The 72089-nt window shown below is 39.8% G+C and overlaps 1 protein-coding gene and 1 long non-coding RNA gene across 4 annotated transcripts in view; both read left to right on the top strand.

The window, feature by feature from the left end:
• Positions 1 to 7783: 7783 nt before the first annotated feature.
• On the top strand, positions 7784 to 40275 carry LOC114449762 (uncharacterized). Its single transcript, XR_003672013.1, has 4 exons — positions 7784 to 7841; positions 23012 to 23016; positions 32024 to 32027; positions 40259 to 40275. It is a non-coding gene; the product is annotated as an uncharacterized LOC114449762 (long non-coding RNA).
• Positions 40276 to 70312: 30037 nt separating this feature from the next.
• Positions 70313 to 72089, top strand: part of LOC114449761 (zonadhesin) — a 12015-nt gene continuing 10238 nt past the window's right edge. For all 3 annotated transcript variants that reach the window (XM_028427589.1, XM_028427591.1, XM_028427590.1), the window contains exons 1-6: positions 70313 to 70546; positions 70656 to 70708; positions 70788 to 70862; positions 71378 to 71607; positions 71698 to 71770; positions 71920 to 72089. The exon at positions 71920 to 72089 is cut by the window's right edge and continues 228 nt beyond it. In XM_028427589.1, coding sequence (XP_028283390.1) covers positions 70470 to 70546; positions 70656 to 70708; positions 70788 to 70862; positions 71378 to 71607; positions 71698 to 71770; positions 71920 to 72089 — 678 coding nt within the window. In that variant the 5' untranslated portion in view covers positions 70313 to 70469. The remainder of the gene's footprint in view (positions 70547 to 70655; positions 70709 to 70787; positions 70863 to 71377; positions 71608 to 71697; positions 71771 to 71919) is intronic.

Consider the following 72089-nt stretch of genomic DNA (forward strand, 5'->3'; position numbering starts at 1 on the left):
CATCCAGCAAACCCAAAATGAATAATGTTAAAAAACATCAACTTGGCATCAGAATAAAGCGTGTTTACATTGTATACATCCGCGTTAAAAGGACATAATTATGGAAATTATTAGCAGTATGCTGCCTTAAGGGATTTAGATGGTCCTTTTATGTTGATGCAATATTCTGTGAGAACAGACAGACTGATTGTTGAGCAGGGGGTCTCCTGCTCCAACAACATCTCCTTTAGTTACCGGGTATGTAGCACATTATCGTGTGGACTTCTTCCAGTTTCAGGGTTGTTGTCAGAACACAAATTATACTTCTGCATTTTTTTTTTATCTGACTTTCAGGGCTGTGTCAGTTGAAGCCACTCTGGAGGAAATACTGTCCGTGGAGGATAAAGAGGCCTCCACGTCGCTGAAGATAACAATGCAGAGCTGCCTCGGGGACAGCTGGTGGAGTCGCTGTCTGCAGTTTGTTTTTGGTGGAAATTGGAAGAAAAAGAAATTGTAACATTACAGGAAAGCTTTGGGTCAAACATGAACAGAAGCAGAAAAAAAGACCAAAACCTGTAAGGCAAAGCTCACTACTGACCACAGTGAACAACAGCAATGTTACTGTGTGAAAACATGCAATACATATTTCATATTAAGTCCTATTAGTACATTGCCTCTGTTACTCACACTGGGTCGATAACACACATTCCAGATATGACACACAATTAACGTTTCTGCTAACAAAACATATGGATATATTACTCAACAAAGCTGCAAAAGTCTGTGTAAGGAGAGGAAGTGGGTGGGGATGGTAGTCGGGCATGCAACACAGTGGAGTTGTACTCAGGAATCTGACATTCATGACCCCTGATACCATGATCTGTTTTGTTTTTACTCACTGTAAACCTGTATTTTGACATTTTCGGCTGCCATCAGGACAAGTCTCCACCCCATGAACACGTGAAGATGTGGTCAGAGAAATGCACACACATGGTCTGCTTTAAATGACTGAATTATTGCCCTTATATTACGTTTTCCAGGTGAAGGAACACCAGCCACATTTTTAGCTTCCATGCTCTTGTGTACACATTTATTTTAGACCTTGAGGAAATGTCTTTAAATTTGGATCAAATGAATGGTTGGTCTCTGTGAGTAAAGCACCAATGTGACTCTCTGAAACTCCCACTGAATGTGACGTGGTTTAGAGTGAAGCCATCTCAGGTTAGTTGATTCCCAGTTTTTGCTGTATAAGCTTAAAACCTGCCGGCTGGACCTTTATCTTTAGTGTAGAAGTTTGAGAACAGTGTTAATCTCTGTATCAGACTCCTGGTGTTTATTATCAGCAGAGTCACTGTATTCCTTCGAGATATAAATCACTGTGGTCAGCAGATTTTAAGTGTTAGAGGTTTCTCCCACAGCAGGCGGCTGACCTGAGAGAGACCTGCCAAGCACAGTTAACATCAGCTCTTGTTTGATTTCTGTCAGCATCTGTAACCACAACATTCTGGCATCGTGTTCCCTTTAGCACTACTACAAACTCTGTCCCTCACTTGACCCATAACACTGTTTAGGAATGTGCAGTCATAACATGTTATGTTCTAATCATAACATCTGTGGACAGAAGCATATGGGAAAGCCCTTATTATGAACACTAATGACAGCTGAAGCCTTGAACTGTGGAGGATGAGGACCTCAGAAGAGCAATAAAATGCACATTGTGATTTTTATTCCTCTTCCCTCGCTCAAGTCAGCTGTTGGTTTTTAGAGGTTTGATTTGGCCGGCGTAAATCTGTCGCCCCAGTGGGCAGCTGTTCGGCGCGGCCAGCTTTTGTATCTTCGCAAGGTCGTGTGGGAACTAAATGGCTGGGGTGGGAGCCCAGCGCGCACTTTAACGCTAAGTTGGCTCTAAAAAGCTGGCATGTAGACACACAAAAGAGATGGGAGGAGAGTTTGTCCTCACAGAGTCAGTGGATGAAGAAGCTTTTATAGCCACCATTCAGCGGCTCTCCATTTTAACACAACACAGGGATTATGATGCTGAAGTTCACCCAACTTCCCTGTTATCTATAAATCTTGATAGCGATACTAATTTTAAACTTTTCAAAAGGCCTGTGTAAGGAGTATGAGCTGTAAATAATGACTTTCACCCAACAGTGATAATAATGTAGCCGGTGTTTGATTTGCTCCTTTCGGTGAGGTTCAATATAATCAACATGTTTTTGTCTGTTGGATGGCCACGGTCCACTGAAAATGGGCTGGGTCTAACTGTCTGGAGATGGTAATGTTACATTTAAATAGAGATTAATCATAAGAGCCTAATTCATCACCATGACAGCTGTGAAAACATCCTGCCAAAGCCACCACATCCACAGCTTCCTCCTCTTCGTCCCCTCCGGTCTTTTCAGATTCCTCCTTAAAAAGGAGCACTTTTTGAAATCCCTATGCGTGGCTGTAGAATATGTATGGCTATGAGGATATTCATATGCTAATAGCGGAGGAGCTGAGAGTGCAAAATTAACCAAGCTTGACAGAGGCCCATGTGACCCCCTGAAGATGTCGGGAGGCCAGGGGAGAGCATCAATCATGTGACACGCAGCAAAGTTGAGGCCGGCCAGGGCTCAGTCAAGATGGATGCTCTTTCAGGCAGCACATATAAATCTCTGGGAAGGTTTGAAAATATTGAAATTAGAGCTGAATTATAACAAATAACGTTGGCTGCCTCTCCTCAGGAAATGTGTCATCTATCCTCTTCCCCTCTGACTATCTGCCTGTGTCAGAATCTGTGTGTGTGTGTGAGAGAGAGAGAAAACTGAGAAAAAGTGTTTTGTGACACAGAGAAAAATAAGCCTGTGTGTGTGTGCTCAGTAATGTGACTCTAAAAGGGGTCAGACTTTTCAGGTTCTCTGTGTAAGATAGGAATGAGTGCTGTAATGGCCAAAACATGACAGAAGACCCTGCAATCATGAAGATACCGCAAAAAAGCGTGTGGGAGAGCGAGGAGCAGGAGCCTCTGGTGTGTGTGTGTGTGACCTCAGCGAAGCCAGGTAGCATACGACCCCCCCTCTCAAAATGCTTTCAGGTAATGGCTTCCGTGTGGCATGAGAGGTAAGAGTGCAGACTCTGCAGACCCTGAATCAGCCTCAGACGAGTGCGGCGACCTCAACTAGGAGGAAAACGCTTCATTCCTGTAAGCGCTACATTCACACGCCGCAAATTGATTCATGAATCATTCAAATATTTCAGCACCTACCAGACAGTGGGCTCTGAAAATGGCCTTCTTTAAGCTCAAGTCTGCCGTTAAAAGGGTACAATGCTTTTGATGTAGAATAAAGTGTATTTCATCATCGTACTAGAGCCAAAGCGCTGCATCACTCACTTGCAGGTTTTTATGCTAAAAGTCGACTATTTGCAAAACATCAAGATAGTATAATGGCAGTCTTCAGAGGACTGCTGAGTCAAAATGATATCCTGTAGCGTTGGAGTGTAATGTCACAACAGGATATTAGTCTGTTAAGGTGTTCACGCCGCCTAATAACATTGCATTCTCCTCTGATTGATGGTGCGAGGCAGGAAGTCTTCTTGTTTCTATTTGTTCTAGTGTTCACCCTCTCAACAGTATGAACTGCCCTATGTGTGAGCAATAGCCTTTATATACAGAGCAGGAACATCCCCATCTTTATGTTTGTGTGGTGCATGTGTGTGCTAGATGTGCAGTGTCTGTGGACATGCATAAGAGAAAGAGATATGTGTGTTCATCTCTAGGTGTACGCAGCATCAGCAGAATATAGATCCCCTGGCTTCCCCGTAAAGGCAGGTTCATCAGTGCCACAGATTCACGAGCTGCAGGCTACAGTCTCACAACACACACTGTGTGCCACGATGCTTGTAGGCAAGCAAGAGCAGCTTTTAGTTATATGTGTCTAAGTGCAGAAAAAAAACATGAATATATGCCATGAATACATTGCATCTCTCAAAAAACATAGCTATTTAAAGGGGGCCTATTATGCTCATTTTGAGCTCTGTATTTTCATTCTGCGGTTTCTATTAGAGTAACTTTGCATGATCCACAGTCCCATTATTCTCACCTCAAGCTTCATGTTGTTTGTAAAGATTTTCAGCCATTCAGCTGTCAAAGATATAAAAAAGTCAGGTTAGAATGAATCAGAACTGATGAAGTGCTCAGAGCAGTTTACAGAAGTCATATGAGTCTAGTTGATTTCGTTTTTTATTGACATTGACCAGTGTTTACTTCGATTACCTTAAAACTATTCATCCAGTTTTTTCAACCCACTTCGTCCTCTACAGGGTTACAGGGGCGCTGTAGCCTATCACTGCTGTCACTTGGTGAAAAGCAGGGAATGAGCAGCAATCTATTGCAGTACTTACACACACAGCTCACACAACTAGGGCCTATTTAGCATGCATGTCTTTGAAGTGTAGGACAAAGAAAACCCACACAGGCACATGCAAGCTTCTCACAAAAAGGCCTGGCTGACCAGGAGGTGTAAGCCCAGAACCGTTCTGCTGTGAGGCAACAGTGCTGATCACTGCACCAACATGCAGCTCTGGCTTACTTATCCACACATGTGGACTGTGACATTACACTGTGATGTCAATGTTACACTCATTTTCTGCTTGCGGGAACTAATGTAACATCATTGGTATTCAGGAGTACATTAAATTTCTATAAAGTAGATTAATTTGCAAGAAGAAGGCCACTATCCAGGAGAAGACTGTGTGAGGAATCAGTTTGCTTAAACGGTGGACTGCCTTGCTGCAGATGGAGGTGTTTAAATCATACTGTAAGTATGTGTTTAAACTTTTGGCTCATTATTTGAAACCACACCGACAGTCAAAATGAACATTTAACTTTGTAACATAATGCCTGAAAGTGGATGCACTTTCTTTCTTTCTTTTAATTTTTAAATTACAGCCCCATTCTTCTGTAACAACAACCCGTATTTCCTAAATATGAGGTTCTTCTGCCACCTCTGGTCTGAGCATTAATGTCGCAGATAAAAGACGCAAATAAGACAAAACTCAGAGTATCTAAATGAAGGCTGTAGTGTACAAGCGGTCAGGCTGACTGCACCATGCACAGTCAGCCTGACCGCTTGTACACTACTTAGGATTTCTATTCATTTCAGCCCCAGGTGTGTCTCCAGGCATGCAGAGCCTCCTGACTTAATTTAATGATAACTTCCTAAACCTCCCACCAAATGACTGTGCAACATACTAGAAGTCTGAATGGATAGCGTCCATTAAATTATATGTGCATGTGTGTATATGTGTGTGTGAAGAGGTAGAGGTAAGAGGGTAACGTACTAGTTGTGAGTGTGAGAGATAAATAAAGGAGGTGTTTCTGCACCTCAGCATGTTTCAAGGAACCACTAGATGCATCCTTTTTAAAAATCAATACCCTTACCTTAGGCAGGTTTTATGCTTCTGTTTTTTTTTCTTTTTGAAAGAAGCTACGACTGTCTGCGTTTACTTCACATAAGGCCTCACATTACATTAGGCAGTTATAAAGTTATAATAAAGGACTGAAGCTTTAGCTCAGACTACTCTAACAGACCATGAAATATATGCACTTCACAATGGCCACTGCTGAAGCAACAGGTCAAAGTAACCTTGTCGCCACACTTCAGCATGCCTCCATCTGCATGGAGGCATCTTTACAGTACATCAGTCTGCATGACAGAGCTGTCCAGCAAAGCAAAGATTGTGTCACAAACTTGATGAATGCCTGTGAACACATCATCAACCCAGTCAGAAAGAATTAGTAGAAGGAAACACTTAACACTGTTATTTTGGTTCTGCACTCAAGCTGAGTCTAAAATGTGGCATCCACTCTGATGTTAAAGTGCTGGCCTTTAGCTGTAATTTGAGGTTATTTACATTGACATTTGATTAACGATGTGGAAATTGTAGTCCCATACTCCACCCCCAACATACGCTGCCCACCTAACACAGATCTGAATACCAGCAAAAGTCAAAGCTTAAAGTCAGCACTTTAACTTCTTTTGCAGTTTCTTTGGAATGTAATGCAGCAGAGAATACATGGAGAAAAAAACATTTATGCTATAAGGAGCACAAACCTCCGCAAGCTTAGGTGTGTGAGTCTCAAGTGTTTTGTGTTGTAGACCATACAACAGCTTGGTTTTTTTATAGTCCAGAGGTCATGCAGCGTCAACAGCGGTCACACTGTAATAACTGATGTAAAAATGGGCATTAAACCCTGCTTTGGAGCAAAACTCTTGCAGCCTTTCTATTGCACTGCCACGCAGCCTGCTCAGTATTTATTGAGACACCTCCAAAGCAATCTGGGATGGCAGGCACAGATGGCTCCTCTAATCCAGGTAAATTATCTTTGAACCTTTCAGAGTAAACAGACGTGCCATTCTCCAGAAGTCTGGACTCTTATAGGCATGAAAAGAGTATGTGTGTGTGTGTGTGTGTGTGTGTGTGCATGTGCATCATATAAGGAAACTGTAGAGATACAAACATTGACTGTGCTTGTGTCAGAATACGATTGTGTGTATACCACTATTATTGATGGGGAAAATGTTGGCCGGCGTTTCAGAAAAGAAAAAAACCTCAGTATGTTGTTTGCCCTAGAAGAAGTTCGACATCTCAGAGGAGGAGGCTGAATTTTTAAAGGTGTGCTTGAAGGATAATACATCCGAACTTATTCAGCTTTATATGGGAAATCTAACAAATCTTGTCTAGGCTTTAGCAGAAGTGTAAACAAATCTACTATCTGTAACTGTTTTGTTGAATAAATTGAACTTGAAGTGGGTGGTTGGCTGTTTCATCCACTGCTCCACAATCACAGATTCACTCTTTGTCTTTTTGACAACCCTCTGACTGGGTGCATCATTTCAAAAATAAGTGCTTCCTCCTTCATACATTTTTCCGTTTATCACCATGTGACTTCTGTTATACCGTTTCTAGTGAAGCCAGCATTCAGATGATGTTTAGCAACATTACTTCTACCCATCAGAGGTTTATTCATGTAAAACAACTTGAAGTCATTATTTACCTGTTATAATTATGCCTGTGCCAATGCCAAAGTGTGCAAAAATGGCAATTGTCAAATATAACCCTAAAACCTTCCAATCAGAGCCATAAAAGTAGGTTCCACGTACACTGACATATCACAGACAACTCATCACATGTCAATGAGGTGTCTGCAGAAAAGTCAGTCTATCCAACTCTGAATGTTGTTGGTCAGTGTTCACAGGGTTGTAGTCATAGAAACAAAACCCGAGCACAGTGTGGCACTGGCTGCAGTCCCCAGCACCTTTCTGGACTCACGCTCTGATGACCAAGGCCACCATTGCACAAACAAAGGAGAAAACAACACACTGTCTGTCATGACGTGAGAAAAAAAAATAAAGAAAAAAACTGTATCCTGTCTGCAACACTGCAAATAAAGCATCAGAACAACTCCATCCTGAAAAATTTCCAAAAAAGGCCTATGCAGAAAAACAAGGTAAAGATGGAGACAAAGTGATTAGCCCCCACTTTGTGAATGAAAATATACAGCATACAAATTTTAACTGACTAGTTTTGTTTAGGAATGTTTAGTTTGTCTTGTACTCAGAAACAAAATTATTTCCCAAAAACTTAGAAATGATGAGCGCTCTGATGCTACAAGTGAACTGTGTTGTTTTTTTATAATAACAGTCTGGAGTCACTTTCTACACTTTATGTATTTTTCAACATGTTTGAGTCACGTCTCCTGAGGAATCATGGCCCGTTCTTCTTCTGACCAGTCTCTCAAGCTCTTCCAGATTTGATAGTTTCCTGGCATGGACCCTGGTCTTCAGTACACTTCACAGATTTTCAATCAAATTTAGGTCAGGGCTTTGTGCAGGCCAGTCAATAATGTTCACTTTGCTCTCCTGGAGTTCCTCACAAGAATAAACATAAGCGAAGAAAACGATGATGCAGACCCAGTTTGGCTGCCGACTGCTTTAGATTTTCTATCAAGACATACACGATTCCTTCCACCCTAACAAGATTCCCAGTTCAAGATGCACTGAAGCCTCCCCCATGCATTATACTGCCACCACCGTGTTTCACTGTGGGAACTGTGTCCTTTGGTTTACACAGCTCTCCTTATCTGACCAAATATAAAGATATACTTCAAATATGTATTAGCAGCTTGTCCCTCGCATCATTCAGTCTTGGTTGGAGGTGTCTTTTCTGTAGCAGTGGAGTGTTTCTTGGTTTGCAGCCTCATAGCCTGTTCCTGGTCAGGACTCTACTGGCCATCTGTGTTCTAGGCTCTTTAGACACATCTCTTAGTTTTCTTTCATTTGAAATTTTTCACTTTCTCCTACTTTCTTTGAATTTTTTGACAATTAAAATATACTGCTGTAATTCAGACAAATGTGACTTTATTGGTATATCCTATATATAAGGAATGACATTTAATTGCTTCTAATTGTACTTAAAGGTAGGGTAGGAGATTTTATTCTGATACACTTTTTGTTAAATTAGTGTAACTTGTCTTTACAATCCGATAGCAACTGATTAGTTTGGCAGTTTCGCTTTAAACCTAAGAATATTAATCATCTGTGGAAGCTATAAAATGCTAAAAACATCAGCCAATCCTGCGAGGCGCCCCTGCGCGTATAGTTGGCTGGTTGTCACTCTGTTCCTGCTCTGCACACACCAGAGAGGTACTGTACGTGCATGATGGCCGAAGTCACAGACTGGTTGGGAGGAGTGGTTTCAGGGTTAGCTCTGAGAGAAAGGGGCGTGTGTTTACTTTTGAAATCTGGCTGACTCTCACTGAGTTTTCAAAATCTCCTACCCTACCTTTAAGAATGATACGTGTGTGTCTGTACAGAAGAGAGTGGGAAACAGCAACAAAACTACCTAAGTGGCACAGTGCATGGCAGGCTCATATTGACCACATTATCAGATCAATATATCAAACTCACTAAGAGACATATAGGAAACTCCATCACAGTTTGGCCCTGCTGCATTCCATATACGATTCAATGTAAATGTTTAAATGGCAATAAATAAAAGACAGAAAGGCTAAGACAAATATAAAGAAGGTCTTGTGGGATTTTTTTTGTAAATGGAATGTACTGAAAAATTTCCAGAGAAAACAATACGGCAAATAACTTTGTATTTATAGCATGCTGCAGAGAAAAAGAAAGAGAGAGAGAGCAGGACATAGGGGCTTATTAGAACAGTGCACTCTGCTCTGGCTTTCTCCTTAGTGGCTGAGGCAGGGTTCATTTGAACAGTAAGAAGTATGATGTTGGCTATAAAAAAAAAAGAGAAGAAGAAGATACCGTTGTGTGGCTGTGTCAGAGTATGATAGAAGGGGCAGGAGGAGAGGGGTTGTCTAAGATGGAGTTGAGTTTAGTCCTTCTCCTCCTCGTCTCCTGTGCTAAGGCCTCCAGGGTGTTCAGACACAGCACAGCAACAAAGGCAGCCTTTATCACCTGCTTGTTGTGTCCTGTCTGCATCCCCTGCATTGATATTTTCTCCCCAGCACACCACAGTGTGTCTGTGGCCACACATTAGTAGACTGCAAAACCTTCAAAATCTTTGAAAAGAGACACACGGTGTGCACAGTGCACGGACGCTGTGCTTTATCTATTAGAAATGTACCGATATACCAGCAGAAAGGTTCAAAGCCATGCAGCACTTTGTATTATATTTGTGTAGAATATGGATCAGTGGGATTTAACAGGAGTTATTGTTGAGTCATATCAGTCCAATACTGAAATGAACAACAGGGCTTAAGGATTATCTGCTAAGGTCAAGTGTGATTAGCAGAAAGGACAGAAAACACTAATCAAGATAAAGTCACCTTCCTGTACATGACCTACAACTACTCTACATCAGTCAAAGTCTCATTTGTAGAGTACGCTACATTAAAGGAACAATTTGTCAGACTGTTTAAGATTTTAAAATATAAACTAAAAAATGATAAACAGAATGTAAAAAAAAACACAGCTGACATTAAACTCACTGCAGAATTAAGTGTCTGAAGCTGGTAACAAGCAAGAATATCCGCAGACATGAACACAAGATGAGACAGAGAAGAGAGGTAGATATAGTTTCAAGGCAGAAAATGTATTCAATGCACAATTATGCAGCACTTTACAATATTTCTCATTTGAAAGCTGTTTATTGATGCCATTTCAGTACTGTTATGAGGCCTTGTCAAGCTTGTGACTGCTATTCTCACTAAATAGGTGTGTAATTGTTATAATTAGCCACATTCATCCAGGATAGATGTTCTGTTTATGAATTATACTTCTTCTTTTTGTTGTTGTTGTTTGTACTGCAGCTAATGCTTATCATATTCAGGGACACTCTGTATCTCCACCTCTTTCACTTTTGCTGTAAAGTAGCCAAGTCATTCATCTTATAATAATATATGGTGGAGCTGTTCTATTTACAAAGTGTAAAAGATGAGGGGCAGAGTTCATGGTAAAAGATGGCTGTCCTGGTGTGTGTTGTGTAACTAACGGCTGTGGAGATGAGTGGTCCTGTGATGAATGGTGCCGTCATGCGCAGCTATAATCACGCCTACGCATGGCTTCCTGCATAATTGATTTTTAATCCCCTAATAGAAAGTAAATCACACGAGCAAAGCCTGCTTTAGAGCTGCCCTGGAAAAAAAGCGAATAATATCAAAAAGAGAGAGAGAGAGAGAGCAGGGAAAAAGGTTTGGGTGTAGAGGATGAGATATAAATGAAGAATAAATGAATAAGGATGTAAAATAGATTTAAATATCCATGTTGTTGCATCACAGGCCAAAAACAAATTTGCCGTATTTGCTGGCACACTGTAGCTGAGAGGTGCATGATGTCACTGTGACTGAATTTATTATGTTACCTAGTGAATCTCAGCCAAGATGATATTGTTTGGAAAGAGTAATGAGATATAGATTGACCCGTCAGCTGATACAGGGGGCAGATTGCATCTGTCATCCAAAATAAACATGGCTGACATACCGCTCACAGACTGGACAGTGCACTGCCAAGAAACTGTCATTTGTACAGAGAAAACAAGCACAGAAATACATTTGGCTGGGTTCACAAAGGTGATTCTGAAAGTGAATTCTTCTGGGGCAATTTTTCATATTTGAAGAGTGAGACTGTGGGGAAACGTTTGTAATTGGTCAGAAAGCTGGACTTTATGGTTAACATGTCTCATCATTTAGTTCACTGGAGATTTGAGGCAGAACAAATGTTTCACCACAGCAGCCAAGGGTTTCAGATATGAAGATGAGCTGAAATTGATTTCAACGCACTGACTCCCTAGGGGACGCAGATTTACATCTAACTCGCATGTTTACTGCTAGTCCTACTGCGGTCACAGACCTGATGACTTAAATTGATCAACTGCAACTAAGCAAGGACAAAATGAAGGACGGACTAAGGTCAAAAACGAGAAGTCGACACGGCTCTGATAATTGTCAGTGTGCACTCCGTCTTCTGAAATGGGAGAAGCCGGTGTGAGATGGAGCCAAGGACTGGCTGTCAGCAGCCATGCCAACTGCCCTGCCTGAGGAAGATGGAGGAGAAGGGATGGTAGAAAGACAGAGAGGGAAAGGGAGCAAGCAGAAGAGATAAGAATGAAACAGTACAGCAGCTGTCTCTCTGACTGTCTCCCTGACTGATGAGATTAGGGCAGCCATGTAATTGCCTCCAATAGGTGTATATTATAAATAGAGCTTTTGTATGGGCAATGTAAGGGTGAGTCAAAAAGACACTAAAATATCATAACAGAAAAAAAAGAATTCTAAAAATCTCATCAACAATTCATTAACCACTCTGTGGCATTTTCAGAGATTGATTAATTATTGTCCCCAAATCCTAATTTTAACACAATTACTGCCTGCAGCAGCTCACTTAGGCTTTAGATAAGCTGTCACATTTGAAATAGGTTTTGTGCTGGGTAGGAAATAACAGCAGCACACCCTCAAACATAAAAATTACAAAAGATCAACTGCCAATGACACATGGGTGTTCAGCCATTGTGGTCACTCGCACCATCTATGACAAAGTCTACATAAAATGGCTAAAGATGCTTGCTAAGCTCAAGCAATGCAAGACAACTAACACTCGTGACTTAGTCATGCATCTCCACATCTAGAGTTCTATCAAAAGACCCATTGGCTTGCCTGGCTATGTGCTGGGAGTAAAAAAAATATATACATATATTATGTGTCAGAGATGGTGACAAATATAATCACATTACTTTCAACTGCAAACACACAACACTGCAGGCACTCGTTTCCCAGACTAGTTGTTAATAATATGCTGCCAAGAAAAAAAAAAGATCTTTACTATAATGCATTTTTTCATTGCAGTGATCCATGCACCAGCCAACAGTCCCCTCACATCCTCTCTCACACACACACAGAGGGTTGAAGTACTTTTTGTCAGTAGATGACTCTTGTAGTCGTTTCCCGGCTCCCCATTGTTTTGGATGAAGTGTTGGAAGAACGGGGAGACAATCCAGAGTAAGTTTAGCTGATCTACGATCTATCACAGAGCCATGTGAGCTGGTCTCGGTGGTTCTGAATTACAGTCATATTGTACATACAAAACTATATCCTCTATGTTCACGTTCATTTTTTCTGTTACTTTTATTCTATTTTTTCTATTTATTTGGATATATTTTAAGTTTTCATTCCATTTCTTACTATGTGCCTTAGGCCAAGAGCTGCTGAACAAAACATAATGACAATGAAGATTCTTGATTCTTTTTGTCACACAACCACTGCCACTACCTTGGCTTAATGGTTAGTGTTGCAAAAAGCAAGAGATTTATACTATATATTTCTCCAAAGGAGACCGTCACTCTAACAGACTCTGACAACAATGGTTGAACGTAAATTAACAGCACTATTCAACAGTCCAGGTCAAAAACAACTTATTTAAATGCAGACTTCAGGTTCTTACTCTGAACTCGCTGCACCTGGGAGTCCTAAAGAGATTTCCATCTGTCTTATTTGGGTATAAACCTGAAGTTGACACTGTGCATTCACCACTCAGATTAGAATAAATAGCCCTCCAAACCAAAGAGGTTCAAATGAAGCAGTGGTGGAGTTGTGTTAATAACTCTCCCTGTGTGATGTTCTCTGTAAGTATAACAAAAAGATGTTTATTTTAACCCAGATAGGCATCCCTGTTGGACATTTACAAGGTTTACAGGTGAGTTTAATTAGACTAAAATGTGTTAAATGGCTACAAATATTTCATCTTCCTATTATCCATCATTCATTAACTATTAAGTCAAACAAAGTGAGCTATCCAGGAAGACTAAATCAGTCAATCCCTAAGAATAATACATTAAAAATAAATTAAAATTAGAAATTTTCACAGTCATGCACCAGGAATTTAAAGTTTAAACTACAAAAAGAGGAACAAGTAGGGCTGAAAACATAATTTGAGGTAGTGCAAAAAATATCAAAACAGATTTCTGGACCAGACTTCTGAGATGCAACTACTGTATATATTACATTCACAGATGGACAGCAACGTGATGGGTGTTTGGTGATCACTACACTGGTGGTAGGTGTTGCTGCAGCTATGGGTGGGGTTACAAACAGGCTTGTTCAAACACAGACTCTGAACATTTGCTGCTAAAATTAGAGAGAGACGTTTGTTAAATATTACTGTTTACATAATAACTCCCTTTCCCCGATGCCTGATTATCACAGCAAGTGGATTTTGGTGTGTTTACCGTGTCTCACGCTCAGACAACATTCCACTTCTTCCAAAGCTTCTTACAGTGATGTTGCCAGAGAGCATATTAAAACATCTATATTATATAGCCCACATATATATATATATATATATATATATATATATATATATATATACATATATACAGCTGTAACTAGCCGATATTGTCAGCTGTATCTAATTAATGCTGAGTGACTGTCTAATGCAGAATTAAAACAAACCATATAAAACGACCAACTGATGGCTTCATATATGATTATCAAGCTGAAAAAGACAGCATCCTTAACACCCTGCTGGCATGGGATTCAAAGAGAAGAAGATATAGCAGTGTGATTGGAAAAACATAATCAGATTTGGATTTGCTTCAAATCTAATCCATGTTGTTTAGCATCTGTTTAAAATACATTAGCGAAAGCAGCAGAGGCTAACTTTATTGTTCAGCATAAGAAGTACACAATGTGCGGTATGGGTAAACATAGTAAACACTATTCTATAGAAACAAATGTAAGAGCAGGACATAGTTGCTAACATTAGCGGAAAATGTAATATATCAAGAACTGTATAAGTCCATTCTTGTTTGGCTATTTTCTGATTTTGAACAGTGGTCCTTTATCAGTAATTTAATTAATTAAATAATTAAATTAATAAATCATCTAAACAGCACCATAAGCAGGACTTACACCAGGTAGATGTGTTGGCCTCAAGTATGGTTAAAGATAATCAATTCCCCTCTTCAAAGGAAATCAGTAGTGGCAACGTGTGAAGATGTGAACAAGTTGACACTTGTGATAGATGTGGAGACCAGGTACCATCACACAAAGAAATGTGCATCTAATATACAAATGTGAAAATTGTGTGGGAAAATTTGACCATGTGCTCATTTCCACATGTTCCTTTCTGTGCATGTAAACAGAGTGAATCCTTTTGTTAACAAGCTGAGCTCACAGGACAGCAGTGAAAGGTAGAGCCATCCTTACATAAAAGCGTTGTATTAAAACTGACATAAACCCAATGGAATGAAGCTCAAGTGGGTCCCTCCCTCTGACTGCTGAGCCTGGTTAGTCATGCATGCTATGGGAATGGAACAGAATGCAATCGCCTTCTCTTTTTTTTAATGAAGCTGTCAAGCCAATCACAAGCCTGTGCCTGCCATAGCAGCTGAGGCTGCATGAAGAGGCACTAAGCCAGCTCTTGAGCCCTTGAGGCCTGATCACTTTGGTTATAAATTTAGCATGCATGATATTACGCATGTGAGGAGAACCAATTCTGAGAGAGAGAGAGAGAGAGAGAGAACATAGGTATGTGTATGTGGAAAAGTGTGTATTACATTGTAGTATGAGGCCTGTCTTTGTACTTTTGTATGCACGTGCACGAAACAATACCTTGTCTGTGCTGGCATGTGGACGACACAGCCCTGTCACTGACGATGGTTTAGTGATTGGCAAAAAAGCGAGACTTTAATGAGATCCTAGGAAAAAGAGGAGAAGACGGTTGGGTTAGACAATGGAAAAGAGCCTGGAAACATGAGAGGGAGGTTCAGATATAACAATCATGAGCTAACATGTTTGCAGACGCATAGCTGTCAATGAGGTGGGGTACCCGTCATATATAGTATATATATATATATATATATGTAACATGGTTTAGATTATGCCACTGCACATACGTTATTATATCAGACGGAGTCCAGAATGTGAATGTGAGCTTTAGATTAAGTGCTCTTAATAAGGTGTGAGGTCATCTAATTTGCAGTAGCTGAAAATAATAATAACCACATGGAAATCTAAAAGAGGAGGGTTATATACGTAACATAGATATTCAAAAGAGATATGCTAATGGCAAAGAGGTGGAATAAAAGAGCACGGGTGCATGAATAGTATTTCATAAGGTTAATTATCAATAAGTAAAACCACTGGTGTTTTATGTGGTGGTTAGATACAGGACCAAACCCATTTAACTTTAAGGTTACAATATTCTTGCCTCTGTGGTAAAGCTAATTTTGAGCAATGATTAAATCTCAAAATGGGAAAAGAAGTAACATAATTAAAGGTTGAGACAAGAATGTTTAATCTACTTTATTCTCATGATTGCTTTTCAGGATATTGAAAAAAAAGGACTTTTTTTTTACTCCCAAGAACCAAAATTGATGTGGAACACAGAAATGATGCAGTCTAATTATTACTGTAATCATAGAAAGATGCCTCACATATGACTAGTTACAACAAGCTAACTAATTTGTTCCACAGACAAGATTAAATTGTGCATCCCTGTTCTTCTATACTGAAAACCCTATTCTTTTAATACGCGGCTTTTTTACATCCATGTACTTTTACATGTCTCCCATCACAAAGACCGACATTGTCATTACATGAGATTGGAGCGGTGTGCGTATGACATCCTTGTGCGCTTTTAGTCAGTGCAGAAAGTCAACATGCATTTTCATGGATGTACTCCTGTAGAAGACAATACAGAGGCTCTCTATGACAGAGCGCTGGCTGATCTGAATATCAAAGCGCAGTTTTTTTTGTTTTTGTTTTTTTTTTTACAAATGTATTCAGCACGTGTTGTTTCCCACTGTAGCTCTGACCCTGCAGTAGAAGCCTTCTGTAATGATTCGCACAACCCCATCACAGATTTCAAGCTGATGCCGCCCATGGGGGACCAATATCAAAGACTTCAGTTTCTATTACCAGATTGTATGTTTGTGCTGTGCTTCCGACCCTCTGAGCTAAGGATCAGCATTTGACTGAGAAAAACACCATTCTGTCACATCTCGCTCTAATTGAGGAGCCTAAAACAATAACAAATATTGTGTTTTAAATGCAAATGTTATAATCATGCAATTACTTGTCTTTCACATGATGTTTGATGTCAACTTCGGCCCACCATGGGATCGCAGTAACCGGCTGGGAATTGGACGCATTTACGTTAAAGATTTCCAGCTGTAACTAAGGCAGTGTTTAACAGTTAGTTTTAAACATTCAAACAACAACAAATATTGACAAAAAGTAAAGAAATAACAGGGATATTGTTACAGCATCTTTTGATGTTAGCATGCTAATTAACTAGCCTCATCTTGCGAGCATCCAGTGTGCTCCACAGACTGTATAAAATGGATTAAGGTTCCTCAACATCACCCATATGTTTCTGCAGAAACAGGTAGCTCATGCTGTCACTCAAAGTGGCCACGCATATAATTACTACAATAATAACTACAGACCTGGTGCCCCAGGTCAGTCGGGACCTCCATGGGCAGTTTAAACTACAGCAGTGGTAATGTACAAAGGTTTTTCAATGACAGCAGTATTACATACTGCTTAATAATACATGCTGATGGCTTCAGGGGCACTAAAATAGACTGGTCAGCTAGGGTGGACCCCAGCCCACCAGTGACTGTACAGGATAAAATGGGTAATGCAAATAGATGGCTGGCTTCAAACAATTAAAACTAATTTGTGTACAGACCAACATTTGTATGAAGTATTCTTAGTTCAGTAACAGTTTGGTTGATGATTCTTTTCCTTTTGATATGTAGCCAAGATGGTGCCCATTGAGAGTGAGAAGTGTCCGATGAGTCTGAAATACACCATCATTAAAACAACATGTGGTACTATTACACTGACTGATTATTAAGTCAGTGGCTGTGAAACATTCAGCATTAGGATCCAGTGTTTCAGGTCCCTGACCAACAGGCTCCTAGGGATTGAAATTCAGTGTATTTCACCATCCATCATAATAATTGTTAACATTTTTTACCCGTCTCTTGCGAGTCCCTAGCAGTATTTTTTGACATAGTATGTCATCAGTCATCAAAATATTTTTTAATATTTTTTCAGGTAGATTTCTCTACCTGGAAGCCAAGGGCGTCTTTCAATGAAACCCTCTGCTGCTTCTATCACTCACTATAATACAGCACAACACTTCAGACGGTGCTGGACCACAATTTGAGTGCACGATTAGGCTTTCTCCCCGTAGAATGGTACAACATTATGATGCGTGCCTGCTCGTCTTCTTCTTTACATCCAGAACTTTTGGGCCTTGCTCAGCATAAAGTGTTGACTGGCTGACAAAATGACTTTAGGAGAACTCGCTCCCATGACTACCCTCCCTCTGTGGCTTTCCCTCCTATTCACCTGATAACCGTTTGCACACCTCTGCACTTAGAACTCTGCTGGCACACACACAGCTGCAGTTTTGCTTTAAGTAAGATACACAGTGGGCTATATTTTTCATTACTATCTCAATACAGCCATTAAATTAAATCAAAATTATTATTGAAGGAAATAAGGTAGGTACTGTAAGTACAGACATATTTTGTTTATGTCCTTAATCTAATGTTTAATCAACAGGCTTTATTGTTTAAATGACACCACATACTTTTCATCTTGATCCCAAGATTTTTTTTCTCATTATATTTACATTTATAGTATCTGATGATTTTGCAGCATCTGCCCCTGGAGTCTCTTCTCTGTCACCGATACACGAGACACATTTGGCACATTATTTGACAGTCACAAACCAGTGAGCCCCGTGTTTTATTCCTGTGTGTGTATTCAATTTGATTCACCCTGGGAGATGCTGCAGAACACATGCTATCCATCATCTCAGTGAATCAGAAAGAAATGCAAGCTGGAACATTCACAGCGGTGTATTTGAAAACAGTTGTTCTAACTATAGTGTTTGACTTCATATGTCTTTGCACCTACAAAATAAAAGAAAAGGAAACTCGCTGTATACCTGTTCAGATATACGCATGAGCTCCAGTATTTTGCACAAATGCTAACAAGACTATTTCAGTTCTGGGGCTAAACTATTTAACACATATAACTGTAAAGTTCTTCTTTCGAAGGTGCACTAATGTCTCACATGTGAGGAGGTCTGCTGTATGAGATATTACTGGAAGATGACTAAGTCCTTGCTGATCTAATACACTACTGTTAAATGCCACAGGAAGCAAGCACCTTTAAACATCTGCTGCATTTGGTCTTCTGTCCATTTCTGTACATTTTTAGCCTATGTGGTAATAATAACTTACTGAACTGTGCAAAATAATTTCATACTTTGAAATGTTTTTGTCTCATTTTCTTGAACAGTGGAGGCCTGAAAAACAAACATCTGTTGTCTTTAGTGATTAGTCCTCCTTCTCATCGCTGTCAATCTTTTGGTCAAAAATACCTGGTCAAATCTATAGAATTAAGAAAAGACACTGTTCTTTGACTTAAATTGAGCCATTTACATAACCCTTACAATTACACAGGCATTTTGTGTAATAATAATTATGAAAACCTTCTTCAGCTTTGTTTAAGCCCTGAAACACTTTTGTCCAAAGATCTTCCACCCACAATAAATCCCTGCCAGCAGCAGGGATGCTGTCCTGACCTCTACACAAGGGTGAGGAGAAGAGAAGAGAAACTCTATGGGGAGCAATTAACTGCATTATTATCACATTAGAGAATTCATTTACTACGAAGCTATGCCAGGATTTGTAATGGAATGAAAGCACTGTCAACAAGGCAAACATTGGGCATAACTGGAAACATGTCTTCATAGAAGTTATCATTTCTTGAAAAAACTCGCTCTTTTTCAGCAGTCTCAGTCAACATTAAAAATTGGTGAAAAATAATATTTTATATATTTATCTCCCATTATGTTGCCTTTTGTCAGCCCTGAGGACAACTGATGCCTGTAAACCATAATATTGATCATCTTTGCAGTGAACGCCATCTCTACAGTAGTTTTACTATGATTTTGGTGCATTTAATTATGTGTTAATAAGTTTATTGAGTGATTTATTTATACTTTTCATTCTGTTTCTTTCCTCCATAATTAACCGCTCCACAGGGCTAGGCAGGATACAGTATGTCAGCTGGGTGATTACCAGGCTTCTCACGTGCATCATTTCCCTTCATATTTTACTCTGAATTACTTTGCTGATGGGACTAATGAATTGTGGCCTATAGAAGAGGCAAGTAGGGGTGGGGACCTTGCTTGGTCGGAATAACAACAGACATGTTTGTATTTCTTGATGCCATTAACAATGACCTCCAGCCATTTTAAGGGTGACCGAGGGTGAACGTGAGCAGGTGCATCAGGCAAAATTGAATTTGAAGGTGAAGGATTGGTGACATTCAGTCTGGTAAATGATTGTTGAAAAATATCTAATGATGATGAAACAAATAACTAACATAAGCATATACCAGCCAGCTGGTTGACTTTTACGGTTTGATAAAGCAGAAGATGTACTGATGTACTGACAGACTTTCTCTTCTACTAAAAATCAACAGCAAAAGGATCGGAGATGGTTTTGTGCTTCAACTCACTCCTTACTCTGCACTTACATCTCTTTCAATCATCTCACTGAAACGTATTAAAGCTTCACTCCCCTTCTTTCTCTATCTTCCTCAACCTTTTCCCCTCACACATAAACAAAAGAAAACATTTCCAATATATCCACGAGGCCACTCTTTAATTTCATTTAAAACAATCTATCCGCTCTTCTTTAGATCTGAGCTGCTCTTCACTCTCCTGAGAGCTGTGAGCTTGATTCATACCGGCAACCATGTCATTGATTCCTTGGCACAGGCAGAACTATGGCATCAATCTAGGCTGCAATATCATCACCTGAAACAAGACGCCTCTGCTTTTACTATTTTCATATGCATCCCTTCGGCGTGCGCGCTCTCTCTTTCTCCACTGGTTCACACACACACACACAGACCTCCGTTTGCCTGTCATTCAAAGAAGTCTGAACTGAAAAGGCATGCGATGAAGATGGGTGCATGCACTTGAATTATTAATGAGAAGTTCAGTTGAACATTTTAGCTGTAGGTTATGTTGGCCTATCCGTGACAGAAGCCATACCTTTCCAAGGGTAGAGTAGGAGCAAAGTAGGAATATATTTCAGCTCCTTATTCAGTGGAATTTCTTCTGTCACTGGTTCCTTTCACTTCACAGTAATCCACTGGTTGTGAGCAAGTAACTGATCATGTCTTAAAACTGCATTCACACAGACCTGATGCTATAGCATTTCTGTATAGTAAGGATGTGGTGTGTTTTTGTAGGAAATGGTTAAAAAAGTGATTTTTTTTTAAAAAGGAATTAATATTTGCAACTAATGATGCTCATGTGGGGTGCATTTTGTTTCCGGGAGACTTCACTTTAAGGTCAGTTAAGTGTAATTAATGGTGAAAAAAAAAAAAAAAAACGATACAGCAGGGGGATGTACGTGTGGAATTAAATGTCATCCCTGGAAAGAGAAAATTGTGTGGATTCATCCCAAGTGGCGCTCATTCTTCAAAACATGCTAATACAGACACAGAGAGATGTCTGTGTCCATGGAAATGGAGGCGATCAAGTGTTTTTGGAGTAGTTTTGAAAAGAGAAGCGACGCTGTGCTCTCAAGAGGGAAAAAAACACAAGATGAAATGAAGGGCTGAATTGTGTGTCCACACCATCTCCCTTTGAAATGATTCATTACAATTCGCTTAATTAGCAGCTACACTTGTAAAGTGACCTCTGAATCCTGCCTCTCTCTGTACCTCCCACCTGCCTAACCATGCAGGTCTATATACAGAGAGGGGGAACAGAGCTGGAAAGAGAAAGGGAGGATTAAAAGAGGGGCTAAGGGCAATGAGAAAAGACAGGATAGATTGGTTTAAAAGGAGAGGAGGGAGAGTAAGTGATAACAAAGTGTGAGAGACAGTGAGAGAAAGAACACAGTAAACCAAATAGGATCAGCCAAGGCAGTGAGTCTAACAGCCCAATTATGTGTGGCGCTTGGTGACAGGACGCATCAGTGTACTGTTGCTTTGTTCAACAAAGATAAGGTTAAGAGACGAGTGGAAGACGCAGAAGAATGAGATTTCTGACCAAAGACAACAAGAAAAGTTCACACTGTGCGTGTGTGTGTGTGTGTGTGTGTGTGTTTTTCTGCAATTATCATGTCCAAAAGCTCCAACATACATAGTCAGACAGCATTAACCTTTCAGAAAGTACGGTATAAAATAAATCCACAAAATACACACCGTATGAGGATTTGCAATGTAATTCCATCGCTGCTGCAGCTTACCAGGCTGGCCTATAAATTCATAGAATGATACAAAGAAAGATCAGTGAGTGATAAATGGGGGATTGGTAGTGCAGATCCAGAAACAGATTATTTATTGATCACTGTAGGTAAAATAGGACAAGGGTGAGGCAGTAGGTGTCTTAAGGCTGACCTCAAAAAGGACATTGCATAAACAGGCAGACAGAAGTTTAGTCTTCATATCTTTCACGGACATGGGATGATTGATAAGTTTGTGTCCTGAGGGAGACTATATAGGAGTCAATATAACCATTGCTGGATTGATAATTGATGGTTTAGCTGAGGTGGACCACTATAGACATGTGACACAAGTGGGTAGAGTTCATGTTATCACATCAATTAAATTATAATTTTACTTTTGGTTTATTCAAGTAAATAAATTACATTTAGGGGAACATGTAGTTTGGGTACTTTTGAAAAACAATACACATGTCACAAATTTCTCAATCTTTTTTGCCATTATCTTAACTGCCATGGTTTTGAGTCCAACTATATTCACATGATGGATAGCTGGTCCATCCATCTTTTTACCCTCCTTTTCCTGGGATAGACCCTGGACAACCACGCTGCCCTTCACATTGTTAACATTACAGTTGTTTTCCTGAAGTGCACCTTTTCTACATACAATAGTTCCCTCTTATATTTATACTTCCTATACTTACTTTTATGGTGCTCTACAGCCACCATGATGTAGCCATCAACTGAAAATGTCAACTATTCTGTGTCATGAGATAGTTTGACAGAGAAAAACATGTGAAAAATCCAGGTGTTGGATGAGTTGAAATTTGTAGAATGTCTTTGTCCATTTCCTGTTACCCAAGTAACAAAAAAAGCTGAAAAAGAGACTTTAAACTAATCACTCAAACAGTTGAACTACACATGCGATTCATCTGTGTAATACAGATATTTTAGATGCTGACCCGTACAAGACTCTTTAAACCCATAGACCAAAGCAGTGGTGATTGTATTTAACGTAGATGGATTGTTATTGGTCAGCAGAGGCTATTAAATGGGAAGAATCACTTATGAATAAAGAGCAGCATAACAAATGTGTTAAGGAGCCAGGCTTCACTCTCCATTAGCGCAGCACCACAGAAAGCTTTGATTGAGTTAGATCAGGTGGTGCCGGAGTGAAAGCAGCAAGTATTCCACAACTGACACCTGAGTATTAAAACTATGTGGAGATTTTCTGCATGGCTGACTATGTAAGGCACAGTGGAAGCTTCAAAATGATACTGATGAAACCTTATTAATTACTCCTCCTAATAAATTGATTTGTGTGTTTGCAGTCCATCCTTTCAGAGAACGACTCTCTGAAAGGCTGACCGACCTCTTCGGATCACTTGCATCTGCCTTTTGTTAGTCCACAGAGTAATAAGGCAAGTATGTGAGACGTATTATCAAATTATTATCCTCAGCATTAATGAAGGATGAAGATTTGCAGCACCCCCTGATGTGAACATGGAGTTTCAACACCATCTGTTATTTGTTCTATTCCCTGTTACCATGCCTGTGCTCCTTTGAAGAGGTCCTTTTAAAGGCATTCAAATATAATGCTAAATAGCTGTCACCACCAGCATTCAGACACAAGCAGAATACAAATGTACAGTGCAGGAGGCGGAGGAGAGGGAAAATCACAAAAGATGTGCTGCAACAGCAGCAAGTCTTTACTGGCTAAATCCCCTGGGTTCAGAGTGGAGAGGTCACTTGTGGTTCAACAGCAAGAGGACCGAACCGTCCAAATACAGTGTACACAATGAATCTGTTACGACAAAGGACAGAAATCTATGCATTTTTTTCCTATTTTCCATAAACCTATGAACACAAATGGTCATTTAAGCAAGTACTGTGTTCGTACTGCACTGGGTTGTAAAAATGGGCAAATATAAGGGAAAGTGGTGTCGAGTTTGGAGAAGAGAGGCAATCAATTGAGGTCATACTGCTTTAGAACATTTTACTTTCCCTCAGAGGATGACCTGGTCTATGTGGTTTTAGATCTCAAGGACAAAGTGAAGCTTGTTGTAGGTTCCGTCTATTTTATATAAGTCAATATTGTATCTTGAATGCAGAATCGGTGAACATCATTGAAGTTACTGACAACTTTTTCCAAGCAGCGACTTTCTCCAGGAACAAGCTCTGCCCTCCTGCCCCTATGGACATTTGCAGCAAACATTTTTTTCAGCAAACTGTGTATGCGTAATATGTGTTTAAGAAAACTTGGAGTTAGAATGTACCAGATGCTTCCATGACCTATGGCCCCGACTTTAAGTAAACAAGGTGATTTGTATACAATAATGTTTTTCGGGACAATAAGGCTTGATAGAGGACTAGGCCAACCGTAACATTTGTAATTGGGTCTAGCTGTCATTGTCACAGTGATTTATGATATAATTAATGAACAATTAGATGACATATTAGGGCAGTCTTTGGATGAAATTTTGTTTACATTTTTTTCTGATTTGTTTTTCCCCACAAATTCTCTGACTTAGAGACTTAGAGTTAGAGTTAATATACTGTAGTTAGTTTTTGAGCAACTCTACACAGGATAGTGTAGGCCATATCCAACAAAACAACAAAACATGTCCCAGTGTCTCACATTTAACATACACTGGCAGACTCTCCCACACTCTCAGTCTGTGACCTCTGTTAACTCTCCACCAACCATAGGTGTGCTTTCTTTTCTAACTTGTTACAATGCCATCAACAGGCTACTAGTCATGACTAAATATTGCAAACACAAAAGGACTTACAATGATTTCTCTGTTACTGAAAAAAACACTGGATGCTCATATCTTTTATGTATGATTTTTCTTGTGTGCGCAAGTTAATTAAAACAAAAATTAACCTGTGCCCTTAGACTATATCCATTCTGGCCCCTTCAAAGCGACACAAAGCCTTCTTGTGTCTTTGAACCTCAGTAAGGAGGGCTGGAGCTGCATACTTCCTCTACGAGGCTTTCTCTGTCTTGACAGAAACAGCGGGAGATAATCAATAAGCTCTCCTACCACCTCCACCAAGATGAAGTTGGAGTCTACCTTAGAAGCGGCAGCACTATTTTTTCTCATGAGGTTCAGCCGGGGGACTCATTAGCCTAACACACCTTTGTTAATTACTCCCACTCCAACCGCTATATAACACAAACTTTAATAAAGAAATTGTTGTGCTCTTTACTAATGGTCAGATCAGCTCAGGTTTGTTAGCCAATCTATCACTAAAATCAAATTGACTACAATATGCTACATGCATGCCTGGAGGTTCTCAAGCCAGACAGCACATAGGGGGTTTTTATTCGGACCAGGCTTTCACTTGGGCTTTGCCTAATTCTGTGTTATTTCCAATTTTTGGAAACTAATTAGTTCTAATTAGCACCCATACCACAACTGATAAAATTCGCTCTAAAGACAAAATGTGGATAAGATATAATTGGAAGATCAACTTTGCTTCTGTAGAACAGGCTTTTTTCATTAATCCTCCTTATTCGTTTCTGGCTGCGATAATGAGCAAAGTTTTTCAGTCTGAACTGACAGCGCTGCTGTTGTAAACACAACAATGGACATGAAGAGCACATCTCTTATAGAAAAACATTTATTTCTTTAACATGTGACACAGTGGCAGGGCTGAACCCTGGGCGGAAACCATATTAGTCTGCTCTGCCTTTCTCTTCACACTATAGCTTTGCTTCGATATCCATCTAAGAAGTCCCTTAGCCACACTGCTGCTTCATTGTCAGTGTGGTGGAGAGATTAATCGGTGGTCACCTGCTGTGGGTTGTCAATTGAACACCTCAGGAAGAGCCATATCAACATAACAGGAACCCATTTTCAGACATATGTCATAGTCTATGAACACAACTTGTCTTTCCTTTTGAAAGGCGATCTCTGCATCCTTGCTCGCTGTGTGTAAAGATTAGAGTTAGTGTCAGGGCGAACTATGAGGCACAGTAGCAACCTAGCACGGCAGGCCACAGGGGGTGGATGAGGTGTGTTTGAAAGGGAAACTATCAATACAGAATAAGACACAGCAGGAGACAACAGCTACCCGCCGGCTATCGGCTCATTACAGGAGAAATAAAAGAACTCTTCAGAATGCAATTGGGTTCCTCTCATCTCGGGGGACTGCAGAGATCAACACACCTATAGAAAAAGTGCACATTACAGCCACCTTCACTGCCTTTGTTTTTAACACATCTGGCAGAAATAGTTAAGCATCTCTGAATGGCTTTATTATTAATGTGAGAGCTACACTTCAAAATACTAATTTCACTGAGCTTGCATTTGCTCCAGGAAATGCCTGAGGACGTGCCAGTGGCATATCATCCACGCTCATTACATACATTCAATAAGGGTAAGAAAAACCTTATGTATGCAATAAAATGCATCATCTTGCACAGACTTAAAGATCAGACAGGATGTGTCTGATTACTTTTTTCCCACTTAGAATATCAAAATGTTTTCTAAAAGGTGCACCTGATTGCAAAATGTATATGCACAGATTATAAAATCCTATTTTCAAATTAAACCTAATCTTCATAGCCATGTTGATATGATGAAGCAACATGTTTCATTTATTTCAATGTCATCCCTTTTGATGTCAACTGATTCAAAGAAATGCTGCATGAATACATATTATTGTTCTGTTACCCGCACATAGAGGAATAAAATGGTTTCAACAGCTGGAAGAATATCACAGAGGAGGAAGAATGAGCCATGCTGATGCAATGTTTAATGACTGCTTGGCTACTTTTTTTTCCTTTTTCTTTCTTGTTCAAAGAATGTCCCCAAAAAGAGTTGAAAGCCACACAACAGGCCTCTGGCTTTAATTATGATATTCTTGAAAATTCTGCAAGCATTTTTGCTTTTGAGTAAAAAAAAAAAAAAAAAAAGATTTCACAAATGCACAATCACGTGATAACTTCTGTGTCTTTACATTTGCGATGACTCACAACACCACCGAGCTGAACAGACAGGTCTTATATGAGATATTTTTATCTCTACTGTATAACCACCGCTGTATTTTTCTTGTCATTGTCTGGTAAAAGCAATTAAATATATTTTAGCAGCTCTCTCATACAGCATTTTATATATATATATAAACTAGGGTTAATCACGATTAATTGTGGCATTTAGCCGATAACGATTAATTTGACGATTAATTAATGACAATTGCACTTACATGTTTTTGACTCTAAATCGGCACAGTGTTCTAGCATGATACCGACAAATCATCAGTCAAGTTAACTACTTCATTCTAACAGGTTAAGCTGGTAAGTAGTGATTAGTCACAAACCAGCCATGTTTGAAATATATATTGATAACAGATGCACAATGCACAAACTGCTTCAAAATAATAATGAAGCAAACATTAAAGTAACTTTGTCCTTCAAAAGTTCTTATTTTAAGGTCACAAAGCAGTGCATATTAACACAAAATTAAACAGGACAAATAAGTTCAGAAAAGTCACATCAGTGATTATTTCAAGTTAAAAAAATGTGTCTGTGCAAATTAACCTGTGACTAGAATATGTCGCACACTAGTGCATGTTTTCACTCATACTGTAGAACAGCAGCAGAAAAAACATTACAAACAAACCGGACAATTCCACATTTAAATGTATGTCTGTGCAAATCAACCTGCCTTACGTTCTTCCAGCGCTTAGTTTGGTCGTAAGGAGCACAATGACTAAACGTATCGCGGATTGTATAGTGGATAGAGTGGAATTCTTTCCAATATCTGCTGGAGGAGAATCCGCTGTTGTAATGTTTCCTATCTCGCTGTGGAAGATAATAAAGAAAGAAATAAAGATCGGGAGGCAGCTTCTCCAGTCGGAGTTCATTCTTTTGATACGAGCAAAAATCCAGTTACTATGGCAACGACCAATGCTCCACGCTTCACCTAATGCATGTCGCGGCACTATATACAGCTGTAGCCGGCGTGTCCTTGTTACGCTTTCTTCGGCTTTCTTCGTGCTCCGGCTTATGGTGACAGACGTTGAACTTATGTTAGGAACATGCTGCTCCGCATCATTTAACTTAATAACACTGCCTTCCACCATTATTGTTATTGTGGGCTAACATGTGCGCGGGTGATGGTGAGAGTACGTCGCACACAAAAATGCATCATCATGACGAGGCAATAATCGCCGTAATCGATAAGTGGCAAATATTAATCGGTGACAGTTTTTCTGACAATTAATTGCACATGATACGATTTTGCACAAGCCTAATATAAACTGTAGCCACAAACACACAAGAACTCTGTAAGATATAAGTAAGAGCGGTCAGTAGCAGTCACATTATGTAGTCAATGGTGGTGAATGGCAACACTATAAAAGTACTGGTAGAATTTAAGTCTTTACAGTGTAATGCTGGCCTTCAATAACAATCCAGAATTTCTTCAATTCGAAGAACAGGCTAAAAATACGTAGTTTGATTTCAAATTCAAACAAATTATCACACCCAGTAAAACAGCATAAAACTTTAGAGCCAAAACAGGAAAAGACTGGAATTGTGCCTGGGTTTTAACAGTCCCTGTTTCTTGAGTGCTTGATGGAATAAAGAGCCTGCTGCCTGCGTACCCCACACTGTGGATTATACATGTGGCTGTCTCACATGTGAGACACTGTAGTGATGTTGCAGAGCGGAAGTGAGCAAGAACCAGAGGGAGATAAAAGTGAGATATCACATCAAGCTGATACATATTTAATCCAAAGCAATAATGTATTATTAGCCTCCTAAAGTATTATTTCCCTTTACTTTCCCCTTGTTGCTTATTTCAGACTTATACAAAAAAGCTATGATATCAGATTTTCCAGTCGTGGAGAAAAAGTTTATGATTACCTGGTGGAAGTGTATCCAGAAAATGCTGATTTGATATCTTTTATTAGAGTTTGTCAGAAGAGTTCCACATTTCCTTCATTTCATAGCTTTTTTTTTCAATTTACAGCTGTGGGAAATTAGATAGAGGCAGAATCCCACATCCTATCTCCCTCTCTAATACGCAACGGTAGAGGGACTGTTGAGTTGTTCCTGTGTGATGTGATGAATGCCGACGTTTGGTTGAACGGGGAGCTGGTGGAGAGAGTCCTTATTACATGATAGAGAAAGATGAAAAGAGAAAAAAAGGGACCAAAGATGGAGGATAGAAACGAGAGAGAAATAACACTAGTATAGGAGCACAAAATGAATAAAGAAAGATCTAACATGAAGGAAAAATTAATCACATTCATTAATCACAACTATGACATGTAGATTACTGCTGACAACTATATGTGTTTGCTTGCGTGTGAGGGAAGTGGAATGTATGTGGATGAGAATAAAAAACTGAATAAGGTCTTCAGTGGCCATGTTTCCAGGTTTGTTTTGGCACAACCTTGGTGAATTGCCTGGAGAAGATTATTTCACCAGGACTGATCTCGCAGAGGACGATTGAGGGGGAGGGAAAAAATTGTTTTATGATTGCATGAGTGTGTACATAAGGGTAGCACAGGGGAGGATAGGAAGAAATGGAAAAGAGAGAAACACATCTTGCTTCTTTCCACAGTCATAAAAGCACATCGCTGCACACAAAGCTTTCAAGATGTCCGTCATTTAGTTTCACTTCTTTTCTGTTTTTTCCACGCATGCTTCTTCCTGCCTGTGACTCAGACCAAAGGCGATGTCTTAATCTGCCCTTTCCTTGCACCTCGTTGCTATACTGAAACACTATATTTGATCAGTGTCTCCACAGGAGGTTCTTTTGCCCTCTCTCACAGCTGGCTCAGTACAGAGCTCACATCAAGAAGGCTTCATCATAACCATCATTGTTTTCACTCTGTCTTTCTGGTCTGCTCTGACTCTCAAGGCCCCCTAACCCCCACCTCGATGACTACCTTTTCCCCACACACAATAAGCAGTAACTGCCATAATCAGAGGTTATCTATCTGTGTGCTTCCTCTCCCTTTAGCTCTGATGTTTTTTCTTTCCGGGTGAGGTAGAGCAGTAATAAGTATGACTGGTACCTCCACGCTGAGCTCGTGACAAGGACACGGTGCCCTGATGGTCTTTGTACTCTGAAGAACAACTGTCCAAGAAACAGGAGGTAACAGGGTCTAATCAGCAGAAAATGGAACAATGGCGATACTATTTCATGCCTTTGAAAGAAACACACCAAAGAACAGCCTTCAATCCACATGACAGTATCAAAGATATACTTGAAAATATCAGGATTTTGTCTCAGCAAAATGATAACTATGTTTGGAAAAATTCCAGTACCTGTAGCTATAGCATTTTGAATTCTCTGCTACACTTGACACCGAGTGCTTGCAGCCATACTAGTGAATGTTTGGCTCTTATAGGTGTAGGCAGAGAGAGGGAGGACACGCACAGCGGGGGGAGATTCATATGGATTTGCAAACCCTTTTAAACAGTCAAACTGCATTTGTCCTTTACTAAAGGGCCACACTGAGGTTTTGTACCAATAAAAATGGAAGAAAAGCTGCACTGCTGGAAACTGCATGTTCTGTATGTATTTTTAGAGGTCTCTGTTCAGAGGTGCAAAATATGGGAAAGGGAATTGAAATTTCAGATATCTCCTACACTTGATTTTTCAGAATGCAGGGAAGGAAATTGTCTTTTATCTGACACAGACAGTATGTTACACAGAGTGTAATAGTGCATTCACATGCTCCTCCAATCAGTGGCGCAGGTAGTAGGGATGCTGCAGCACCTGCAGCCCCCCCTGGTGGCGAAGCTTTAAAACAGCATGACGAATAAAATTATATAAATATCTGTTTGTTTCTGTTTTATGACATTTTGTATGTCTTGTTTGGGCTGTGGAATAAAGAGAAGGATCATTTTAGTTATTTTAAAATGATTTCATTTTTTCATCCTCAATGTGTATTGGCCAAGCAGATTTGTCTTTTTGACCTGATTGCGATTCAGCCTAGCCAGAAACAACAAGGGAATGCAATGTCTTAAAAGAGAATTTGGGATGTTTTTCTGCAGAATACAGAGCCTGTTTGGCATAGTATGTTTAGAATTCTATAAACTTTTAAGTTATAATGTAGATAGAAGCATAGAGTGAAGTATAATTAGCTAGTTGCGTGTTATTAAAGGTAGGGTAGGAGATTTTGAAAATTATTTCAGTGAGAGATTTTGAAAGTAAACACACGCCCCTTTCTCTCGGAGTTCACCCCGAAGCCACGCCTCCCAACCAGTCTGTGACTTCGACCATCATGCACGCACCTCTCTGATGCGCGCTGACCAGGAAGAGAGTGACAACCAGCCAATACTCCACGCAGGGGCGCCTTGTAGGATTGGCTGATGTTTTTAGCGTTTTATAGCTTCCACAGATGATTAATATTCTTCGTTTTAAAGTGAAACTGCCGAACTAATCGGTTGCTATCGGATTGTGAAGAGAAGTTACACTAATTCAACAAAAAGTGCATCCGAATGTAATTTCCTACCCTACCTTTAAGTTGTTAAAGGACTAAGGTTAAGGTATAGAGCCATCTACTGGTGAGAGTGGAGACTGCAGGTCATGCAGAGTAAGACTAAGCTGTCAAGTGTTTAGTTTGTCATTTCTGTTCTACTGTACAAACAACTATAATTCAGTTTCACAATTAATTATGAAGAAACTTTTAATAATAATATTGCAATTTAGGTTAAAATCCTGATATCTCAAGTGAAGTCCCACAGCCCTTCCAATCACAGTCAGTCATAAGTACTCACCAATATGCATTACTGTATCAAGGGAATTAATTAAAATGTTTTTTTTTACATAAATCTTTGCACCACTGAGTCATTAAACCCACTAGACAGTTAATCTGTGCATCTTTGCCCCTCTCAATACACTGCTGACACTAAATGTTTCTTAGTCTAGATTGTATCTGTTAATGCATTTTCCCCTATCAAGAAAAAAACATCACAGTGAAAACATTAATCAAGTATGATAACCTGTGGGGACTATAACTGCTTTTATTACGTTTATATACATAAATAAACACACACAGTATATTGTCTTTATGAGAATCCCCCTAGCTAGGTCATATAGTATTAAAAACAGAATGGAGTTTGGGTTTGGGATCTCACTCTGGGCTCCCTCCTTCCAATGCCCCATGTCATGTCTGGTACTGCCTGGGACCACAATCCAATCAGGCAGATGGAGGGCTGTTTGAAGAGCCGAGAGAGGCTACCCACCCCTCGCCAGTAAATACTGGCAGCTCTTGGATTTAATTACGTTCACAGTATGGTAAACGGAACGGTGCCACAAGCCCCCAGAACACACCTCTGGTCCGCACAGCAAAAGCCAAGACATCTAGTGAGTGACTTGTTTTCAGAGTGATGATGACTAATGAAGAATTATGCATGACAGGGAAATAAGGCTGCTTTCCAAAACCACACAGCTATAAAATTTGGAATTAAGGTATTTGGGAAGTAAGCTCACAATAAAATCTGGACTGTTGCTGACATCTGTAATGTCTTTTAATGAAGGGTCAAGAAGTGACTCGGTAAGAAAAAAGCATGTTGAGAGTTCCTTCCAAATAAGCCAAAAGTGGAGTTCAGCATGGGTTATTTTCACTGTGCACTGTGACTTTACGCTCCAACAGCAGCACACGCTCATCATGTGCTGTTAGTATACACTCTGGCCTTACCCCTGTGCAACCCTGACTCTGCTCTGCAGGCTCAGACCCAGACAAATTACTGTGTCTCCAAGCTGCTGCTCTCTCCTCTGCGCCAAACATTTCCTCTTATTTCTACCCCATTCCCTGAAGAGGTGTCTGTCTACTAATACCAGTGCGGCAGGCGGCTGCAGCTTTCCACCTGCGGGGTCATTGGACAGGTTCCCATGAAGGTCACAGCTGTCAGATCATTACATGAGAGGATTGGGCTGGCGCTTACATAGCTGCCAAAACAACCACTTCATCAGCAGCACCAGTGAAGATGTGAAGGTTGCACTTGAACATCTCCAGCATTGAATCTTCCTTTAGGATGTTGGAAATGTTGGGGAAAAAAACGGGTTGCTTCATGGTGGGTCTGACATGGCTGCACCTCACTCTTCATTAGGTTGGCCTCCCAGTGTGTTTTTGGCAGAGGAGAATTAGGGCTGTATCTGATTAGGAGGTGGGTGGGTGGGGGGGGGAGCAGAGCCCTTGAAAGCCTAATTGATTAGACTGTCTTTTTTTTAGCCCTCTGCTCCCTTCTCTACACACAGCCTCTTAAATAAAGTGAGATGAATACAAATACTGGCAAAGCAGGAGCACACACCTGTCACCTCTGAGCTGCCAATTTAAACTCTATGCGCTACGACTAACAAGCTGAGTTGTTGGAAAAGCTGGATTTCTAAACTTTTGCCTTTTTTATCTTAAAGTTAAAGCCACGTTGCTGAAATATTTTTGGCATTTAAATTCAAAATGAGATACAATGTAATGGAAGAATTGCAAGAATCAGATCATTTGTGTTTATGTTTTTGTTAGTTTTTTTTGGAGGAGGACATTGATTTTAGGCAGACAGAAGAGTTGAGAGCAGCATCTACAGCTGGCTAAACCAGCTCTGCTCACATGGCTGTGCAAAACTGAATGAGCCAGTAGCTTATCAGGACAAACAGACAACACATTTTTAATGAATAATTAAAGCGAAGTGAAAACATTGGCGTCATCCTCGGCAGTTCTGCCGATGTCATTGCTCTCTTAGTGAAACTTGACACTAAAACAAAAACAGGTCTGCTGATTGTATGTTTACTGGCGGGGATACAGTGGCAGCACAATGACAACATGACCTGGGATCGCGCGACACTAAGCATTTACAGTCTGTCATTGCAGAGTGTAATTTCTGTGGGAACAAAAACAATACTAAAATAAACACTAAATAAACTCTCAACCAACCAAATGATAAACAGTCTGCACTTTTCTACCTCAGTTATGCTCAAAGCAGTGTTATTACATGTAAACACATTGCATCAGCTTTGTATTTAGTGTCTTGGGTCCCAGTGGCTACACAACCTAACCTTAGTGCACCAGGCACTAATGAAAGCAGATCACACATAATACATTCCTTCATTTACTTTTTTCTAGGGATGTCAAGATCAGGTTTTTTTTGCCCTCGAGTCAGGTTTATTTGAGGACTGGGGATTGGTGAATCGGCAGATACTGAGTCCCGATCCGATACAAACTGAGTTATCAACGTCTTGAACCCAGGACCTCTCGCTCCAAAGGCGACTATCATACCCGTACACTACAAGCCAAAGAGAGGCGTTTACTTTGACAGCCCTAATAAATATATATCCGATTCCTGATCAGGAGGTAGCATCCAATTCCGATCGAGTCTGAAACAATGTAATCAGGCCCAATTTTCCGGATCGGATATGGAAATCCCTACTTTTTTTACAGAGGCCTGGTTGAACAACACAGAATTCATACAACTAGATAAGCTAACCTCTGATCCTGCTAACAGAAATGCTGCTGTGTGTAGTAAAGCTTGCAGTGTCAGTGATGGAGCAGTGGATGAGCACTCAATATATATCCTTATACAGATCATAACCACCTGCAGTTCTAACCTATTCAATGGTGGTGTTACTGCACTACATTGCAGTGATGTATGGGTGGACTAACCATCAGGGACATACTTATATATGTATATTGTAATGCAGCCAGAACACCACCCGATGTAACCTGAATAACAAATCTAATTATGGCTTTTATGAGTGTGGCTATAAAAACTGGAAATGAATAAAGTTGAAATTAGATGACTGCAGGTTACCTGTGTGAACCATAATATCTCAATCATATGTGATTATAGTATTTTCTCATGTAATAACTGTCAACATGCCCCCAAACCATCATGAAAGCCCACTAAGAACATATCATTAATTATTAACACATGCATTCTTTTTTTTTCATCTCTCTGTTGTTTGCACTCCAAGTAATCCTTTCATTTCTCACCGTGTGGTTGGATTTGTGTGCCCTCTCCCTGGCCTTTGGCTTGTTTCTGCTCTCTGAATGCCAATATTTCAGCACTGTTTTTCTAGTGCAGAGAGCATCCCACTGAGCAGGAAGGTGACCATCCCTTGTGCCTTGGAAATTAGTGTGTGTCTGTGTTTGTGTTACTTCTGCTGTGGGGACATAAACATATTTACAGACACAGTGTGGAACAGAACTCAAATATATGTGATATAAATATTATATTTTCGACAAAGTTAGGGTTACATTTAGTCAAGTATGATAAGTGTTTGGGTGAGAAGAAAAACATATAGAACTTGTGTGTATGAGTGTGAGTGCCGGGGAGAGAGAGAGAGAGAGAGAGAGAGAGAGAGAGAGAGAGAGCACAGTGATGGTGATAGGTATGAAGAATTGTGTGTCTGTACATTCCAGTCTGTGAAATGACACACAAAGATAGCAGTGATAAGGACATATCTGCATAGCAAGGCTGAAGTAGATTAACTGGAACATCAGTGCTTCGTAGTAGTATTTTAGAGCTTATCTTCTCTACTGTCCTACATATTTGACACTGCATCACTTTCACATTGCAAATGTGTTCATAAATATGATGTATAGTTATGCTGTGTGGCTTGTACATCAGCAGGACTCCTGTTCTGACTGCAAAAAGAGGTTTCACCTCCACTTTCCTATTCAGCAGAAGGCAGCAGTTGTGACAGACCTCTGCTGAATTGTAAAAAACTGCCATATTCTTGCTCCTTGTTACTAATTCTGCGGAATTATCCGAAGAGGCCATGTCAAAGCTGGTTGAAAGATAATCAATAACAGGTAAGGACTATGTATTATGATGCACAGGCTTTTACATTTAGAAAATCAATTTTCTGCAACACTGTGACAAGCACTAAAAAGACAAATACTGACTAATCATTTCAGTCAAAGAAGGAGAACGGTGATGAAAATAAACTGACCATAAGCGACTGTGACATGTTTTTGTACAACTTTTTAAAGCCCACCATGCAGAAACACAAATCCATCAATTCAGTAGCTTATCATAAATATTCAAATGCAAATAAAACTTAAGATTGAACTGACAAAGATGACCTTTATCATGCATTACATATGTTTTTTAAGTATAGATTTTTCAATTAAATATAAAATGTATAGAAATCCCCAAAATGCAGGCAAGTTGACAACTAATCCTCAACTTGTTCCCAACAGTGTGCACATTAAAAATGATGTCTTTGGTGTAGAACTCTTAATGAAAGCACATTCTGTCAAAAACAAATTTTAGAGCCTGACTTTACCAGGAAAACATCATTATTAGCTTCAGGTTTTCTAGAACAATTGCTTCCTCCTATTTAAGGGAATTGAAGCCTGTCATGAAGCTTAGTTTACTTTGAGGTTTAGGAAAACAGACTTTGAGATACATTAGACTTTGACATAAAACCGACCTTGTAACTCAAAGACATTTATCTAGGAAAAAACTTCTGTGACAATGAACTGACATAACCTAAGGCAAAAGCTGATAGTTTACATCTTAACTAATTTGGCACAAGAAAATAGTACAACTCTGGCAAAAGTATCCCAAATGCTAAGCAGAGTCCAGGCCCAAAAACACCTAGAAAAAGTAGAGAAACCACAAATCACACTGGAAGGGAACACAGAGACTGAATACAGGGAGAACAACAGGACACAGGCGAAACACATCAGGGAGGGCAGGCAATCACAGAGGCAGGAAACGAGTGAGGGCAGGAAGTGAAGCTGTATAAAATTAGAAATTAAACAGGGAAATGTTTGAAAAAAGACAAAGGAATGAGGTGCTGTAGAGCAGGATGTGACATCTGCAAGAAACGTCATGATGACGACTCTCACTGGCTTTAAACCTAACCAAATGCAACCAAGTGAAAATGAAATGTCTGACAAAGTATGCAGAAATAAATTTGTCCCTTTATATGTGAAAATGTAATGTAGGGGCTTGATGTCCTCTGGAATCAAGCGGAAAAAGGGTGCATATATCAGCTTCAGTAGTCAGTCAAAATTAGTTGGAGAACTTTGCACGTCAGCCAAAAAACTCCAATATTGTGCATGATTATACTAAAGTATGGTTCTTATAAAGTATATACATTTCAACACACAGCTCTCGGTGCATTACTAATGGAGTATTTGTCAGTGATGTTCAGTTCTAGTGTAACATCCATGATCCATGTCCCCCCCAAAGGACGACTTTTGACATTGTCTCCCTTTTAATTTGTAATATATATACAAAGCCCCCTACAGCCCATTTATCTGTGCTTGTACAGCTGATAGTGGGACTCTTTTATTACTCTCTACAGATGCTTTCCTTCTTTCTCTTTAGCCAGTCAGCAAACACGGGGATATAGCTAATCTTATCATCATTACATTATGTATTTGTGCAGCAGAGATTACCAACACATCCCCTATAGCTCCGAGAGGATATCTCTGACTGAAGTAAACACTTCTTAAACACATAAACACGCATTCAAAAGTGGCAAGATGGTGCTCTAACACACACACACATTTGCACACAAAACGAAAAGTCAACCGAAACAGTTCATGCAATAAAAATGAGATCGCTATTCACTCAGCAAGGGTTGTGATATTGTGGTTGGGAAATGTGGAGTTCAGACAGTCAGACAGATACCACTCTAATACTCAGGTCATCAGCATACAGAGGCGAATGCTGTGAATGCAGACCGCACAGCATACACCTGTAGACATACAATATTTCTCTAAGATAAACATGACACATCTGCCATCCAGGGACAGCTCAACACAGAATAAACAGGAAATAAACAAGAGGAAATAAAGCTATTTCAAAGAATGAAAAACACATTCAAACTGGACTCATTTCAGTTCCAAACATTTCACTTATCACTTCTATCTTTATTGTTATACTCTGATCTCTGCTTAACAGCAAGCGCTTTTCAGAACTACTGACCATTACCAGAATCATTCACATCTATACAAATTCATCAAAATCGTGGCTGAGGTTTGGTAAGGTACAAAACTATAACTTTTATAATAGGAAAAGATCTTTTCAAAAGTTTTGAAAAGCCACAACTGTGGCTTTGTGAAGCTTTAATTAAATGTGGTAGTGCCACAAAATGTGCACTTTTACAATCAGACATTCAGTTATGAATCTACTGAAGTAGTAGACAAATTGAAATTATGACCCGTGAACTGCTCTATTGCTCTAAATAAAAAGTTATATTTTAGCCACAGGGGGACATAAACTTGTACACTAAAATCTCATAAAACCATTCAATCGTTGGATAATGATGTTTCTTATGCAAGCACTGCCAGGATTTATTATCTGGGAACTGTTAATATTTGTGTAAAAACAAATATATAAAAACAATTCATTCAGTGGTTTCAGTCAGGGTCAGGGTTCAAAGCCATCAATGATGAATACTAACAGGTATACAGAAACTGCAAACTGTATAGAGAAACAATGGTATTTATCATCATCTGTTTTGTACGTCCCTGAGTGGGCTCCCCTGAGGCTTCCACTGGCCCCTGAGGCAAATGTATGAATATCATCCAGAAGGTTGAAGCGAGGCGTCTGGACTTGTAGAGTTTTCTTGAAGACGTTTCTTTGCTACTCCAAGCAGCTTCATCAGTTCCAACTGTTTGATGGGGAAACAGGATATGTGGTCCTCTTATCAGTAAGAATATTGGTTGATTAAGACATTATTAATATATAGATAGTATAGATAAGCTGTATGGAGCTGTGCAGTGTCAGTCTGGTGTATCAGTTCATCTGCATGTATGTTCATGGTTGTTGCTGCAAAACTACATTAACAAAAACGTTTTAAAATCAAAAGTAAAAGGCACACATCACCTGTGTGGTCTAATATGTCCTCTTAGCACAATGCATTTGCAAAAGACGGCCCGCGGTAACCTACTTTTGTAGTGAAGGGCAGATTTTCTCTGGCTCCAGGTGTTAATGTGATAACAGCCTGGGTGTCTGTCAGTCATTTCTCATGGACTGCGGTGTATGCTTTTTACAAGGCCGTATTATCCCCAACATAATGCTTCCCCACAAAGGACTCCCACTGCCACACTGTAGGGGGAAAATTGCAGCCCCTCCACTTCTGTGGAACAACTTTATTCAGCTGTCCATGTTGCGCCCTACCTGGTTTTCAAACAATGGTTACAGCAGATGCATTCCACTGAGCCAATTGAAAGACACAGAGAGCGCAATGTACCGCAGTGAGGTCGGTGCATAAATGATGTGTTAGCACCAGGAGTGCTACGTTGATGTTATGTTGTCTCTAGTGATATAAGTGAAAAATGTCCATTAAGTGAAGTGTGTATAGCAGTATCTGTGTTTGTATGAATGCAATAAGACTTCAAGTCTGTAATAACTCTGAATGTTCTAGATCTGAAAAGGAGAAAAAATTGTTACAGCACAAAAAGTTCAAAAAGGTCTAACTCCTGCAAGTATCCTCTCCTATTTATAAGCTAAAAGTCCTCCAACCTGAAACCAATATTTTAAAAATAACTTAAAATTCAGACAACAGACAAAAAGCACATCAGTTTCCATTCCATCACTGCAAAAAGCTGATGATTGGCTTTGATAGCCCATTTCATTTGCAGCTACAAAGACTCACCCTTTTACTACAAGTTATTTACCGTTTCTGTGGATAAGGTAAAGTATAATCATGTAAATTAAAGGTCCTTTGTGCTTTTCAAAGTGTGAGGTTTTCAGCAAAGCAAATACCTGACTCCACTTCATTATCAGCCAAGAGACACAAAGCAGGGAAGGCTGGTGTTGCTATGACCACAATTAGCCTGATAGAGAGTGCAGCCACGTCTCTTGCTATACGTTTTATTTTGCCATCTATGCTCCATCCTGATTGAATGTTTTTGTTTTGTGTGACAAAAAACACTGCAGTTCCCCCTGCACCGTGTAAGAACTACCTCCATATTAAAATGCTCTGCTCTACAACAGAACCTTGAAATTTCACATTGATATGGGCATGGCTGCTTTGAGTGGTGGGCTCACAGAGCAAGCCTTCTAGTTCCATGACTGCCCACCTGTCTCAGCTCCACCACTTTGCATGTATTTGGACTTACCAGGTGTTAAGGTGCTAATGTCCAAGGCACAAGTTTAAGCGCGAACAGAGACACTTTCAATATTGCGATGGATGGAGCTTTCCACAGCGATATAACAGACAGTTTATCCATAGTTCTGTATAGTCTATAGTGCAGAGCAGTGTGCAGAAGGTACAAATAGATTGAGTTATTTATGAAGACAGCAAATATAACTGAAAGGAATGAGAAGTTTGCAGTTTAAGATGACTGCTCTGCTTAAAATATCAGCATGACTGGCATTTAACTGAATCTGCTTGCAGGCTTGGATAACACATAAAGCCTTAAGTTTCCTGTTTGACAGAGAACACTTAGTCAGGGTGCCAGCTCCAGTTATAAATGGAGTGCTTGGAATCTCAGTGTATGGCTCAGTGTTACAATGGTAAATATCATATACTTTATATGAAAGTTACATTTTATATTAAAGTGCCAGCCTCAAATATGTATAAAATGTGAAACTTCCCTGTTTGGAATTAATGTTAATCTATCTATAATCATGAACATCTCTATAGAAAGAACCTACAGGGATTTATTGCTTGCTTGTGGTGTGTGATCTGTCACTCAGCAGTTACAGGGTAGATGCAGATGCTAATGGTGTCCTGTTACATTACTATGGATAAACAAACAAAGAAAATACAGATGAGTGTACTGCTGTTGGCATTGCAAGTCATCATAATCTCATAAAATAGGTGAGGTATTAAGACAGCAGATGATGGCATCCTCTTAACATGTAATAAACTTAGAGCTACATGTCAAATAACTTCTTGTTTTATTTGAAATCACTGAGTTTCTCTTCAGTAAATTCTCAAATTATTCCCCTTAGAATTTAGAATTTTTATTTGGAATCAAATTCTATGGTTGGAAGCAGTTGCTATTTTAACCTTTGCATTAGGTAGTAAATTTTAATGGTTTATTGTTGGCTGGCAGTGACACTAAGTAATTCTAACTGAGGCTTTCTGCTTATCTGCCAGCACACAGGTCTCATGCTGCATCTGGCCTGACTGAACAGGCGACCAAACATTAACCTGGGGGGAAGGACATAATTTTGGTGGTTACAGCCAATTAGGGAGTCACACCGAGCAGTATAAAAACCTGAAAATTATTTTGACATGATTTTTGTAAGCTGGTTTCATCCCTTATTTTGTCGGTGGCAATAAATTTTAGCGCAGTAGTCTATTACATGCTTTTAAAAATGACTTTGTGCGACAGACATGGATAGCAAAGGTGCGCACACTGTAAATTGCTATGCATTCATTCCTTGCTAACCCCCGAGCTTTGTGTCATGAGACTTATCTGCACCTATGCATGTAAGTGAACTGTAAAACCACCACCTATTGCTCCGTCGTTCACCTGGGGCTCTTCTATTTCTGTGCTTCCACTGCAATAAAAACCTCTCCCCTGACTTTCTGAAAGTGACTTTCAGTGCCTAACCATGTAGGCCATGATAATGTTGGCCATTTTCATAGGGTGGGGTGGTATGTGTGTGAGGGGTGTGTGTGTGTGTGGGGGGGGATACTTGGCTTTTTCAATAAACCTCTGGTGATGTGTTTTGTAATGCATTGGTTATACTTCACAGTAAAAACCCATTCTGTTCCTTTGCCAGCCAGTGCACTTCTCCCTAAATTGCCTTTTCTCCAACTGCCATTCGTTATGCTTTCCACTCCGCTGCGCAGATATCATTTATTTATTTTATGAAACAACAACCCCGTCAAAACAAAACAACCCCCCCCCCTTCACCTACTGACAGCTAGATGGATGGAGGGGACGAACTGATGGACACATGGAGGGATGGACGGTAGAACCACATTGTTAATTGGACTGGATAACATGATGAAAGAACTGAGTAATGGACGGACTGGTGGCAAGATGTAAACAATTAACATCCATTCAGTTTGTGTATTAGCCAAATACTTGATAGAAAGATGTGGAAAAATGGAGTGAGAAAAGAAGTAGTCCCGAGTTAGTGATTCCCCATTATGTGAAACTCAATTTTCCCTCCTGCTTCTCTTTTATCTGGTGCCATTACGGAGACTGTGTTTGTCTGGTGGCAGGGAAATAGGCCTGCTTTGTTTAGACTAGTGTCAGCTATAATGAAAAAGCACCATCAACTCAGAATGGGGGCTCTGTGCAGTGTCTATCGCGACACTCGGCAGATAATAACTATTGATTGCTATCCAGAGACAAGAAAAAAGACAAGAGTGGAAGAAACCGAAAAAGAAAATAGACAGGGAGAGTAAGGACATAGATTAGGCATGTTTTTTTTTCCTCCTAATTTCACCAATTACATCTGGTAAATGAAATCGCTATTACAAAACAACCATGCAATAAAGTGACTTGGATTTTTGAAGGAAGCATCGTCCGTGCAGCTCTAAGAGACAATCAACACATGATCATGCCACATTTAAATACAATTTTAATCTTCAGTAGGAAGCTGACTTCACTTTCTGATTTAATACAAGTTGTGTGCGTTTCCCCCGCCTTCCAGTCGCCTGTGTTCCAACCTCTGCTCTGTATTTTTAAGAGCTGTCAGGTTTCTGCTGAGGTGCACACAGCTATCGTTAAAACTCCATTTAATATTTCATACCTGGGAGTAAAAAAGATCTGTAGTGTTTGCATCTACCGCTGCCTTTGACTCCACAAATCCTTTCAGCAACACTGACACCCGCATAAAAGGCTGAATAAAAGGTGACACTGTGATAACTCATTCTCGTACGTCAGAGGTGGACTCTTTGACACCGCAGCTCAGCGACCTGACCCTAGGCAGTAAAAAGCACAACCCCTTGGTGCTGATTTTTCTGTAATGAATGTTTGCAGCCATTGATTTTCCATTCTTACAACCCTCTGTGCCTCTGTATCGATCCGAGTGACTTTTATATGTAGATCTACAACGTGAAGGTGTGAAATGTTAAACGGATATGACAGCTGGATTTCTGTCGGTCACAACATTCGCACACACTTCACGTCAGTTGAGCGTCACGCCTCTTTATATTCAACTGTAATCAAGTGGTTTCGTGCAATGGTTTGGCTAACTGCATGCAGGAGGCTCTCTGTGATTGATTAACTGGGTTTATGGAACTGACTTTCTCATCAGAATTTTCATTTTTCATTACAGTGTCTTTCATTACGAAGAGTGTATGTGCTTAACAGCGCATTATCTCAAATAGTCTCAGAAAAAAAAAACATTTATTCATTTGAATAAAGCTGTTTTGTTCAAGCTTGTGTTGTATTCAGAAATATGTGAGCTCAGCTCCACCAAAGCTTTAGGTGCTCTTGAGCATGCATCTGCATAAGTTTAATGCTGTTTCTCCCCATCTTAAATCCAGATACAAAATCCTACAGATTACGTTTAAGCAGCATGTGTGCTACATGACATGTCCACTATGAAATGCTCTGTGTGCCCGTGTTTGCTTTAGATTCAAATGAAGCAGCAAAAGGACTGAGGGAAGCAATGGCAGAGGAGACAATTTGCATAATTACAGTTTCATTACATTAACATAAAGGACACAAAAACATTCTCAGCCCTCTGTGCTTAACTTCAATGTGTGTGCCATTTCTTTCATCCCATTCAAAGCAACAGTGTTATTTTTAGTGTCTTTTGTCATATTCTGTTACATAAAATTAATCATTTGCCCAAATACTAGATGGAAAAACAGTATAATGCACCCTGTCTTTGCTAAACAACAGTCCCAGGCTCTCCTATAATCACTCCAAAGCTACATTTGTGCATTTACTAGGTTTGGCACCACCAGCCTCGAGTAAGATGTGGCTCTTCAGAAGAATTCTCAAATATGTGGTCAGCTGTGTTTCCTGGTTTGATGCATCCCCATAGCCACAGGCCGTGTTTTAGCTTTGATCACTATCTGCATCAGACTGATTCGGCTAACTATAACTACCTCAGAGAAATAGGATATGAATTCATCTTCCTCAGAGACTCTATGTGACCTGTATTTGGAACTCTTAAGTTAGGAATTGTAACAAATAGAGGAGTCCAGTTTTGGTCTCACATTTCACACAAGCATGCAGTTTAAACCTTCAGTCTGCCACAACAGCTGAATAGTCTGGTCAGTGACCCAAACAACCCAACAACCAAAACACTTTAATCTATCTGGTCTTTAAGGTGCAGTCTATTTAATGGGGGCTCTGCCAAAGCATGTGGTTTTGCCATTGCCCTTCTTGCAGCAGGCTCTAAAGCCTAAAGCACAGTTATGTCTCCAATATCTCTCATACCTGGGATAGACATTTGGACTTATTGTCCACCAGATGTGAACTGAAAATAATCAGCATCTTATTACAATCCAATAAAAAATTGATGATAAGAAACCAAAAGACACACTGCTGAAAGGCCTGTGCTAGCCAACCATTATACCCACTCAGACAGCATCTGTATAATAACAAAGCAAACATGCAAGATAAACATAGAGCTGTGACTTAGCTCCAATGCATGGATCTTCCATCAGTGTGTTATAGTGTGGTCAGAATTATTGTTAACTATGTTACACACTTAATTTCAGTGATTAACTGCAGAATAAGAACTTTTGTAATACAATCCATGCAACATCTGCAAAATAAATACAACAAATTTAATGAATGAATACAAATACATTTATTTTATATAACTTTTGTATTCTATTATTTTTGTATGTGTGCAACTCTTTCAACCATAGGCATATATTGTTCTAAAGAGAACTGTATGATGTTAAATTCAACCTTCATAATCAAATTTAATATAGCTGATTGTTGATAATTGAACAATTCACCAGCCACAACAGCTGGTCCCAGTGGCTGACACTCCAGTCACCTCATGCCCAGGTGTCTGGCTCCAGACCAAGGTCTAACCGACAGGCCACCTACCCTTCTGCTATGTTTTCAATAGGTTCATATATTTTCTTTTTTGTTGTGATAGATAAGGACTGTCCTTTCAGTGTTGTGCTCTCTATATGAAGTATAGCCTGTAGGACTCTGTACTTGGAAATAAGACTGTCTATCCAAAAAACAGGCTGGGGAACCAGCAGGACAACAGCTATTTGGCAAGAAGAAAAATGTGAGTGGAGAAGCTGCCACAGGATCAGAGCGTCCTGCAGCTAACATGGTGCTCCTGTTCTGTGTAGAGTTTGTATTCCAATTCTCAGAACGCATCTGAGACCCACAGTTACTGATGGGGCTTCACGTTAATTGAATACAGCGCAAAGCTGACACAGTAGGAGTGCGGGCACACAGGGCATGTCAACTGAATTTGTTAAATCTTTTGCCAGAGGCATGTTGTACAATCATGGCACAATCATAAATGAGGTGTGATTAGGTGCAATACATTATCATTAGGTGTGGTAGGGACCAGCAACAATCAGTACTAATCAAATAACCTATTCTACCTACCTTTTCAAAGCAGGACACTTAAAATCATTGTGTTTTGGTTACACTTCTCTCCCTCTCTCTCTTTCTCTGTGTCTCTGTGAGAAAACAACCCTATATTGTCAGGGACAGATTTTTGCTCATTGTGTTTTTCCCATCCTTAGAGATCCATGTCACAAAAAAATTCAACGATATTAAGAGCCAAACAGAGCCTGTGGCAGTCCACAGAGACAGGAGGGCATCCGCTAGATGAGGCCGCCTTCACAATTCACACTCTGCATGTCTCGGTGCATACTGACAGCTCTATGTTGGATGACAGCACACCACATGTTTTCACCAAATCTGATATCATGCTGATTCAATCAGAGATGCTTGAAGACATCTCTAAATATGGAGACACACAAACACACACTCAAGAGCTACATCTAGACAGTAACCCATTTTGTTTTCTTCTATTTCTGACTTTTTGGGGTTTTTTATTTCTTCCTGATTACATACTTAACCTACTCTGTCTAGCTTTAAGTGATGCATACAAGAAATGAAGCATTTGAAGAAAATAAGAAAGCTTTAAGAGCTCCTTTCTTAGACTATTTACCTTATTAATGCCGTGCAGCATATTATCTGCTTATCTGAATCATGTCTGCGTATGAGCTATGCTGACTCAGCATCCTTCTGCATCATTAAGTTAGATAACATTAACACTGCAATGGTGATTCTTTTAGGGAAAGAGAAAGTGCAAAGACATGACAAGACAAGCACATGGCAAAAACACAAATGCACACAAGGCTCTAATATACAAAAAAATAGGTTTACTGTACCCAATTCTGATGACTAATATAGTGCAAAGTATAGTTTTGTAATGTCTCCCGTGTCCCATGTGCAGATGACTCTTGCCCTTCTGACATCATCACAGGAGAATCGCTCATGGTTTGCAACCAAGGGCGATGCATCCAAATATGAGGTCATCATATCCCTCCCTGGGAAAGGTTAGGGGGTGGTCTATTATAGTTACAGGTAATAAAGTAATAAAGTATCTAAGTAATGGGATACTGGTGCAGCTTCTACTGCCATAAGCCATAAGGCAAAGATCTCAATTTTCCTATCAGTCCATGACTGAAAGAGCTACATCACAAATACATGGAGTGAAAATTAATCTTCTCTGCAGGGTGGCCAGGCTTCATTAGAGTAGGAGATCCTTCTCCACATTGACAGGAATGGGAAAAGAATGTCCACCAGGCACCTCCATTGAAACATCTACTAAGCAAACTGGGGCAAACCCAGGACTTATCCAGCTGGAAATTCCCAGAAGGAGCAGGAAGTTGAGACAAGAGGCATGTGTGTTTTTGTGTCCTTGATACCACAGCCCTATTGGAATGGTTGGCTATATGGATAGCTAGGTGGATAATCATTGTACATTGCTCTCATGTCACCCCAGAATGACTTCCTGCTCTCTCTTCCTAAGCACATATTGCCTTACAGGTGGGTATAGGTGGAAGAGAGATTGGATGATATGGGCCATTTTGATGAAAATCAGTGGGGTGCAGGCAACAGTGTTTAGCTGTCACACAGAATATCAGCAGGAGTGAGGGGAGAAAAGATAGAAGGTACACAGAGGGAGGAATATTCTGTTCTATTAAAAAAAGGGGATAGACAGATAATCTGTTGTCCATCCATGTAGTCATGACTCACTACCATTCAGGACTCGTGCCTGTTTTTTTATTTATATGTAAAAACATAAAACAAAGAGTTAATTAACCCAAAACCTAATGTTGGCCAACAACATAGCTTTGAAATCCATGCTAGGCCGCATTGTGACTTTGAAAATAGTCTACTCTCTTTGTTTTTGGAAAAACCGCCGTACCTGAAATCAATGCCGAAGCACCGCTTGACTGAAGTTAACAAGCAGCCAGCACATCTGACAAACCAGCAAGAAGAGCATTGGTCTTACTGTGCCTCAAGGCTACAGCTAGGAACTAAAAATACTGATATGTCTTTATATGTTTTCAGCAGCCTTGATGTTCTTGGGAGTCTTATTTTTCTGCCCTGTTCTCCCCATGATGCAGTCCTCCTGTTTAGCCCCAGGGGTTTTGAAGACTCCAAACCTAAAGGCTGTAGAGTATGGAACAAAAATAGTGAAGGCCAGCACAGCTTGCTGTACGTTGATTCAATTGAACATCACACTTGTGGCTGGGAGGCCTGATGTCAGTCTGATGTCTTTCAAAGAGCCAATCCAGGGTACAAAGTTCCTTTTCATGAGACTTTATCAAAGGAAACAAATCAAGCCAGAAGTTAAAGAAGATGAATATATAGTTGCTTCTTCAGGGGTTATAATCATGTTAAAACAGCACAAGAGGGAAGAAGGAAAAAGTTGTACATAATTGATGGAAGTGATCACATTAAGCTGGAAAGACAAAAAAAGAGAACTTAAGGGAAAATAAACAAAACAAAACTTAACCCTATGACAACCTCGGCCAAGGCTCAAGATATACAGTACGTGTGAGGCAGCATTTCCAGCACTTTATCACCCCAGAGGATGCTGAGTGTCTCCAGCACACTCTTATCATCAAATAATGCCATGCCACAATGTGACAGGTTAGAGACCCATGTTGCTGCTCCCTGACAGGGCACATCAGTGGCTGTGGAGTGAAGTAGCATTCAGGCAGAACTACACACAGAACAACACCCTCTCACAAACATGTATGCACATCATGAGGATGAACAAGGAGCATGTTTAGCAACTGTAAGAGTTTCTATTTTTAGAGAAATATTTGATAACCAGATGGTCCTGCGCAGGAAGAAACTATTTTATGGAAAATTCAAACAAAATAGAATTCATTTTGGTTTTTGTGTTGGACAAAAAAAATGTTAATTACATTTTAGAAAACCATTGTCAGAGCGTTTTTCACTAGAGAAAATAATACGGAAGCTAATAGGAAGTAATTTAGTTCCCTAAACCTGACCAATTTGTAACAAAAAAATGAAAATAATTAAAATAAGGGTTATCCTTGTGAAAATAACGGGACACAGAATCATGGATGATTATCAGGAGTTGGGTAAATGTCATCTCTTTAAGGCAGCGATGAACTGATTTAAATTTTCTTCCCGATCCATAATATTATCAGCATGTCATTGGTGCCAACAAAGCTTCAAAACCAGACATAACCACCAAATTTGAGACAATTCCCTGAGATGTTTCTAAAGCAATTAGAACGGTCACTTCACAGTTGAAGTTCTTTCATTTCACTCTTGTTCGGAGTTCAAGTGTCGATTCATAATGATCCTCATTGAAGTGGATGGTCAGCATCTTAATAATTATGCACAAAAATATTCAATAATTTCTTCATCCACCTAATCCTGTTTGGAAATCCTTGCAGTTCATGAGCCACAGCAGAAACAATGTTCAAAAACATTTTGTTCTACATCTCCTCTTCATTTCCTCTGAAAACGCTTGGTGACATCGTTGATAAAGTCTATACTGAGCAGACATGAACCTAAAGAGCCATTTTCCTGCCATTGTTTTAATTCTGTAGCACAGAGGACTTTATGTTATTATGGAGCTACTGTGAGGAGACAGAATCAGAGAGAGGCATTTATTATTAGTCCTTTATAAGACAACAAAAACAGAAGAGGCTTTTACTCTGAATAAATCATGGCCTTGGTTTTTTCATCTTTATTATTTCATAGAAACCAAGCAAGTATGGTAGTGCACAGTGTCAGCACACATTTGGCTTTTCCATTTCCTCCCCATTTCTCATCATCTCAATTTCAGCCTCAGGAGAGTTATTTTGAGAAAGCCAAGAACAAATTCTCTCTCATTGATGCTGTTGACTTATTCAGCTATTCGACCATGTGGCAAATGGACACGATCTCCACAAATGGAACCCTCGGCTCTGAATGATTAATTGTCAAAAGCGTGGTGGAGATTTCTAGCAGCATGGCTTCTTGGCTGTTCCTGCATCACCCACAGAACCGTATGGCTGCTGTCAACATAAATCAACAGGACACTTTAAAAAAGAAAAAGAAAAAAGATGCTGGCTTGAGTGAATATGTCACTTTCTATAGTGCGTTTTAAACAGCAATAAATATGCTAAAAATAAATCCAACTTTCTCAAATCTGTGAATTAGGTGCAATTAGACCTGATTACATAAGGAAGTGACTCCTAGTACTAGTTAGCTAGTGCTCTGGGTGAATGTTGACTTTCCAGGATATTTATAGAGGAATAAAAAGACAGAGGATGAATTATCCATGCCATTTCCACTCATGTACTGTGGATACTGTCAAATGCATCTTTAATAATTCAGTGTATTTTAAATGCCTGGGTTAATGAGATTACGTTAGCCGTGTTTCACTGCTGAATGCACACAGATTCCAGGTCTATCCTCTCAACAGCACTGTGCCGCAGACACTACAGAGAACACTGACAGTACAACAATGCACATAGAGATGTATATGCACACAACTGGTCTGCTCAGCATTAATAGAATTTTTCTAGGGCTGCGATTTTAGACTAAAATCTGCGCTCATACAAAAGTAAAACTATGCATATTTAGGCATGTTTATGAAACCACATATAGTGCGCCTGTGCACAAATCGCACTCCTTTCCACACTGTCATATATTGGAGTAGACAGTTACAAGGCTGTGTGCATGCAAAGTTCGAGAGAAGACCTTAATAAAGACTGGTAAAATCATTTAAGTAAAGTACTCTGAAAATAATCTTGGGTAATAGCATCATTAGGTCGTTTTTGCAGGTGTTGTTCACAGTATAAGGGGACAAGAAGGCAGCAGGCCAGGTGCAGCCTCTGCAGGTACTGTACCAGGCTGCAGAGGTGAAGAGAAAGCTAAGCCAGAAGGCAAAGCTCTCAATTTACCAGTCGGTCTGTGTCCCTATCCACCCCTATGGTCAAGAAATTTGGGTAATGACTAAAAGAATGAGGTCATGAATATGAGTGTCGCCAGGAAAGGGGTTTTCTCACCCTACTGTCATGATTCTTTTCCAATTTAATCCTTAGTTTATAGGTTATATTAGTGGCATTGTGTTTTGATTGTTCCCTTGATATCCTGAGTTCCTGTTTTTAATATGTTTGTATTTCCATGGTTTGTTTAAATGTTTCCTGTTTAATTTTAAAAGTCTCGTTCTAGTGTCCCAGTGTTTTTCCCTCCTTGTTGATTACCTGCCCCGTCCTAATGTGTTCCACCTGTGTCTGATTGTGTTCCCTGCCCTTGTGTATTTAACGTCACCCCTCACTCCTTGCCAGATCGTCTTGTGTGTTTCCTGAGTGTTCTAGACATTTTTTGAGTTCCTGGTTTTCAAGGACACTTGATTTCTCTTTGTGTGTTTTTTTGTGTTTGTTGGTTCTCCTCTGTGGCTTGTCAAAGCTCGTGAGAAGATTTAGTTTGGTGTTGCTACTTTTCAACATAGAGAGGCGCTAGCTAGGGTGGTTCTGGCATGTGGTTAGAGGTATACAAGCTACGTTCATCTACTGGAGGACAGAAATTGCCGCAGATAAGCAGCTCTGGGCATCTTTGCGCCCCCTGCTACGACCCTGATGGGCTTAGAGGTATGGAGAATGGATAGTTGCAGGGACGGATGGAGAATAGATGAGCATCTTGTGTTTTTTCTGGGCTTTTGGTTGTGAGGGCCAACATAGCATTAATACATTTTTCCTAAAAATCTGGTAATGACTTGTTTAAAATGTCTAGTCCTTGCAGGCGTATGTAGAATGTAGAACAATAAACTATACAAAACAATACCTCAGTACATGACAGGCCTTAAAGTATGGTTAGCAATGTGCATATCTCACATAATTATCTGTGTAGACTGCAAAATATTTACACACATCTTCTGTGCTTTTGCCTTGAGGTTGTGGCACTGGCACAAAGGGTGATGCGGGGGCATCAACCTGCTCCACTGCCACCTACAGTGCTGGGCTGCAGTATTCCAACGTGTCAGCCAGAGCAGTGAGTGGAACCAATGGCAATGTGATTAGTCTGTCTGGGGGGTAAATGAAAACCATTATCAAGGTTTTTTCTCTCTGCCGCATCCTAATGCAAAGCACAGGAGAGAGGTGATTTGAATTGCTAAAGCTGCACTGGCAATGCTCATTTGGCGCTGGACAGTCTCCATCAGGGGCTGGCTTTTTTTGCGTGCTGATTTTGTTTTGTTTTGTCATGTGTCTTGAAATGAGCATCATTATCAACTGTGACACTCTCAATGGCCTGATGCTCTACCGTTTGGGTCCTGCAGCGCAGCTACCTTGTAATTTTGGTAAAACTAAAAAAAAAATATGACAGAGATAAAACCATTGTGAGCACAGTGACTGAGAAGTAAATAGAATAAAAAATGTCTGCCACAATGTCACGCAAAATACCTTAGTAGGCCAAGATAACAGTACTTTTTCCAGATTTTGACTGAATAAGTCCTGAAGCACTTTGTTCTTAAGAGTAATGTACATACATATTTAATAATCATGAGGCACAGGTAGTTACTACCCACAGACTGATTGCACTCTATTGTAAGCTTAAAAAAAAGACAAAGACAGAACTTCTGCTGCTGCTTTTTTTTCTTTCCTCAAAGAATCTGCCATCTTATAATGAGGCCCACATTCGAATATGTATTCTTCTCCGATTGTTGCTTCCAAAATATTTTAAGTTAGAGCAAGCAGGGGCATTTACTGGTGTAAGTCTGGGACTTCTGTTTAAGTAATGAACATTAAAACCTGTGGGAACACAGAGAGAGAGTGACATTCTACATATAGGGACTACTTATTGGGGACATGCTGTATGAGACAAAAAAGATCAGACAAATGGGTCTTATGACTTTAAAAGAAAGCAACAAATTTGTATAATTAATCCCATACTGTGCTGGTAGCTAATTCAGGGATGCTAACAAGAGGTTTTTACTCCTATTGCACCCCATCCTCACCAGGAAAACCTAACATGAGGACATTTCAGTCCTTAAAAACTGAACCTATGAGCGTGTTTGTCTGGCCGCCTCTCTAAGTGTTCACGTTCATTGTAAGTGTATGTGTTTTAAGATGATCTTAACTTTACCCATACACTGTTTTAATGCCTAACCTTAACCAGTTGTTTTTTATGCCAAGTAAAGCCACAATTAAACACGACACATAACCACGATTAAAAATTAAACTTGACGGCAGACGACAACAAAACTTAACACCTGGTGAAAAAAAACACCGCTCACTCTGGCAGATGGAATCAAACATCACACTCCTGAGTGAAGTCTGCAGCAGTCAATCAGCTGTATCAGCCCCATGTTTAGATAATCTGTTATGTTTCATTAGAAAAAAATGTAACCATTTGTCATATCTGGTGGATGTATTATGAAACAAATGTGGTATTTTTCTTCTTTAAGACATGTTGCTTATCAAGCTTTCCAAACTGATTATTCCTACTGTTTCCATCACTTAGTTTCATTTCATTTAAACTTCCTCTTCAGCCCCTACTGTACCTATGATGCATTCAATATCCAGAACCTCATGGAAAGTTCAAGACTACGCTGAAGTTAAGATCCTTGCATTCTGGTAGTGTATGATTTTTCTGTTGTTTATTGTTTGTTCTTCTTTATTTCTGGATATCAATCTGAGCCAGTAGTCTATGTACTTTTACTGACATAGTCTTGAATATTTCCTGCCTGCTTTAGGGTCTGAGCTACAACAAATAGTGCATAAGATGTGATAAGGACCATTTTTAGACATTACTATTCTAGTATAGTTATAGAAAAGTGATCAAGAGTCTATTTGCCAAATAAAAATTTGGATTATGTTCTTCTCTTTCTTCTCTGTTAATGAGCAGTGAAGCATAGTGTGCCGCAGAAAGCAGCACACTATGAAAGAGACTAATCCTAAAGACTACACACTTGCAAGACAGAACAAAAGCCTGGGCGAGAAAAAAAGCCTTTCTTTGGCAAAAATGATAAGCAATGATTTGGACTCTTTGCAAAACAAGCTCATTGTTAGCAAGATGGCTAGCACAAAAACAATGTATTATAAACAACAATGCAAAATGGCAGAAACATTAAAGCTCTGTGCTTTCAGCAAAATCCACCTGGCTTGCCGGTGGATGGCTACACCTGTTTACAGTTTAATTGTCATGAAGTGAGGTCTCTCCTATTTTCTCTTTCAGCCTCTCTGTTATTTTTTATCTCTTCCTATTCCCTTGTTTTCTCCAGTCTCCCAATTTCATGGCTGGGCATTCTCCCATGTATAATTCATGAGTGACATGCTTGTTTTACATACCACGTACCAACAGCCATGTTGTCTCGCCCTGAGGGGGTCTCAGCTATGCCAGCCTGTAATCTGCTTACACACAGAGCAACTAGCTCACAGCTCTCCTCTCCAATTATACTCAATTCATGGAATGGCCCTCTCCCTGACACAAGGTTGGTTGTGATCATCATGTCCTTCAAAGAGGAATATGGAGAGAATAGCAACACAGCATACATGTTTATGTCTGACGGGGAGGTAATTGGTTGAGTGCTCAATGTTGGGGCACCAAGTAGATAAAAGCACCTCTGAATTTGACAGTTATTCTGCTCAACGCAAGGTCAGGGAGGCCTAGGTAACATCGACACACTGTCTGACAATAGAGCTCATTCACCAAGACTTCACTAAAAGCAGCTAACAGCAATTCACCTAAGAGTGCTCACACAAATAAAAATCATCATAATCCAAATGCATGCCAAGACATTCAGCATGCACACACACACCCTGGACAGAGCAGGTAAAATGGGGTAGAATGTAGAGCTACGTAGTGGGTAATGACTGCTGATTGTTTGTGACGGGGCTGTAGTAAGGCTGATTTCCCAGCTGAGGAATGGGGGCTTTGTACACATCACAGGGCTGTCAGGAAAAAGACAGAAAATGGGCCCATAGCTTCACCGCTCTTCAGAAACAGACAGGCAGAACCACTTCACTATTTAGCTTCAGACAGCATATACAGGCACAGGGTGATGATGTGAGTATTTTAAATATTTTGTGATGCTCTTCTAGCCTATTTGCATAGAAATGTGCACTACACTTTAGGGATAGGGATAGGGGGTGGGGGTGGGGGTGGGTGGGGGGGTGATTATTATTAAACAGCACAGACACGTACTGACTCGTGCTGTATTTATGCTTCATTTTCCAAGACACTTACTTATAGTAGAAACTTACATTTTCATTATATATGGGAAGCTGCACCAGTAAAATAAAGACATTTTCCACTTAGGCTGCTGGTAAATTTACTGAATTAGAACACTGTAAAGATGATTTCTTTGTTTTCACTTTCATTGTGCACAAGTTACAATTATACTTTGTCAGGGTGATCATTCTTTTGATTAGAGCCCATATAAAGTTAATGGATTTTGTTTGCATACACTGCATTACAGCCTGCACTGATATCACTTTTTCATTTAGGGGTTTTCTTACTTGATGACACATAGTCAATAATTCATTGATTTGGATGTGTTTTATTCATAAGTCCTACAGTGTACGTGGGATCATTAGGGAGACTTTTTGCAAGCTTTGACTACCACTCAGTGGAGGCAAATAATTCCTTATATGAATATGTGATGAGAGCAGCAGCAGCAGCCTGTTGCAGTAAAGCTACACAGACGACCTGAAAGAAGCCAGAGAGTTCAGAGGCAGAAGTCTGGCTATTTAGCTGATGTTTTATTTACAGATTTTCATGCATCTCTTTTTTAGCATCTCTTCAACAACAACAACAACAACAACAACAAACACATTCTGCATCTAGCCTAGTTGATCATGGATGGTCATTTGGAAAAGGAAGCAGTTTTTAGTTCTGCAACTCAAATCTTTTTTTCCCTGGGAGTTTAAGTGTTAATTCACAATAATGATTGTTAAAGTAGATTGTCAGCATCTTGCTAATTATGCAGGAAAATGTTTAATGAGTTCATCCACCTAATCAACCATCAGGGCAAACAATAAGAAAATCTGTCTGTGCATCATTGTTGTAATTAGAATTTCCTGTTGGTAAATCCTAAGCCGTGCATCCATAAGCCCAAAATCACTGATAATTGAGCAGCAGAAACAACAATAAAAAAAACAAAATACAACCTCCAGATCTGTGTAGGGAAATCAACGTGCCCTGCTAATTTAAGCATTTTGTCTTACATCTCCCCCTCATTTCCTGCCAGACTTACGCACCTCTGAAAAGGCTTTGATAAACACAGTCTTATATTGTATCTCCTGCAGATGTGACGCCTCACAGCCTCGTTCGGGCGGTTTTATGTGTTTCTTTCAAACAAACTCACAGGCTAATCCACACAACACCAACACACTTGAGTTTTATCTCATCTCTTTAAAGAGAATGGAAACAGTACACAGGGAGACCTGTGTGATAGTGATCGAGATCTGTACAGTAGTGTAACAAGGACAGAGACTAGCACATAATAAGTTACCTAAAAGTCTGTCGAGTGACATAAGCATTTGTTGTCTTACAGTAATTGGCTACAGGATTAGTGTCATGAAAAAAAAGAAAAATATAATATTTTGACCCATTTAGCTAGATGAGATGTGAACACTGCAAACAACAACAGATCTGCTTTTATCAGGCAAGTTTCCTTTGGTTTCATAACATTCCTTCTAACATGCTATCAAGCTATAATAATCAAAGCACTAATGCAAATTATTGCATGAATTTTGCAAGTAAACATGATTATATAGTGCTTCAGAAGTTCTCTTTTTTTCTTTCTTGGGGTGGCTTCTGTCTTGGGCTGATACACCAGAATTAGAAGCAGCATTTTGTGCCTGCTGCAGCAAAGCTCCCACATAAACCCCTTTTTGCCTGGCTCCTAGCTCGGACACCTCATTGCTGCTGAATGAGGTGAAATCATCTGCTAATTTTGTGTGTGTATGTGTGTGTGTCTAAGCCTTCGAAACTGTGTGAGTATAGCGAAGTGAAAATGAGAGAAAATACAGCCTATTAAGAAAACATAATGAGATATTAAACAGATTGCCACAACATCCAACCAATAGCACAATTTAAAATTTCACACTATTCCACTGAATGAATATTCAGATGGATTTTCCTAAAGCGTGTCCCTCATCCAAATGAATTGTTTTTTACGAGGCGATGAGGACCCTGAGCATCCATGAACCATACTCCATGTAATATCCATCGCAGGTCATGTTTAGCATCTGATGATTAAATCTTTGAAGTCGAACATTAAAAGGGCATTTACATTTCTGCATCGGTTGATCTCAGAGACCATTCACCTCTGAATGCAGCTGCTGTCATTTAAATTGTTTTTTAAAGCTGCAGACAAACCTCATTTGCATCTGTAATAATTCAAAAATCACAACAAGAAAAAGCGTGGGTACATTTTTACTTGAAGAAGAAACGCTGTGTAAAAGTGTAAATGCAGCTTTTTCTTATTTTTGCTAATCCTTCATCCCACCACCGCTCAAATCTACAATCTATGTTGCACCTACATGTTGTGCAATGAATAGTTTTAAATACAGAGTAAATGTGCAGTTTATTTATCCTAAAGTGTGGATTCAGATGGGAGGCAGCCTACAGGAGTTTCAATATTTTATGCAATCCGCTGAAAAAATCATTAGATTGCCTTACAATGGAAGAGGAGTAACCTAGTTTACCATGTTTATCTGAATTTAAATGAGTACTTGCACTCTAATTTTAGTGAAAAAAAGGCTATACGTCAATAAATATCCATGAATACTGCAGAGCAATTTACCCTGTGAAAACAATTTACTCTTGTAACCTTACAAAAGTCAGATGTTAGTAGGCCTTTTTTGTTATCTTCTTTGTTTTGTTGTGTATCTCAGTGTATTTGTGAACTTTGTGCCTGATACAAAACATTTCTCTTCAATGAAGAGTAATGAGTGATTACATCTTCAGTTGATTAGAAAGCCTGATTATTGTCAAGCCCCAGATACAGCACAATGCTGGCTGTGCACACACAAAGTGTCAAAGACATGGTTCATCTCGACTTGCTCTCCAAAGTGGGTTGTATACAAAAGAAACCTGTCATCCACTGCTATTTCCACAAGTGCCATCTCTACTCATGTGGAAAACTGCCATGGTCAGATGACAAATTCCTGTATATGTGAGCAGTATGTCTGTAAGCAATGAAGGAAATCTGCTGGGAAGCTACAGGTGCATATAGGAAGCATGTTACAGAACAAGACGTACACAACTATAATGTTTGTAGTTTTCAGTAAACCTTTTGAATGGTTCTACATCTGCCAGTAATTGTTTTTAGCCTCAGCTCCCACTCAGTGTAAGCTCACCCTCTGGGTATCTACTCCCATTAGACATTGGCAGGGTACATATATATATATATATAGGTGGTGTCTGTGCTGTCATATTGCTGTATATGGTTGGACAATAACCACAACAGCTAAAGTAATCATCACTTCAGGCTCATCGCTTATCCTATAGAGGACAAAGATAACACCAATAGAATCAGAATCGTGTTTAGAAGTAAAAATGCAAGAAATGAAACCCCATCTATATAGATGAAGGTTGGTTTGAATTGCCTGTTTACTATGCTTGTCATCTTCTTCTATCACAGACTTTATCTGACTATTTGTGCTACTACACAGTCATTTCACCTGACAGAATCTATTTAATCGGTTTTAGTGAGTCGCTTTGCAATCTGTGTCATTTTTAAAATCTATGCCATGAGTCAAACTGCCCTCTGGGATATGACTTGGGGCAGACAAGAATGGCCCTGACCTTTGTCTCTATATGCCTCTTAAAAATATCAGTGATCTGCATTCATTAGGTGTAATGTTCCGTATGGCATCAACAGCAGGCCGACAGACTGTTGCAGGCCTCTGATACCTGGCCGCCTTTTCTGTTTATTCTGCTCCCCGGCGTAGTACCTTCTTCTGACCTAGAATCGGCTGGTTGGTCTCTGACCTTGGCTCTGTGCCTGTCCACAGTGTCTAATCATCCTTTAGCCATGGATTGGCTTCTCTCTCGCTCTCTCTCTCTCCCCCCATCTCCCTTTCTCCCCATTGATTTTGGTCATTTTATACCTGAACATAGTCATTAATCTGATTATGACTGTGTCTGGGTCCAGTTCATTAGTCTGGCCCAGCTGTAATACAGGCAGATGCCTGCTGGGCCATAAGGATTCATCACAGAACCATCGAGGCCTGAAGAACACACCACATAGGACAGTATGACGCATACAGGCAGACAAACACATGAAGCTCTACATTTTGGCAGAAAGTCACTTACAGACAGAATCTGCTTCTGCCTCAGTGCCACAATTATCTGTTAAATATATCAAAGCAGCAAAAGGCACACGGACTTATGTGTGAGAGAATATCATAATTTTTTTCTGACATGATAAGCATTAAATAGTTTAAATTTCATTATTATTGGCATGATTTTGATAATGGTCTCAGGCATTACCATTCCGTCCAGCACCTTGGAAAGCTCGGTTAACGCTGAGCATTGTGATTTGACTGCTGAAATATCCCCCCCCATTCCTTGGTCTTGCACAGTAGGTAATATAAGGATGATAAATAAAAAGATATTTCTGTAGCCCTGCCAAGGAAATGGAACCACTGCTAGAATATTCCATCACAGTCTCCTTATCAGAAAGCATGTCAGTTGGGGTTAAGAGCTGCTCAAAAAGTTCCTCCCATCCTACAACAATAGTCTCTCCAAATGGGTTTCGTATTGCAGGACAACGCTAGTAATATAATTCATTACATTTCCACATCAGTAATTTTACTGAATGGTCTGGACAGCATATGCACTCTGTACCACTTTATTACTCTAATAAATTACTGGGAGGTTAAATCATGGGAGATTTTATGTCTGCATTGTAATGCAAAGTGATGCTTTTTGTGAACACTTCATATCTCATCGCTAGCAGAATGTTAGCAGAGCAGAACACTGAGCTATAGTTCTAACCAACACCAGCTGTCTATATGGTCTGTTTTATTATTAAAAGCCAGCCTCTGTTCATCATGGATACCAATGATTGTGGAGTGCCAGAGTTTCAGCAGACAGGCTGTGGCACAGCAGAGCATTCGACCAGGAAACATGCAGTAGGGACAAAAATCTTCTTTACAACCAGCTTGGCAGCTAACTTTACTGTCCATGGGCACAAGAGAGGGATCGGTAAATCAGAGTGAATTATAGTAAGAGCCAAGCAATGCTTATGATCAGGAATTAATTCTGGTCATAGACTGTATATAAAGATTCCTTCAACCCACTGTACAAAACAAAGGCTAAAATATCTTGCTCATGGATGCTGCCATCTCGGATGTCATCTGTCTGTCTGCACAGAAGATGCTGAGAGGTGAAGCTGTGTCCTAGTTAGGGATGCACCGAAATGAAAATTCTTGGCCGAAACCGAAAATGAGGAAACCAAGGCCGAAAACCGAAACTGTTATGCCAATTTTTAGTACCATTGCATTTATGGCTTTGACTGTGTACTAACCTCACTAAAATCAAGGCATTGCAAATATGCTTAAATTTATATTAATGTTTCAAAGAATAAAGCAATTACAAAATTATGAATATATTTTTTTAGCACATTCAAAAGCACAATATAATATGAAAATGAGCCCATGCTGGTTGCTTCATCACAACATCCTGTTTCGACCGAAAACCGAAAATAAACTTTTGGGCCATTTTGGGCCGAAAATTCAATGCATCCCCTGTCCTGGCTGTTCACCTGTATATCCACCCGCCCCTCACATCCCTCTGTCAATTTTTTGCGTAAGCTTGGCCACACTGTTCTATGACATCTTTTCCACAGCTGTCATGATATAATGAAGATTGCTAAGATAAGGATCTTTTAAAAAAAAAAAGGAATACAGAAACAAACCACATCAACCAGCATCTCTGTAAAATATGTATTTGAGGAGTACTTTTAGTTTACAGTTGGGTCCAAGTCCCATCCAATAACATGGGGGAGCCAGGGTTTATGACCCAGACTGCAGCCAGCCACCGGGGGATGGATGTTTTGGCCTAACTTTTGGGGAGCTGGCATGTTGTACATCTTTATAAACAGTCTATGATTTTGACATGGTTCCCAGTCAGAATCATAGACTCTCTATTCCTTTAATAAGTATCCATTTTGTGTGAATTTTGTCAGCTGAAGTAGATCTGATTCTAAAAGACTTTAATAACATCTATCAGCATTTGGAAATTGGTCATAGCAGCTGATTCCCTGCATTCTTCTTGTTTCTAAAGTCTAAAAATTGCCTTGAAAACTATTTCTTCATTTAGAGGAGCACAGCTGGGGCAACTATACCAGATAACTATGTGACAGTTTTTACACAAGAACTTTGTCCAGAAATATCAATACTGAAAACACTGAAGGGAAGATGCAGGACTCAGCATATAATAGTCCATTAACTTTAGGTACAGATTTAAAAGCAAATGTTAAAACCTAAAAAATAAATAAAAAACAATAAAATAAAATAAATTTAAAAGGTCTGCTTTGAACTAGACCTGAAATCCAGCCACAACACCATTAATACTGTGAGGAATAAGCGAGGAATAATGAAAAAAAAAACTGAAAATTAAGAGGATGTAAGGAGGGAAAAATAAAAAGAACATAAGACCTAAGAAATTGAAGGATATCTTTGCTACAGGGGGAGGAAAAGATTCTGTATCTAGTAGGTCATGAGGGAAATAAAAAGGAGGATGAAGTAAATGGAGGATGGGTCACAGATGCACAAAATAAGAAATGACTGAAAGAATGGCCACCAATGGGTTAACATGTCAGATCAGCCATAAATGTATTGCTTGACCACATCCTCTGTAGCACTCTGAAATATTAAATCTATGAAAAAAAAATCAGCACAAAGTGTTATTTTATTTTCCTTTTTCTGCTTTTCATACATTTCACGGGTGATTTTAAAGATGTTTTTGTATTTTCCTGCAATTTTCTTTAATAGCCGTTGGTTTTACTTTTACACTTTGTATAAAAAAATGGAGGGAGTTCATAAAGTGGGCATAGTGGTCAAATGATGAGCCCATTTTGAATCAATAGAACACTGCACACCCTTGCACCAGCGCTTTCATTTGACATTTTAAAAGGACGTGTTTGCTGGGTGCGCAATAGCATGGTGGCCATTGTTCCTTTGTGTTGCTCAGATTGTTTATCGACTTGAGGTGAGCATGCACCGGTAGCCTTCTGTCCGCGTTTGAGTCCTCTGGAGACAACTGCAAACTTCTGTTCATCTCTGCATCAATACACAAGTTGCATCAGAAAACTAAGGGCCAGACAACTTTTGCCCAGTAAATGCAAACACATACATGGTACAAACTCAAGCCACAGGGTTGCACACACACACACACATACACACACACACTAAGAATAGTACAAAAACACAATTGGACCTCCAAGGTAGAAACAATCTTTTTCAGCTCATGCAGTCAAACTGATGCAAGCAGAGAGCAAACCATTGTAAGAAGTCGCTGTCTGAATAGCATTTTCATGACTGTCAACTAAGGGATGGGGTTCTTCTATTCAGAAACACATTGAGTATTCATTCACACTGTTCGCTGCCGTCTGGACACCAGGACCAGCTCCAAATCAGCAGAGATTTAACCTGATAATGATGAACTGCAGGATATCTGAAATGTCTGAAATGCTGAACATCATCTCACCCTTCACTGAGGCACTATACTCTCTTGTTACCTCATTACCATCAGCAGCTATAGATGGGTGCTGCTAGTTATACACTGAGAGAATGATTAAAAAAAGATTCCAAACATGCACCCACTCACATAATTACAAATTAGCCAGTATTTGCATAAATAAAGCACTGCATCGATTATTAAAACATACCTCCTGCCATGACTTCATTCTTCATGCATCCTTTATGAATTGTATTTTGCATTCAGGACTGCGTTAGGCAACTTAAAATTAATGCTATTCAGTCCCCAAGTCTAATCGTTAATATCATGATTAAAATTCCCATCGCTTTTATTCACCTTATCAGAGTTGCTCTCATGTTGAGATAATGTGTGTCTGTACGACTCTGACGTCGACGCGCCATTTGTAGCTTCTCTTCTGATATTTGACGGTTGACATTCAAATGCGGCCCTTTCTACCTGGTTGCGGCTGCTCGCTGTTATCTGTTTCAGCTAGGTTGAGCAAAAAAGGTGCATAGGTTGTGTGCTGCAGGCGAAGACAGATCTTTGAAAACATAATGAGAGTGTGCTGGGGTGCCTCTGTGCCTGGTTCTTTTACAGAGAAGGGAGGAAAAATACTTTTATTCTTCCTGTCAAAGCGTGAAGGCCTTCCTGGGGCTAATATGTTGTTGTTTGAATATATGCAGATCAGTCATTAATTAGAATACCAAATGTTTCATCTTCTCACTGTTTTCTTTTTCCCTAATTTATAGAAGGTGCTGTTCTTGTTGCCTGACCATTACATACCACAGCTGCATAAGAGGTAAGACAGGAAGGAGCAAAGTCGCAACAGAGAAGCTGTACAAGCGGATGTGTGTTTCTGAAAGCTTTGATTGCTCTTATATGCTCGACTGCACAGGATTTTGGGCAGGCAACCTTTCTGCTGAAGCTCCAGGACTTCTCTCCCCTTATCTCCCTCTCTGTGTTTAGGATTTTTTTTCTCTTTCTCTCAGTGCAGAAGCTGTACGCCTCGGCTGAGGTGAAACACTGTGGATGTGATTTCTATAGCTCTGCTGGAGACCAGCACCTCATCACAGACTGGTCTCGGCTGGTTGGGTGAGCGAATCAAATCCTGGATAGCACGACCGAAAACGATTTCAGTTTGAAACTGGAGACCTTGCCTCACATCTCAGTTATTGGGGCACGTTCAATTGGATGCATTAGATTCAATTCAGTTCGAGAACTGGAGAAGCGGCGCTGAAGGACAGCTAAGGTTATGAAATAGAAGCTTGAAAGGGAATGTACAGAATTTAACACATAGTTCTAGTGGTTCCACACAGGATTGTGCGCCACCGACACACTACATCTGTTCTAAATATTCATATAAGAAACAGTAGAAAATAAAGACTCAGAAGCCACTTATAGGCCCAGTATAAACAGCAGTGCATAAATGGTTTGTTTGGCAGCTTTTAAATAAATTCTCTATTTTAACTTTACATTTAGGTTCAGTTTTGACTTTGAAAAAAAACACTTCAACTGGCAGAATGAGTCACTGTGTGGGTCTTAAATGCAGGGAGTTCACTTCATGTGACATCACCACATGCTACGAGTATGCGCTGCTTAATGCATTATTAATTAGAAGACTTCTTTCCTCTGAGTAGTTAAGTGGCAGTTAAGACCTCCTGCCTCCTGGGCTCCCTGTTTTCTCTCTCTGTCGACTCAGAGCTGCTGATGTCATGCCTCTTCCAACCACAGCATTTCTTCAGCCTTCACAACACACAAATATAAAAAAAATATGTCCAATTATAAGTTAAGCTGGAAATATATGTCAACAATGAATCAAGCTACACTGTATGAGTTATTATCCTCCTATCATAGCTTGGATGCTTTACTGTCTTGTTTCACTCTCACGACTGTCATCAGAATAATCTTTTTGCAAAAAAATACCAAACTCATACGTCAATACCAGATGAAATTAGCAACTAGCTAGTGAACAATATGTAGAGGGTTACATGTCTCAACAGTAAAACAAGCTTAAAGGAGGTGGTCAGATGTAGCTAATGGTGTTACTAATGTTCATAAAAGTAATATTGATGTTACAGTGAAAATATATATGATATCTAGGCCTAAAAATTGTCTCTACAGAGTTTTGCTTTGTTATAACAGCAGTGTTACTGCAGAGATAGAGTAAGACAGGCGATCTGTTCAAGACATTTCATTAGTTTTCCACGCACAACAAAGCAATACAAAACAACATTGGGTTGAAAATACATCCGCCAGATAGGAAACAGTTACATTAAATCTAACAGGACAACATTATGCACAACATAAAACACAGTGGACTTTCACTCAGGAGGCTGAGGTTCAAGTCCCCCTGACACTGTGAGCTGTTTTGATTTCACACACAGTTGAGCTTTGTTTTAAATCATGCTTAGATCTGACTTAAAAAAAATACTGTTTACAGTTAAGGATATAGGATTGTTAAAAACAAGGTAAGGGGTTAGGTATGAAGGAAAACTGGAGAAACTGGAAATTGGAGAATATTTATTTAATTGACCACAGTCATTTAAAAGCTTGTAAATGTACATATACACCATCAGGAATGTCAGTTACTGAGCATTAATACATGTTACTCAGCATACATATTAGTAATGTTTAGATTTCTGAGACTACCAAAGTGTAGGAGTGGTCTACATAAATATGTTCTATATTCATCACTGTTAGGGCATGAAAAATACCTCTAGACTGTAGCAGAGCACAGCTGTTGATTTGTTGTGTTTTGTGAAGACATACAGACACTGGTCAGTTAGCTCAGTGGACTGCAGCTCCTCTCTGTATGTGTCTGTATCTGTGCTGACCTTTTACTGATTGTAAATTAAGTGTCTGTTGAGTGGCTCAGGTTCCTGGGCTTTGAAGGTTATATGGACTAACTCCACACTAGACCAGTAAACAGCGAGTCCGCCGCACAACTCAAAATTCTCTGTCTCGCTCGATCTTTTTTGCCCCCCTCCACCGACCTCCTGCATCCTTTCTATCTCTCTGAACGTGGGATATCTTCACACCCACTCCCTGAGAGATGGAGAGATGCTGAAAATGAAAAGAAAAACAATTAGTAGCGCTGATGGGCCTGTGTGAGGTAATGAAATTGCGTGTCTCATTGTAGCGTGTAATGGAGAGCAGTTTGAAGTTAATTGAGGGGAGATAGGACACTGGCCCACTGTCTGCTGGAGTATTGTACTTGGGAACAGGGTTTATCAGTGAGAGAATCACTGAACCCAGGAAAAACAATTCCTTATCAGATCTCACAAATGAGAATCACCTTGCTTTAACAGACTAGATAGCCAGATCAATTGTTATCATAATTAAATTCATATTCTTTTTCTAGGTCAGGTTCATGGTCATAAAAGACCAGACAGAACCCATGTCAGACTAAATGTTGCAGCCACGCTACGCCCAAATACAAAGTGTGTGTTTTATTATTCTTTGTGCAAATATCCCTATTTAAAATGTAGTCTTCAAAATAACACACTTCCATCAGTGACAGAGGATCTAAGTGTGGTTTTCAATATGATCTGACTGCTAAACCTTCAGAAACAGTGTTGCAGTCCTGACTCTGACACTGGTGTTGTTTTTTAGAAAGAGATAAAGTGCCACCTTCTGGTAGAATGACTAAATGATGTTCAGGTTCTGCTCCACTAACTTGTAAAGAGTCCCTATGAATGCAGCTTTTAGAGAAAGGGGATAGCATTTGGAAAACTGCGTAGGACGCTTCAGATAAAATAAACCAACCAAACCAGCTGTAACAAAACAGGACTGACCTCTTCTTAACAGCCTTCTTTAAATGTGGAGCTTAATATACACAGAAAACACAGTCCTAAGTAGATGATAGGCTGCTTTGTGTTTACTCAGTCTATCTGTAGTGGTAACTGTGGGGTAGGAGTTGGGGGGGAAACTGGAGGGAGGTACACCCACGCTGTTTTGAATTAATTATTAAACACGACCTGTTGCTCACACTGAAGCGGGCTCTCCCAGAGCAGCATGTTAGCTTCCAGCCCCTTCCTCCCTTACATCACCCTTATTCTTGCAGCTCTCTCTAACTGACCCTGTCTCGCTGTGGCAGCCTGTAAATATTCAAAACATATTAATTAGATCACACTGGGTTGACTTCAGCTTTCCCACTCTGTGTCTCCACCTTTTGTCAGCAGGCCCAGCTTTAAATAGCAGAATAAAAATGTATGGGAGGGGTAGAGTGAGAAGATTGTCCACTACATGCTGGATCACAGATGGCGTTGTTCTCTTCGATGAATAAAAATAAACTAGAACTACTATATCTCATTCGTTTGTAACCACTACTCAGTCAAGTTTCAGTTTACATTCATGACTCATACACAGACTTATATGAAGTGAAGTGTTATGGAGCCACTGTGTAGTTGTTCTTTGACCTTCTGAATATAAAATATCATCGTACTTTTTCCAGTTTTAACACAGTTAGCAACTTCACTTATTGAGGAATTATATGGCACCCAAACGCATAAAGCACAGCAAAGAAGAGAATAGCAACCCCGAGCCGGGCGAATGCGGTGGGTGTGGCGTGTTTCTCTCCTCTCTTGTGTTGACAAAAGACAATTAAACGCAGCTTGCCTACAGTATTGATCATGTCTCCCTGATAGGCAGAGCAGAACCACAGCACCTGTATTCATTAAACAACCTGTTTAGCAACCATGCGGCGGAAGGAGAAGTCAGGCTCTGTTTGTGAAAAGAAGCGCCACAGGACAAGAAACACCTGCAAGATCACACGGAAACTTTTCAATGGAGCGTGACGGAAGGAAGGAACACGGAGGAAGGGAAGGGCAGCTTATGACCTTGTCGTTAAGACAGAAGAAAAGAAAAGAAAGAAGCAATGCACAGGGTGTTAAAACAAAAACATAACCAAGAATCAACAAATGTTAAATTTGGTGTGTTTATTGGAATAGTAATTGGAATGAGACAGAGGTTATTTGTTGCTTTATTGCTTTATAAACACTTGTTCACTTTTGAGGCTTGAGGGTGAAATGTTAACAAGTTTGACTTGTCCCTGTGAAATTAGGAAATGCGTTGGCAAGTCAAACGATTCAATGAATATTAAGGAGAGCTGCATATTGAAGCCTAATTTGTTTTGATAGACTTGTTTTATTTTGGAAGAATGAAGTGGTTGCTTTAACCTATACCTTACCTACTTTACATTCTGACGAAGGGCTTCTCACTGCTTTCGTTCACCCTTCACTGGTAACTCCTCATTCTGAAAACCTCATTGAAAATAGGTCATTTTCCAGTAGACAGACTATAAATGGCAGCTCCTGTAAAAAATGTGCCCATAAAGAGACAGGGGATTTAAAATGTAATGTTATAGACCCACTTAAGCTGTTACGTATGTCCTCAAAATTCCTATAGCGATGTAATTTAGTACTATAATTATCAGTCAGGTTCACCAGCACTCAAACCTCTGCTGAAGGCCATACATTACATTCTATAAACTTCAAGGACTGAAAAGGGAAATTCTGCAGTTTAGAAACGTTAAAAATGTCAACACATACTTTAAAAGTGATATCCATATTCCTTCTGTTGCAGAAATAGGTCATTCAACAGAAAAGTACAAAGACTGTGACATGAGTAAGAGGCCTGGTTTCGCCATGGTCCCTAGTTTGATGGCCTTGACCCTCACCGAACAACATGTCAAAGCACAATCCCCACTGTCCTTATTTAATTGTCACATCTGTGGACTGAGTATACCAATGAGAACCGAGTAAAAGGAATAAGCACAAAAGCTCTGACATGAGGGAATAGTTCAGTGTCTGCCCCGTCCTTCCCTGTATTATCTATCAGCGGTGACCCTGACCTGGTGAAACACCTGAGGACATCTCCAAGGACCGTAGAATGCAAAGACAGAAGGAGGCCGGAAGGAGGGAGAAGATTTTCACATGGCATTGAGTGACCTATTCGTAGATGAATAGCACAGTTGATTGATTTTTTTTTATTATTTTCTCCTGAGGTGACCTTTGGGGCGGGCCTGGTATAAATTGAACTCTGACAAAAAGGGTCAAAGAGGTGCTCGAACTGAAATGACAATTTTCTAAGACTGAGGGGGAAAAAAGGACTTCTAAAGGGACAAGCAGACTTTAAAATACTTTATAGACTTATCATTTATGGCCAAGTGTAAGGTTCCAGCCCATGTTAACTCCGTCATGTCCACACTTTCTGTCTCCAAATTTAGGTAAATCTTGAAAACGTGCAAGGTGGGATATTACAGATTGTTCATGCATGTTATCTGCTCATCCAAATCACTCTTTTATGACTTGCTTAGTCAGTTCTTATATTTAGCATTATTTAATAGTACACCTGAACAGAACACTCTGGCTTAGCAGGTCACGCTGTCTTCATGAGATTTGTAAAAATTGGCGATGTGCCCCATTTTTGTTTTGCTTACTATGGTGTTCTATTTTTACCTATGACACAGTGTTGCTAAGAAAGAAGAGATATAAATGGCAAACAGGGGCTTATTAGCCGTTAGTCATGGATCAGGGCACTTGCAGTGTACAGTGATTCTTGAAAAAGCCCACAGTATATTGCTTTGTATTTGTTCTTGGCCCCTTGTTGCTCTTTCCTCCTGTGGGCGAGGTGTATTATTAATGGCTCTTTTATTTGTTGGCTGAAGACACAGGAGGTACGAGGACAAGAATGGGTTTATAGATTTACTGGGTGGTTCAGCTGATGTCATGTTCCAGTTTTGCATGAGTAAAGTTTTATGTTGCTAATTGTACATACTTGTAAATCGTCTCTCTGGATGGAGCAGAGAGGTTTCAACAATGGTAACTTTCTTACACTGTGATCCATTGTTAAATGTGGTGGTGACATTAAAATTTGGTGTAAATATTTATGGTACAGTTCTAATATAAAGCTAACGAATATTAAGCAGCATACATACTACAACCCACTGCTTTACTAGCACTGAGACGGATTAAGCGTTTTTGTTATCATGTTGGATGATTTCTGTTCTAGAAACCAACACTGATTGTTCCCATATCTGTTAAATGTGTATAAAAATACACCTTTAAAACTTTCTTTAATGTTAATGTCAGGTTAGCATGCTAATCTCAGTAGATACCACAGCACAGTCTCACAGAATATCACATTCTTTTATTACAGAGCCAATGCTTTACTTCATGTTAAAGCCATACCAGTTTGACCTTTACAGACTTTATGGATCAGCATCATGCATTCCTGGTAATCACCTGAGAAACACTGGGGCTAAAAGGCTTTGATTATATCATAAGGAATGAGATAACTGTAGATTATCTCTGTAGTTAAGGTACTGTACTGCTTTATCTTTACAAACAAAAAAGGAACATCCAGGTGCAGTTGATTTAGACTTTTTATACTCTGGATTTAGTACATTTAGTACAGCAGTAGGCCTATATGCCAGATCTCTAACAAAGACATTCTTTTCAACTGACCAGCTCTAATATTTGTTTTGGACCTCCCTCCCTATTGACACATGCTAACAGGGCTTCAGGAATGTCACAATAGATGCCTCACACAGAACCTCCCATACAATGCGGCTATCTTATCACTTGGCTTACATAAATTAAATATACGGTACTAAAGCTGCTTAAACTTGCTTTTTTACAACAACATTATCAGGTCATAATGTACACATCTGGCATGTACTGTTTCAGAAATATGGATTGCATAATGTAACAGTGACAACTCATGTTTTGGCTTATCTCTGAGTGTAATGGAGCTAAAGGCGTAGTTACAGGATAAGAAAATCATGTCATTCTTATATGGGACATAGAATTTGTGAGGATCAACACAAAAAAAACTTAAAAAAAAAAAGCTGCATCAAAAAATTAGTGAAGTTCAGAGAAATATGTGCTTCTTATTTCAATAACACAACCCAATCCCATAATGCTAGTGTGCTTTTGATTTACAGTCAGTAACTGAAAACAAAAAATAATTCATCAAGTTCTTATAAACATGCTGTTTGGCAATGATAATAAGATGCAAAATTCAGCACTAGGCATGAGTCAGATCTGACTTTCTACCCTTTTGTACCCTGTACAATGTTTCAGTGACTGGAGCCTCACTACACTCATTTTCCATGTAGCTACAAGGGTACACACGGTGCTCTAAAATTCCCAATCTACATGTTTTGACTTAATCTGGTGTATCCTTATTTACCACTAGTAAGAAGTCAATAAGATAATACATTTTGTCTGTAGTTTATTCAGTTTTCCTGTGCAATTTATGACCTAGCAACACTAAACCCTGCCCTCGCCTATCACTATTGACTGAAACTGTGTTAGCTGCTGTCGTCACCTTTAGAACATTTTTATGCCACAGACTCGGTCCAGCCCCCTTCATGTCTAATTGCTGTCCTGCAGTGTCTCTCCTCCTACTGCAAATGGTTACCTGGTTAGGTTAGGGGGGAGGGGGAGGGGGAGGTGGTAGTGGATAAATGCCTAAAACCCTCTGCTCTCTTCTGAGAACAACAGAAGAGGGCCTGGAGCACAGTGTTGGCAATCACAGGGTTGCATAAGCTGTGATTCCACAGAAAAGCTTCACAACAGTTAACTGCTCATTCTTCAACTCATCAAAGACAGAAACAGTATTAGTAAAAGAGGGTGAGCAGCTGAGGGGCTGCCGTTCAGGGATCAGTTATGCTTGGAGGCGTCTGCACAGATTTGTTGGTCACAGTGGCTGTACTGCTTCTTACTCAGACAGGGAATCGGTGCAGGTGGGTGTCAGGATAATTTCACTTTTAAATTTTAGCTGATCTGCAGGATATTTATTACATTTTTATGTGCGGAAATGCCAGTTATTTGATTGTTCTTTTCCTTTTTCAGAGCTCAAAATGACTTTTCTTTTGTTACTTTACCGGAGCCGAGGACAACTTCAGGTATGAATGATTTCCTAACAGAGACAAACATGTAAGAAGTAAAAAAAAATACTATATGTAACCCCACTCTTTCCTTTAGAATATGTTACACAGTGTTTCGATGACAGACGTACGGATCTGGTTTGTGACTGGATGAGGAGCCAAAAAAGAACAGGTATAATTAAATGTAATAAAGTAAAATCAAAACACATTTTTTAAGCAACTCGCTTAGTCCCGCCTTTTTGTAGAGTATTTGGAACATTGGTCCACAGTTCTGTTTTAATCTACAGACTGGCTGTGATTGTGTCTGTGTGACTCTGCATTATCACTAATTGATCAGAAGCAGGCTAATAATATTTAATAACATGGTGTTCTCCCAGGGGCCATCAACCTCAAGGGGCTACACTCCAGGTTCAAATAAAGCACAAAACACACATTTGCATTTAATGATGCAGTTATCATTAAACGCAAATGTGTGCACGCAGCAGATGTACATCTTTGTTTTATAATGATAACAAACAGAGAAATGGTTTGCCATTTCTGAGGCAGCTAAATTTGTGATGCAACATAAAAAGTTAATTCCTACACTGGGTTTTAAAAAGGATGGAGGAACAAGGTCACTGAATTTGTACTCTAGAAACAAAGTGTCAAACTGGAGGTATAAATAGTATATTGCGTTTTCTTTTTCAGCTCCAGAGGATGTTGCAGTTAATGTGTTAGAAAGTGGCCCCATGGGGATGGAGGGAAAGGCCTGTCTAGAATTCTGGTACCTGGCCCCAGCTGCAGCTCAGGGGTCTGAACTTCGTGTTCTCCTAAAAAACAGGCTTGGGCTGATAGAAATCTGGACCTCACCTGCTCTCCCTAGAGACGCATGGAGACAAGTTTTTGTATCTCTGGATATCATCGAACCAGGAACTCAGGTAAAAAAAAGCACATATTACCACAGATCTGAGCGAGCTGTAGAATCTTCTGCACAGCGTATTTAAATAGATGAACTTCTTTCACATCAGGTTGTATTTGAAGCAGTGCAAACAGAGGACCAGACCTCTTTTAAGCAGATAGGTGTAAGAAGAGGCTCATGCGGTGAGTTTTTAATCTTCAACCGTCTCAAAAAAGTCTAGAATTTGTATGTGCTATTAACACTGAACATTAATGTCAATCAGTTATTCTAAGCCAGATGATGTCATGGTTACAATATCATTGTTTACTTGGTCATACCCCTCCCCACACAGGACCCCAGTGTGAAGCTAACACAGAGATATGGACAGATGAGTCCACACACTGCCTCTGTTCTGTTGGCCAGCTCCTCTGCTCTCCCTCTCAGTGCCCTAGGGGCCAAATTTGTGGTCCTCAGAGAGAAGTCTCCAGTGGCATCTTCACCTCTGGGACGTGCACCATACAC

Source organism: Parambassis ranga, chromosome 17 (assembly GCF_900634625.1).
Source record: "Parambassis ranga chromosome 17, fParRan2.1, whole genome shotgun sequence".
NCBI classification, from domain to species: domain Eukaryota; kingdom Metazoa; phylum Chordata; class Actinopteri; family Ambassidae; genus Parambassis; species Parambassis ranga.